Source organism: Lathyrus oleraceus, chromosome 1 (assembly GCF_024323335.1).
Source record: "Lathyrus oleraceus cultivar Zhongwan6 chromosome 1, CAAS_Psat_ZW6_1.0, whole genome shotgun sequence".
NCBI lineage: Eukaryota > Viridiplantae > Streptophyta > Magnoliopsida > Fabales > Fabaceae > Lathyrus > Lathyrus oleraceus.
The window spans coordinates 260,125,738-260,197,826 of record NC_066579.1 but is presented as its reverse complement, the minus strand read 5'-3'; the positions used below and the strand labels follow the sequence as shown (position 1 = coordinate 260,197,826).

At 38.3% G+C, this 72,089-nt stretch overlaps 1 protein-coding gene across 1 annotated transcript; it reads left to right on the top strand.

Moving 5' to 3' along the window:
- Positions 1-42,181: 42,181 nt before the first annotated feature.
- LOC127130001 (protein IQ-DOMAIN 23) lies at positions 42,182-45,686 on the top strand. The gene is made up of 4 exons (XM_051059091.1): positions 42,182-42,740; positions 43,922-44,119; positions 44,442-44,510; positions 44,707-45,686. Exons 1-4 carry the CDS (start codon positions 42,336-42,338, stop codon positions 45,316-45,318), a joined length of 1,284 nt encoding a protein of 427 aa, XP_050915048.1. The 5' UTR covers positions 42,182-42,335; the 3' UTR covers positions 45,319-45,686.
- The last annotated feature ends 26,403 nt before the right edge of the window (positions 45,687-72,089 follow it).

Genomic DNA, 72,089 nt, shown 5'->3' with positions numbered 1-72,089 from the left:
ATTTTTATGTTATTTTTCTGATTATGTATTGTTTATTTAATTAGTTGTATGGTATTTTGTGTGTTACAGATAGAGGGTATTTGTGTCGGGTGAATGATGAGGCTTGGAGCTATTGGATGAAAGACACACCCCTTCACTTGCTCTCCCAGAAACCCCCGAAAGTTGATACTGATGAAGTGACTAATCGAACGCAATTTTTTGTCACTAGACTACATAGGAATACTTTGTATCCGAAGCAAAGACGAAGCTACATCACACTAAGAGGTATCTTGGAAACCTGTATGATATACCAAACATGGTGAGAATCACAAAAAAGTCAAACACTTATCATCATGAGAGCTTTTTAGGTATGTCTTTGTCACTCTAAGTTTGCGTGAGTAGATATTGGAATTTCATAACACACATGTACACACTGAGGCACTTCTTTGTTTTAACCCCGAGCCTTTCCAGCCAACCAGTCAATATTACCCGTCGTTTACCCAATTCTAGCCATATTTCCTTTTTGTTTGTTATGAACCGCTGTAAATAACTGTAAGCCCAAACACTACGTTACCTTGCTCGAATAAGTGTTATTGATTGTTGATTTGTGGAAAATCCTAAGTTTGGGGTTGGGACACCAGTAAGAACTAGATAAGTGCGGATGAAAAGAAAAATATAGTTGTGAAACTTCAAGAAGAAAAAAAAGAACGAATAAAATTTGAGAAGTAAAATAAAGCATTTATCTAAAGGAGATTTAGTTTGGAAAGAAGCTTGCTCAAACGAGCGCTTGAAAAAAAAAAGAGCTAATGAATCCTAACAAGAACGGTGTCCAAAAATATCTTAGTTGAACGATTGAACACAATGATGAGAATGATAACACGGACTCTGAGCCTAAACCACTAGTTTCCCCCTTTTATTTATTTACCCCACCTTGCACCTAAGCCCTATTACAACCTTAAAAGCCCTCGAATAGTGTGTGTGGTATGTTTTTGAAATGAAGATATATGTTATTTAAACTTACGAGTTGACTCTGCATGCTCTAACTTTTGAGTGAAAACACTTTGACCTTATGATATTTGGTAAGAGTGTGAAAAGCTACAGATGAAAAGGTGCTTTGATGTGAAAGTATGGCGGAACGTCAGAAGTCGGGGAAGAGTAGAACAGTGAACGAAAAGTGAAAAGGGAGTCATGAAAGATCACGATAGTATTGCGGAAAGTGAATTGGAAGAATTTGGGGGTGACCGTCCTGCTGTCCTGAGCATCACTTGAGGACAAGCAATGAGATAAGTTTGGGGTTTGATCGGTCTCCAATTCTACTTGTTCTCTGACACTCATTCGGCATTAATTCACAAAGTCGATAACACCTTATTGTACTTGTTTGTCTTATTTTGTTAAGTAAATTAGATGTTTGTATTTCCATTCTAGTTTGGTTATTATCTTTGGTTTTCGTCAATGTACTCCATTTTATGTTTCCTTTTGGTAGTTTGGTTGGTTTTCAGGTGCAAGCAAGAATACCCAAAGACTCTCCAAGGGAATTGAGAATTCCGGCCTCACGGGAAGAATTTTTTTGAAGCTACAGTATCCCTGACACGGCCACCCGTGTTGCCTGACACGACCCGTGTCAGGGGAAGGAAGAAAGAGGAGTCCAAGAGGTTGAAACAGGGAGCTGACACGGGTGCCCGTGTCAGCAGTCCTGGAATGGGCGTATTTGGAAGCTGGAAACAGTGAGCCAACATGGCCAACTGTGTTGTCTGACACTGCCAGTGTTGGCTTGGACGCCTCATCTTCTAATTTTACCGGATTTTTGGAGTTGCTGATCTCCGAGGGCATTTTGGGAATTTTCTACATTGAATAATTGATCAATGACTATTTAGGGTACTTTTGGAGACAGAGAAAGGGACCTTTTTGGCACGACAAAGAATTGGTACGATTGAGATTGGAACGATCAAGAGTTGTAGAGAAAAAAGGTCCTTCAAGAGCGGATGCGATTGAAGATCAATAGAATCCTCTTATTCTTGTAATTCCTAATTTAAATGTTGTATCTTCTTTGAATAATATGAGTGGCTAAACCCCCCAATGTCAGGGGGGTGTCCCTGATTTGATCGTGTAATGACTCTGAATTTGTAATTCCCTCAATATTATGTTTGTTATTCAATTTCATTATGCAATGTTTTTAACGCTTTCGTTATCAGAAAAATAAAGATTGTTATATGGTTAACAAGTTGCGGGATTGCAATTGTTAAGGTTTTTGCACAATTAAATTGTAGTAGATATTGTAATACCCCAAAATTTACCCTTCATTTTTCCTGAAAAAAAAATTAATTAATTAATTAATTAAATAAATAAAATAAATAAATAAAATATAACAAATTATTTTGGACTTAGGTCTCCCTCATTTGAGCCCACTATCCACGAAAATCAGTCTATAAATACTGAAGTTTCAGTAGAGGAAAACACACTTGGAGTTACACTAGGAGATTCACTGGAAAAAGATAGTGAGAGAAAGAAGACAAAACAAAGGGGGATTTTGAGGAGAAACAAAACACTCTGAGGTTTCCTTGGAACAAAACCCTGAGGAAAAAGATAGTGAGAGAAGACCTGACAGAGAACTCAGAGCAGCCTCCAAACCCTGAAGGGAACTCAACTTGTAAACCTCACGGGTGCAACTCAATTTCAATCAAGCTCTCCAATCAGGTTTGCCCTATATCCATCATATTTATGCCTTTAATTTGAATGCTCTAAATGTATGAGGTATTATGGGTGAATTTGATACCTTTTTTGTGAGCCTTTTGTGAATTTTGATGGAATTATTCATGTGGTTACATTTTTAGGGGCAACTCTGGGTTACCCTATTTTGTTTCTCTAACCTATCTTTGCGTTGCCATGGCATTGTTTTCCCTGGATTTCACCTTGTTTGTCTAACCTTTCTGTTGAGTTTTCGCGAGGGCTCACATACTCTTGCAGGGATACCATCCGGAGGTTTATCCTGATTAATCGTATTGACTGATTTTCTTTGATGGTCTAGCTGGAGAGATCTCAGGGTTGCTAATCCTTTAATTGCTGTAACTTCGGATCTTTATCCGTGTGGTAATTTTTTCCTTTTCTCGTACTTTATCGCTTTCTTAGCTGGAAGACCTCGATAGGAGGCAATGTTTGGGCCCCTTGGTGGCATTTTACTTTGAGATACATGTTTTGTGTTTTGTATTCATATCCCCACATGTAGCGCGGTTCCTTCGTCAAGGACTGCCTGTTTGCCCTCGAGCATCCCAAACCCTAAAACCCAAAGCAACACGTTTACTCCTTCTACTACAGGCGAGTAAGTCTCCAAAGGTCGAGCATCCGGTAGATTCGTAGTGACGTCGTTCGTCCAAAACCCAATCCATAACCCCGTAGTTAGCCGAACTACGGCTTGCTCTGATTCTCATTCCAGATGAGATACGTAGGCATAAGACGCGATGTCTTAGCGAGCACACATCCCCCCAACCCATAGGTCAGCCGAGCTACGAAGACTCTGATTCTCATATTCCGATGAGATACGTATGCAGTGGATGCGACATCCGCGCGAGTCATTTTCATTAAACCCTTTTTTTAGTAAACAGCACAAGATAAACTCACACCCTTTAGACAAGAACTACAAAAGTGGATCCCGTAGAGTACTATGGATGCGTAGGGGTGCTAATACCTTCCCTTCGCATAACCGACTCCCGAACCCAAGATTTGGTTGCGAGACCCCGTCTTGTCCTTTCCTTTTTCAGGTTTACTTCGAGCGTTTCCTTTCCCTCCTTTGGGATGAATAACGCGCGGTGGCGACTCTTCTCTTATTCTCTTTCGCCGGTTGTTTTTTCGCACACTGTATTTTTTCAGGTTGCGACTCTGCTGGGGACTTTAAGAAGTTGACCTCTTGCTGGTCCATCTTCCCTAAGCGAGTCCCTCCTAGCTTTTGTAGTTTGTTTGTTTATTGGGTGTTCATGCTTTTGTACAGTTATTTATTTACCTGCTTTACCTTATTACATTGTGTACATATCATTGTTGTATCTGTTGGCTGGCTATGGCTGCTTGGTGATCTTTGTGAGATGAGTTCTATACCCGAACTCGAGTGCACTTAAGATAGGAGAATGGCATAGTCCTGTCAACTTGTGTGGAGTATTCCTTAGCGAGTTGACTTGCAAGCCCATTCACTTGGTGGAGGTCATGTTGAGATCAATAATGTCACATAAGTAAGTTGTGGTTAGACATTACTTGTTCCAATATAGACCTAAGAAGCCAAGGACCTTAGTTTACCAAACCCATCTTGGCCTATTCGTAGGAAGTAGTGCGAAAGTCGTTCTAGTGTAAGATTTGATACGATTGTTACACGATACTACACTCATAAGAGTCTCTCTTGAGAATATTGTTGGAATACGAGTAGTCGTTCCTCTGATAATATCCGAAAGATGGGATTATGACTATGGGAACCTTTTGTAGAACATGTTTGGCAGGTTTAAACCTTAGTACACTCCTTTTGGGTGGTTCTTAACCTAAACTCCATGCTCGTGACTTGCGACAAACCCTTGATTCATGGTTGATCCGATCAGGTATCCTTAATATCAATGAAACTCGGGTATTGATAAGGTGTAAACCATAATCCGCCAAAATGGGTGATTGATATTAAGGATAACATGATCCACCCCATGACCTTTGTTTGGTGTACTCTTAATTTCTCTCCAGACAGTACAACCTGACAGATGTTCAAGCAGATACAGCAATCCTGATTAACATGCCACTGCATTGCATTCACACCATCACATCATTTGCATTCATATCATTTAACACATGTTTATCCATTTCTGTGGGGTTTATATCTTCTACTTGATTCTAGTCGGAATTTTCTTGGTTCTCATCAACGGCTTAGTCTCATTTTTTACACTGTTTATCAAATGTGAGACTGGAATCAAGGGGGTAGAATACTTTTGGAATTGATAAACATGTCATTGCATTTGCATAGTCATCCGCATGTCTTGCATAACAGGTACCGCCATAATGTTCTCAGTTTGTTTGGTGTTCCATCAGCAGGATAGCTGACTCAGGCATTCACCGATACGGTACCCGCAGGAATCAACAGAGAGTAATGGAAAGCCTACAGGCAGAGCTCGCCGAGATGAAGATTCGCATGAATTAATTCATGGATTTGGTTCAAGGGGTGGCTCAAGGACAGCATGAGCTTAGATTGTTGGTACAGAGGGATCCCCCTATTACTCAACCGGAGACGTTGGCTGATCCTCCAGCTGGAGAGGCTAATGGTCCCAATGGACCGGGGCCTATCCCAATCCTACATGTCACCTCCGGTCTACAACCCATTCGGGATGGTTAGGATGATCAGTTCCCCTTGCTTCAGGAAGACTTTGGCATGGACCCCATGTTTAGAAGATTGGAAGAAAGGTTGAAGGCAGTGGAAGGACAGAATCCTCTGGGAGTAGATGTTGCTGACTTGGGGCTGGTCCCAGGTGTGAGAGTGCCACCGAAATTCAAGGTCCCGATATTTGACAAATACAATGGTAGCTCTTGCCCCAAAACTCACGTGCAAGCCTATTTCCGTAAAATGGTTGCATACTCTGATGACGAGAAGCTACTTATGTACTTCTTCCAGGATAGCCTAGCTGGGGCATCCTTGGAATGGTATATGAGGCTGGACAGAGCCCACATCCGTTGCTGGAGGGATTTGGCAGAGGCTTTCGTGAAGCAGTATCAGTATAATGCAGACATGGCTCCGGACAGAACTCAACTTCAGAATCTGTCTCTTAAAAGCAATGAGTGCTTCAGGGAATACGCTCAACGCTGGAGGGATACAGCTTCCCGTGTTCAGCCTCCTATGTTGGAAAAGGAAATGGCCAACATGTTCATGAATACTCTGCCCGAGCCTTATTTGGAGCGTCTGGTGGGGTGCAATGCTTCCAACTTTGCTGATGTGGTCTCCACTGGAGAAAGGGTGGAGAATTACCTAAAGACATACAAGATCCAGAGTGGAGGTGGATCCTCATCAGGGGTGAAGAAGCCGTTCATTCAGGGACAGAAGAGGAGAGAAGGGGATGCAAATGCCATATCTTCTTATCAGAACAGGGATAACTGGAGGAATAACTTTCAGAATTAGCATCAGCAACCGTATGTTGTGGCTGTGACCATTCCAGCTGCAGCACCACTACAACAACAACAATCACAACGTCAACCAGCTCAGTATCAACAGCAACAACAACCGGGTAACAGACCCGCTTATCAACAAAGGCAAAGGATGATGGACCGGCGTTTCGACACCCTTCCAATGTCGTACGCTCAGTTGCTTTCTAGTCTTCAAAAACTACAACTTGTGCAATTACGCACTCTGGCTCCTCCTGTTGGGAGACTTCCGGTGGGTTACGACACCAACGCTAGGTGTAGCTTCCACTCTGGGGCACCTGGCCACAATATTGAGAACTGCAAAGCTTTTAAGCACGTAGTTCAGGACCTCATAGATTCAAAGGCAATCGACCTTGCACCAGCTCTGAATGTCGTCAACAATCCCATGCCCCAGCATGGTGGTGCGAGCGTTAATTTGGTAGAGGGAGAAGCCAAGTCCATTAAGGATGTGTTGAAGCTGAAGACTCCATTGTTGGATATCAAAGGATGCTTGCTAAAGGCCGACGTTTTCCCCGGTTGTGGGAAGGGTTGTTTGGATTGTGTTACTCAGAGTGGAGGTTGTTTGAAGCTACAACAGGGTATCCAGGCCTTGCTCGACAAAGGTATCCTCCAGGTTGAAGATTTGTCTGTCCAAGAGTCTATGGAAGGGGTTGAGGAAGAAGGGTTTGAAGATGCTACCGATGAATTCGCAGATGTTGTTCCTGTTAATTTTGTGATTCCCAGTGAGGTCTCTGCAGTCAACGAAGAAGATGGTGATAGTGATTGTGACATTGACAACTGGGTGCGTCCGAGGATCCCGGGTGAAGTCATCAACAATTGGTCTTCTGAAGAGATTATCCAAGACACTCTTCTTGAAGAGTAATTTTCTTTGTTTATTCATGCATATCCAAGTCTTACGTTCCGCCCAGGGCATAATGACTCATTGTAGGGCCCATCTATGTGACACTTGCATTTTTATCATAAATAAAGGACGTCTTTTTGCATTCAAATATTTTGTTCCCTGTCTTTCTATTTTTGGAGTTTTTCAAAATAAATAAAAAATAAATAAAATGGCAATGTTTCGTTTAGTTTTCACTTCTTGTTCACACTCATAAGCACATACCATCACTCATGCAGATGCACATCACCGGATCCTATTGATAACGGTTCTGCTATGGCTCGTTTCGACTTTGAAAATCCAATCTTTCAAGCTGAAGAAGAGGGTGATGAAGACTGTGAACTCCCTGAAGAACTTACCAGGTTATTAAAACAAGAGGAAAGGGTCATTCAACCGCATCAAGAGTCTGTTGAAGTAATTAATCTCGGCACCGAGGACGCCAAGAGAGAAATCAAGATAGGGGCTGTTTTGGGAGATGATGTGAAGAAAGGGCTGATTGAATTGCTGCAAGAATACGTTGACATCTTCGCCTGGTCTTATCAGGACATGCCTGGGCTGGACACAGACATCGTGGTACACCGCTTGCCTCTCAAAGAAGGTTGTCCTCCGGTCAAGCAGAAACTCAGAAGAACAAGACCAGAGATGGCTGTCAAGATAAAGGAAGAAGTACAAAAGCAGTTGGATGCAGGGTTTCTAGCAGTCACCAATTATCCGCCATGGGTTGCAAACATCGTCCCAGTACCTAAGAAGGATGGAAAGGTACGGATGTGTGTCGACTACCGGGATCTGAACAGAGCTAGCCCTAAAGATGATTTCCCATTACCTCACATCGACGTTTTGGTGGATAATACAGCTCAGTTCTCGGTATTCTCCTTCATGGATGGCTTTTCTGGCTATAACCAAATCAAGATGGCACCAGAAGACATGGAAAAGACAACTTTCATAACCCCATGGGGCACCTTCTGCTACAAGGTGATGCCGTTTGGTCTGAAAAATGCCGGAGCAACATATCAGCGAGCAATGGTGACTCTGTTCCATGATATGATTCATCATGAAATCGAGGTTTATGTGGATGATATGATTGCCAAATCTCAGACAGAAGAAGAACATTTGTTGAATTTGCAGAAACTGTTTGAGCGTTTGAGGAAATTCAAACTGAGACTTAACCCGAACAAGTGCACTTTCGGGGTGAGATCGGGAAAATTGTTGGGTTTTATCGTTAGCAGAAAAGGGATTGAGGTGGATCCTGACAAAGTGAAAGCAATACAGGAAATGCCTGAGCCAAGAACAGAGAAGCAAGTCCGTAGTTTCTTAGGGAGGTTGAACTACATTGCAAGGTTCATCTCTCACCTAACAACCACGTGTGAGCCAATTTTCAAATTGCTGAGGAAAGATCAGACTATCAGGTGGAATGAAGATTGTCAAAGGGCTTTTGAGAAGATAAAAGAGTATTTGCAGACACCTCCAATCCTTATACCTCCAGTTCCTGGGAGACCTCTGATAATGTACCTATCAGTGACTGAGAACTCGATGGGGTGTGTATTGGGACAGCATGACGAGTCTGGTCGAAAAGACCATGCCATATACTACCTTAGCAAAAAGTTTACCGACTGTGAAGTCAAATATTCGCAGCTTGAGAAAACTTGATGTGCTTTGGCCTGGGCTGCTCGCCGACTGAGGCAGTATATGTTGAACCATACTACCTTGTTGATTTCTAAGATGGATCCATTAAAGTACATCTTTGAGAAGCCGGCTCTCACCGGACGTGTTGCCCGTTGGCAGATGATTTTAACAGAGTATGATATTCAGTACACGTCACAGAAGGCAATCAAAGGTGGTATTCTGTCAGACTACCTTGCCGAGCAGTCGATTGATGATTATGAGCCGATGAAGTTTGAATTCCCTGATGAAGACATCATGTTCCTCAAGATGAAAGACTGTGAAGAGCCAGTTGTTGAGGAGGGACCTGATCCAAACGAAAAGTGGACTTTGTGGTTTGATGGGGCTGTCAATGCTAGAGGAAGTGGAATTGGCGCTGTCATTACTACTCCGAAGGGTGCCCACATGCCTTTCACCGCTCGTTTGACTTTTGAGTGCACAAATAATGAAGCTGAGTACGAGGCCTGTATCTTGGGTATTGAGCAAGCCATTGATCTGAGAATCAAGACTCTGGACATCTTCGGAGATTCAGCTCTGGTGATCAATCAAGTGAATGGTGATTGGAATACTCTCCAGCCCACTTTGGTCCCCTACAGAGATTACACGAGAAGACTGTTGGCTTTCTTCACAACGGTAAAATTGTATCATATACCTCGCGATGAGAACCAGATGGCAGACGCACTTGCTACTCTATCCTCCATGATCAAGGTAATTCGTTGGAACCATGCTCCCAGGATCGATGTGATGCGCCTTGACAGGGCCGCGCATGTGTTTGCTGCTGAACTGGTAGTCGATGACAAGCCCTGGTATCACGATATCAAGTGCTTTCTGAAGAATCAAGAGTACCCTGCAGGGGCATCCAATAATGACAGAAAGACTTTGAGAAGATTGGCAGGCAGTTTCTTCTTGAACAAAGACGATGTGTTGTATAAGAGGAACTTCGACATGGTTTTGCTCAGATGTGTGGACAGACACGAGGCAGACATGTTAATGCAGGAAGTTCATGAAGGTTCCTTCGGTACTCATGCCGGTGGACATGCAATGGCTAAGAAATTGTTGAGAGCGGGTTATTATTGGATGACCATGGAATCAGATTGTTTCAAGTATGCTCGGAAGTGTCATAAATGCCAGATTTATGCTGATAAGGTGCATGTACCGCCGAATCCTCTGAATGTGATGTCTTCGCCGTGGCCGTTTGCCATGTGGGGCATTGACATGATTGGAAAGATTGAGCCGACTGCTTCCAATGGGCATCGCTTCATCCTTGTTGCCATCGACTATTTCACCAAGTGGGTCGAGGCAGCGTCGTTCGCGAATGTCACCAGACATGTGGTTGCCCGTTTCATCAAGAAAGAAATCATTTGTCGCTATGGGATTCCCGAAAGAATCATTACTGATAATGGTTCTAATCTCAACAACAAAATGATGAAGGAGTTGTGTCAGAACTTCAACATTCAGCATCACAATTCTTCCCCTTACCGCCCTAAGATGAACGGCGCTGTTGAGGCGGCAAATAAGAACATAAAGAAGATAGTGCAGAAGATGGTCGTCACGTACAGAGATTGGCATGAGATGCTACCTTTCGCCTTGCATGGGTACCGCACTTCAGTACGTACATCGACCGGGGCAACCCCTTACTCCCTTGTGTATGGTATGGAAGCAGTCCTACCTGTTGAAGTGGAGATTCCTTCCCTAAGAGTCTTGTTGGATGTCAAGCTAGACGAAGCTGAATGGATTCGGACAAGGTTCAATGAGTTGAGTCTTATCGAAGAGAAGCGAATGGCAGCCATTTGTCATGGGCAGTTGTATCAGAGTCGGATGAAGAGAGCCTTTGATCAGAAAGTGCATCCTCGTTGTTTCCAAGTCGGAGATTTAGTGTTGAAAAGGATCCTTCCTCCTCAGACAGATCACAGGGGCAAGTGGACTCCTAACTATGATGGACCGTATATTGTCACCAAGGTTTTTGATGGTGGGGCTTTAATGCTTGCAACTATGGATGGTGAAAACTTCACTTCCCCTGTGAACTCAGATGCAGTAAAAAATACTTCGCATAAAATAGACCCGCTGGACAGTAAAAAAGAGTAGTCCAGGCAAAAATGGGCGTCCCGGCGAACCAAGAAAATGAAAGGGTTCGGGCAAAAATTAGGGACAAAAATAAAAAAAGATTGTACACCCGGTAAGTTGAAAACCTGAAAAGGCAACTTAGGCAAAAATGGGTATCCCGGTGGATCGAAAACCCGAAAAGGGCGATCCAGGCAAAAGTTAGGGATTAAGCGAATGACTGCGTTCTGAGTCGTTCTGAATCTCATCTCGTGCCAATGACTGGAAATTTTTGAAGGATAGGAAACAGTCCAATCACTCTTTCAGAAAGCTGATCATCTGGAGGATCTTGAAGACGGGCAAGTCATAGCAGAATTGGAACCCAATAGAAATCCATTTCACATTGCCATTAGATTAATTTCTGTTTTTATCTATTGTGCGATTACCTCTTTCCAGGGGTTGCTTCTTAATGTAAATGCCTATTCAAAGGCCATTCAATCAATAAAATCATGTTATTCAGTATATCTCTATTTTCATTTTCATTTTACTGTTTTGTTTGCAAAAATGACGTCCGAATTTTTGATAAACATTGCATCATGACACATAAGGGCTTTACAGGTACATACTTAATAAACATTTAAAATTGCTGTAAATTTTAAGTGCTTTGGATCGTCTATTCAGAACAGATACCCTCGGGGCATTTCCTTAAAATTCCCTGTAGATGATCGTGAATATCTTCCCCAGTGAAGTCACCAACAGACAAATTCGGTGTCTTATCCCTGCAGAGCTGATCAGAGCGTTGGATTCTTCAATCCCCAGCAGTTTCTCACCACCGTACTTCCCCAAGCGGTTGTTTCAGGACATACACTCCCCAGTAGAGTTGATAGTACCAGACTACATATCCCCAACGGGGTTGACAGTGCCAGACTTTATCTTCCCAGCAGAAGTGGCTGCTCCTTAGAGTTCGATGCCAGATCGATAATCCCAATGCCAGATCCATGGTTTCTTTCCTTGAAGCAGAACCTCGGTACCGTATCAGTGTTTGCTCCCCCTGCTGAGTCATCTCTCGCAAATCGTGGTTGCCAGAACCATTATAGCTTTCCTCAGCAGCAGGCTTCCAATGCCATTCTTTCCCCGATTAGAGTCTCGGTATGGCCAGAACACCGCATGGCTAGTCATCTCCCCACAGAGTTCTTTGCGCTGTGCATCTCCAACAGCCTTGCCAGGGTCCAGAAGATGGTGATCATTTCCCCAGTAGATCCCCTTGCCTCAGCTTGGCATTCTACCCAGCATTTCGCATCCCTGCATTTAGAATCATATTGCATTGCATCCTTCCAAATCGCGTAGCATTTCCATTTTCATGGAGCATTACGCCATTGAAAATTCAAACATACGCATGTAAGCATAAAACATTCTCGGTATCCCAAGTGATAAGCTAGAAGTTGTTTCCAGTACTCAGACTGAAGATTGTTCATGACTTACCTTTGTTATCCCCAGCAAGTGTCATTGGCCCATGCGCCGCCTCTATTATCATTCCCTATTTCTGCCAATGCTGACACGCATGAAGTTTTCCGGTATCCAGACCGAAGTGGCATTCAGGCCAGTTTTCCGGTATCCAGACCGAAGTGGCATTCAGGCCAGTGTTCCGATGTTCAGATCGAAGAAGTTTCTGACGGTCAGGTCGATGCGACTTGTGGCATTCAGGCCAGTGTTCCGATATTCAGATCGAAGTGGCATTCAGGCTAGTGTTCCGATATTCAGATCGAAGTGGCATTCAGGCCAGTTTTCCCGATATTTAGATCGAAGTGGCATTCAGGCCAAGTCTTTCCGATGTTCAGATCGAAGAAGTTTCCGACGTTCAGGTCGATGCAACTTGTGGCATTCAGGCCAATTTTCCGATGTTTAGATCGAAATCCTTTCCAGTATTCAGACTGATGAGCGACATTCAGGCCATGGTTATTTCTGTGTTACCATTTATTTTGGTATCCAAGTTAACATTCTTTTTCGGTATTCAGACTGACTTTCACCGTACCATACGGATTCTTCTTTCAAGACCACCTCTTTGCCGATTCTGACAGACATTGTTACTTCACTTCACTTCAGTGCAAATTTTTGGGCTTTTATTGTATTCAATCCCTTGATACCTCGAAAGCACGAAAGCAGCTGCCATCTTCTTTCCGGGTCTCCAGTTGATTGAATAGGGGCAGCTGTAATACCCCAAAATTTACCCTTCATTTTTCCTGAAAAAAAAAAGAAAATTAATTAATTAATTAATTAATTAAATAAATAAATAAAATAAATAAATAAAATATAACAAATTATTTTGGACTTAGGTCTCCCTCATTTGAGCCCACTACCCACGAAAATCAGTCTATAAATACTGAAGTTTCAGTAGAGGAAAACACACTTGGAGTTACACTGGGAGATTCACTGGAAAAAGATAGTGAGAGAAAGAAGACATAACAAAGGGGGATTTTGAGGAGAAACAAAACACTCTGAGGTTTCCTTGGAACAAAACCCTGAGGAAAAAGATAGTGAGAGAAGACCTGACAGAGAACTCAGAGCAGCCTCCAAACCCTGAAGGGAACTCAACTTGTAAACCTCACGGGTGCAACTCAATTTCAATCAAGCTCTCCAATCAGGTTTGCCCTATATCCATCATCTTTACGCCTTTAATTTGAATGCTCTAAATGTATGAGGTATTATGGGTGAATTTGATACCTTTTTTGTGAGCCTTTTGTGAATTTTGATGGAATTATTCATGTGGTTACATTTTTAGGGGCAACTCTGGGTTACCCTATTTTGTTTCTCTAACCTGTCTTTGCGTTGCCATGGCATTGTTTTCCCTGGATTTCACCTTGTTTGTCTAACCTTTCTGTTGAGTTTTCGCGAGGGCTCACATACTCTTGCAGGGATACCATCCGGAGGTTTATCCTGATTAATCGTATTGACTGATTTTCTTTGATGGTCTAGCTGGAGAGATCTCAGGGTTGCTAATCCTTTAATTGCTGTAACTTCGGATCTTTATCCGTGTGGTAATTTTTTCCTTTTCTCGTACTTTATCGCTTTCTTAGCTAGAAGACCTCGATAGGAGGCAATGTTTGGGCCCCTTGGTGGCATTTTACTTTGAGATACATGTTTTGTGTTTTGTATTCATATCCCCACATGTAGCGCGGTTCCTTCGTCAAGGACTGCCTATTTGCCCTCGAGCATCCCAAACCCTAAAACCCAAAGCAACATGTTTACTCCTTCTACTACAGGCGAGTAAGTCTCCAAAGGTCGAGCATCCGGTAGATTGCGTAGTGACGTCGTTCGTCCAAAACCCAATCCATAACCCCGTAGTTAGCCGAACTACGGCTTGCTCTGATTCTCATTCCAGATGAGATACGTAGGCATAAGACGCGATGTCTTAGCGAGCACACATCCCCTCAACCCATAGGTCAGCCGAGCTACGAAGACTCTGATTCTCATATTCCGATGAGATACGTATGCAGTGGATGCGACATCCGCGCGAGTCATTTTCATTAAACCCTTTTTTTAGTAAACAGCACAAGATAAACTCACACCCTTTAGACAAGAACTACAAAAGTGGATCCCGTAGAGTACTATGGATGCGTAGGGGTGCTAATACCTTCCCTTCGCATAACCGACTCCCGAACCCAAGATTTGGTTGCGAGACCCCGTCTTGTCCTTTCCTTTATCAGGTTTACTTCGAGCGTTTCCTTTCCCTCCTTTGGGATGAATAACGCACGGTGGCGACTCTTCTGTCATTCTCTTTCGCCGGTTGTTTTTTTGCACACTGTATTTTTCAGGTTGCGACAGATATCACCTAGGACTAGGGATACCCTATGGTTACTGGTTATATATTGTTATTTCAAAAGGCTTGGTTTCATTATAATCCCCTAAGGGCTTAGAGATTAGAATGAATGACCAAAGGTTTCCCTCTAAGGTTTTAGGAGGAAACAATTTTAAGATTTGGTAATTGCATATTTGAACTGTTTGAGGAGATATACATTTAAGGCCATTATAAGAGATAATCACACACCGTCCTTGGCATAACTTTATCAATTGTGTAAACGTTGTATTTTGTATTTGGTCTAATTCAATTAGGGAACGACTTACTTCAAACCTTCAAACTACTTGTTTTTGTTTAATTGAATCACAATTTAAACTAATATTACTGCGCAGTCCTCGAGATCGATATTTGGGAAACATCCATATTATTACCACATTGGCAAAATAGTACACTTGCTATTTTTCTTATCAACAAGCATAGGCAAGCAAAACGCATATAGCCTCGAGTCGGGCAATCGGAGCATAAGTTTCCTCATAGTTGATGCCTTCCTCTTGGTTATACCCTTGAGAAACAACACGATCGTTGTTGCGAGTTATAACTCCATTTTCGTCTAACTTGTTCCTAAACACCCATTTAGTGTCGATTACTCGATGGTCTCGCGGAGGGGGAACAAGATCCCATACCTCATTTCTTTTGAACTGATTAAGTTCCTCTTGCATTTCTAAAAACCAATTTTCATCGAGTAATGCGTCTTTGGAGTTTTTAGGCTCAATTTGAGAGACGAAAGCGAAATGATAACAAAAGTTACTTATCTTTGACCGTGTGGTAACTCCCTTCGAGATATCTTCTAGAATATTATCGATGGGATGACCCTTAGAAGATTTCCATTCCAAAGGAAGATCATTGTTATTAATCGAATGATCCTCCTCTTTCTTTTCAGATATTTGATTCGGCTCCTCCTCAACTTTTTACGGATGGGGTTCAACATGCTTTTCTTCTTGATCTTTTATTATGTCTTCCGAAGGAACACCTGCACCATCAACAATAATACCTTCTCTGACAGTTTTCGGATAAGATTCATCAAAGGAAACATGCACGGATTCTTCAATAATAAGTAACCTTTTGTTGTATACTCTATATGCTTTACTAGATTGAGAGTATCCGAGAAAGATACCTTCATCGACTTTTGAGTCAAATTTACCAAGGTTTTCTTTACCATTATTTAATACAAAGTATTTACATCCGAAGACATGAAGATGTGAAACATTTGGCTTCCTTCCCTTTTGCAGTTCATAAGGAGTTTTGTTTAGAATATGACGAATGAGTATCCTATTCAAACCATAACAAGCCGTATTTATGGCCTCTGTCCAAAAATATTTAGGAAGGTCGTTTTCATTGATCATAGTCCTTCCAAGCTGTTTTAAAATTAGGTTTTTACGTTCCACTACTCCATTTTATTGCGGAGTTCTTGGAGCAGAAAAATTATGATCAATGTCGTTTGTTTCACAAAATTCTTCAAAGAGGTGGTTTTCAAATTCACCTCCGTGATCACTTCGAATAGTAACTATGCTAGTGTTCAATTTGTTTTGAGAAAGCTTGGCAAACTTTTCAAAAGAAGAAAAAGTGTCACTTTTACTTGCTAAGAAGATGGTCCAACAAAATCTAGAGTAGTCATCTACTATAACAAACCCATAGTAGTTTCCACCTAGACTTTTAATTCTAGATGGCCCAAAAAGGTCCATATGGAGAAGTTCAAGGGGTCTCATTGTGGAAATAATATTTTTAGATTTAAAAGAGATCCTTTTTCGCTTTCCCATTTGGCATGAATCACATAAGTGATCTTTTGAAATTTTGATTTTGGGAAGACTAACTACTAGATCTTTTGCTATTACTTTATTTAGCAAGTCAAAGTTGACATGCGCTAATCGCTTATGCCAAAGCCAGGAGTCTTCACTCATGGAGACGAGACATTTAACGCTAGTTAGAGATACTTCATTCAAGTCAAGCATGTATACATTATTTACCCTCTAGCCCTTAAGCACATCATTCTTTTTATTATTATGTTCAATCATGCAACAATATTTTGAAAATGATACTTTATATCCTTTGTCACATAATTGGCTAATACTAATAAGATTGTGCTTAAGGCCTTTAACTAAAAGGACGTCTGAGATAGTAGTAGATGAGGGACTACCTACACTACCTTTTCTGAGTATAGCTCCCTTATTTGTTTCACCGTAGGTTACAAACTCTTTCTTCTTAGCCACAAAGTCAAAGAATAAGGAAATATCACCCATCATGTGTCTTGAGCATCCACTATCGAGAACCCATGTTCTCTCCGTATCCTCAAGACATTCCACCTACAAATTTAAACAATGGAAGGAGGTACTCAATTTTCATTGGGTCCTAGTGTGTGAGTGAAACTTTGGTTGCATTTGGGCAACCATTGATAATTGCCTTTAGGAACCAAAAATCTCCTAAATCGGCATTTAGCAATAGTATGTCCCCTTTTGCAACAATATAGACAATTTAAGTTCGGATGAGCGTTGCTTTTGCTAACTTGATCCTTTACCACATAAGTGTACTTGTGATAAGGATTATTCATGTTACTTCTAAAATGTGATTGATCAATAGCAAAGGTAAGTTTATGCTGTAGAGCCTTGTCTAACTTAGCTTAAAGAGTTCTAGCCTCTCTTTGCCAAATGTGACAAGTTTCACATCCAGGCCATCTAAATCAAAATCCCTTATCATCTTCAGTTTTGCCTTTAGTAGCCTTTATATAGATTTCTTAAGAGTTTCTAATTCCTTTTCGGAATCAGAAATCTTCTTTTCTAAATAACAGAAAATTTTCTTATTTGAGGCTAAGCGTTTAAAAGCTTCCTTGGTCTCATTGTGTAGAGTACTAAAGGCATTTTGTAAATCAAAATAAGACATTTTATCAACATGACAATATTTAGAATGACTTACATTCTTTTTCTTCTTTTGATGATCCGTAAGACAAAGATTGACAATTTCTTCTTCATCACTTGAGTTATCATCGCTTGAGGACTCACTATCGCTCTCCCATGCAATGTATGCTCTTCTAACTTTGCTAGATTTGTTGTGGAGTTTGTCTTTTCCTTTGTCTTTCTTCAACAAGGGACAATCCGACTTATAGTGACCGGCCTTTCAGCAATTAAAGCATGATCTTTTTGACTTAGTTGTCTTACCTTCCTCTCGATTCGGGAATTTTGATTGTCTTCTATAGTTGACAAGATTTTTATCCGAATGTTGAACTTCATTCTTTCTAAGGTATCAGTTATACCTCCTTACGAACAACCCTATGTCTTTATTTGAATCTTTATCATCATCACTTGATTCACTCTCACACATATCATTGGTGGATGACTTAGATCTTGAAGCCTTTAAAGAGATAGACTTCCTTTTAGTGTCTTTAGCTTTCTCCTTCTTTTACTTCTTTTGACTCTTCTCATGTTTCTCAAGGTTCATGAGCTCTTGCTCATGCTCTTGAAGCTTACCAAAAAATGTTGTCATGTCCAATGTTCTTAGATCATTGGCTTCCTTAATCGTGGTGACCTTTGGTAGCCAATCCCTGTTAAGACATCTTAAGATTTTATTAGTAGCAACATCATTAGGGGTAGTTCTATCAAGAGCATTTAACCGATTGATTAGATGAGAAAATCGCTTTTGCATATCGGAAATGGTTTTACCATCCTCCATATGAAAAAGGTAAAATTCTTAAGTTACAATGTTGATTCTATCTAGTTTGACATCATTGGTTCCCTCACGGGTAATTTGTAATGAGTCCCACATAGCTTTAGCACTAGTACAATGGGAAACCCTATAATACTCATCAACACCTAAGGCGGCGATGAGCATATTTCTAGCTTTCCTATCATAGCTATACTTTTTCTCATCTTCATTCCATTGTGCTTCAGGTTTAGGTATAACAACACCATCCGCATTGGTCATGGTTATTTCCATAGGACCATCTTGGATGACTTTCCATACCTTTCTATCAATAGAGTTGATATGGATACGCATACAATCTTTCCAATAACTGTAGTTTTCACCAGTAAAAATAGGCACCCTATTGTACGCCCCTTTAGGATCGTTACTCATTTTCTAAAATGTTATATGTGAAACACTAGATGAACCGACGCTCGTGATACCACTTGTTAGACAATAATACCGATCTAGAATGAGGGTTGAATAAACCAGTTTTTGAAATTTAGCGCTTTTTAAAATTATTTTCAACGGTTGCGAAAGCACCCTAGATTATAATCGTCTAAACGACCCGTTAATGGAAATATTGGATATGCGTGAAACTGAATGAAATAACTACAATTGAGATAATCAACCACTATCTAAATCAATCATTTAACTACCACAATCCTTGATATCGTTACCTCTAATAATGCGTTAATACAATAAGAGAGCAAGTAAAATATTAATAGATTTGTGTGAGATTAATTATATCGAACACTTGGTGAGCACTCCACACCAAGTCTCAATTTCACTCAAATTGAATGTGCAAAATTTTACTCAGTTGCAATCAAAGTGATTGCACCAATTTACCGATCAGCTACTATGCACAACAATCAAGCGAGATCGATTTTATTATTAATTTCACACAAAATATAATTAATGCATAATTTAAAGAGTTAAGAGAAAGAGAGAATAACATCGGATTTGTTTAGGCAGTTCCCCTACCGTCCTTGCTTAGGGTACGTCTGCCCTTAATTCTAAATCTAGAATTGAGATATATTTATTATTAAGTTGCAAAGTTGATACAAGAGAACAAATTATCACCACCAATCAACCTCTAGTGTTGTTGCAGATCCTATTCACTTCTCTCCCCTTGATTCAAGTTGAACCAAGCCCTTCAAGCGCTTCGAACAAACCTCTGGTTACAACTATCTTATTGCAAGAACTCCACGTTCTCCAAAACTTAAGCTTGAATGATTTCAATCGCAAGTCGCTTGAACCCTAAGCTTTCTTCACAATCCTCCGTTTACCGTTACTTGTTTGACCGAACCCACCGTTCTTCAAACTTTTCACTCGGCTAAATCTGTGAAGCAAAGGTTAGTGCAAAAACCCCTAATTCTTGGTGGACAAAACCCCAATGGTTTTATTCAAGAAAAACCCACACAAAGCCTCAATCCAAACTAAGATTACACAATCCTATTGGGACGTTAGCACCACAGCAATGCACAATGATCAACAAAAATTGTTATGTGTATTTGTTGAGAAATGCAATGGAGAATGAAGATGAAAAGCACTTTGGTGTATATCTTTCACTTTTCTTGTTGTTTTTTAAAGAAGAGACTCTAGAATATTTATATGATGCATGAACCAAATAACAGACATAACAGAATTATTTTGCACAATTACACAGCAGAAAATTGAGTCCCAGCAGCGACCACTCGACCTGTTCAGACCCGAGGCAAAATTATTCAAGTGAAGCAGGCGATGAGTCGACTCAAATAGGGGATGAGTCAACTCAAATAGAGTTTTTCCAGGGTTGAGTCGACCTATGACTTGACCTGTTCAGACCAGTGGCTACATGGTTCAATTGGCAATAGGCAATGAGTCGACGCAACATGTGGATGAGTCCACTCATTCAGTTTTCCTAGGATTGAGTTGCCTGTGACTCGACCTGTTCAGACCCGAGAGTTACGCTCTGAGTCATGAGTCGACTCACAGTTCTTAAACTCTAAAAAATGAGTTTTGAGATGTATTTTGATCAATTTAAACCAATCTCTTATGAACCTATGGTATTAACGATGATCAAGTGCATGATTCACATCTATGATATGCTCATATATGCCTGGACACGTTGAACTTATATTTTGAACATGTTAGAGAATGAATTCATTCTATGATATGATTACACCATCCAAAGTACACGTTATGGACGACTAGAAAGGTTTGACATCATTAAAATAAGAACTAAACATATTTGCCCTCACATCTGTTGGAAGTGTGGGGTTGAAAGTTTTGCCCAGTGGCGATAAACCTGCAATATTTACCACATCAAATAGATTTGGAGTCAACATGCCACATGGAAGCTGGAAAGTATTGGTCGAACCTTCCCAGAAATACATCGAAGCCAACATCATGCAGGGATTGATTCTGTGAGCATACCTTGAAATCTGAATAGCGTCGAAGATCCCCGTGCTTCTCCACTGATCTTGGCGTTTTCGTTGGATTTGTTGAGCCAAGATAAGTACTTTTTATTGTTTGGGGTAGGCATCATGCTAAAGACTCTTGCCTTTGAGTCCATGAATCTGACGTCGATCGTTCCATCTTTGTCGAAAGCGGGAGGGGCAGCAAAAGCGTAACCAGGAAAATAGCCTTGAACTATTTTTGGTTAAGATTTTGTGTCTGGGTAAGGTCCGTGAAATGCAACCAGTTTGTTGTCAATGACAAATGGGATGAGTGTAATACCCCAAAATTTACCCTTCATTTTTCCTGGAAAAAAAAAACGAAAAAAAGAATAAATAAATAAACGAAAAAAAAAATTAATTAATTAATTAATTAATTAATTAATTAATTAAATAAAATAAATAAATAAAATATAACAAATTATTTTGGACTTGGGTCTCCCTCATTTGAGCCCACTACCCACGAAAATCAGTCTATAAATACTGAAGTTTCAGAAGAGGAAAACACACTTGGAGTTACACTGGGAGATTCACTGGAAAAAGATAGTGAGAGAAAGAAGACAGAACAAAGGGGGATTTTGAGGAGAAACAAAACACTCTGAGGTTTCCTTGGAACAAAACCCTGAGGAAAAAGATAGTGAGAGAAGACCTGACAGAGAACTCAGAGCAGCCTCCAAGCCCTGAAGGGAACTCAACTTGTAAACCTCACGGGTGCAACTCAATTTCAATCAAGCTCTCCAATCAGGTTTGCCCTATATCCATCATCTTTATGCCTTTAATTTGAATGCTCTAAATGTATGAGGTATTATGGGTGAATTTGATACCTTTTTTGTGAGCCTTTTGTGAATTTTGATGGAATTATTCATGTGGTTACATTTTGATTTAGGGGCAACTCTGGGTTACCCTATTTTGTTTCTCTAACCTGTCTTTGCGTTGCCATGGCATTGTTTTCCCTGGATTTCACCTTGTTTGTCTAACCTTTCTGTTGAGTTTTCGCGAGAGCTCACATACTCTTACAGGGATACCATCCGGAGGTTTATCCTGATTAATCGTATTGACTGATTTTCTTTGATGGTCTAGCTGGAGAGATCTCAGGGTTGCTAATCCTTTAATTGCTGTAACTTCGAATCTTTATCCGTGTGGTAATTTTTTCCTTTTCTCATACTTTATCGCTTTCTTAGCTGGAAGACCTCGATAGGAGGCAATGTTTGGGCCCCTTGGTGGCATTTTACTTTGAGATACATGTTTTGTGTTTTGTATTCATATCCCCACATGTAGCGCGGTTCCTTCGTCAAGGACTGCCTGTTTGCCCTCGAGCATCCCAAACCCTAAAACCCAAAGCAACACGTTTACTCCTTCTACTACAGGCGAGTAAGTCTCCAAAGGTCGAGCATCCGGTAGATTGCGTAGTGACGTCGTTCGTCCAAAACCCAATCCATAACCCCGTAGGTCAGCCGAACTACGGCTTGCTCTGATTCTCATTCCAGATGAGATACGTAGGCATAAGACGTGATGTCTTAGCGAGCACACATCCCCCCAACCCATAGGTCAGCCGAGCTACGAAGATTCTGATTCTCATATTCAGATGAGATACGTATGCAGTGGATGCAACATCCGCGCGAGTCATTTTCATTTAACCCTTTTTTTGTTTTTTTTGGCAAACAGCACAAGATAAACCCACACCCTTTAGATAAGAACTACAAAAATGGATCCCGTAGAGTACTACGGATGCGTAGGGGTGCTAATACCTTCCCTTCGCATAACCGACTCCCGAACCCAAGATTTGGTTGCGAGACCCCGTCTTGTCCTTTCCTTTTTCAGGTTTACTTCGAGCGTTTCCTTTCCCTCCCTTGGGATAAATAACGCACGGTGGCGACTCTTCTGTCATTTTCTTTCACAGGTTGTTTTTTCGCACATTGTATTTTTCAGGTTGCGACAATGAGCATCTGGCATTGCCAGATTTTTACCACCGCCTCATCAGCAGAAGTGGGTTGAGGAATACGTTCTGTGCTTTCCATTGCAATAAGTTGAAATGCAACGGGGTTGCTTCCAGTGTTGAAGGAGATAACATTTTTGATACGAGTAGAGGAAGCCATTGCTATGAAGGATAATTTTTTTTTGGTAAAACTAAGATTGTTGTGAGAAGTTGCATAAGGGATGCGTAGATGAAGAAGCAGGAAGAGAATTCTAAGGGTGAAAAGTGGTCATTTATAGGTGAACCAAGGGATAATTAATCGTTAGTCGATTGACAATTGTCAGACTAGGAGGTAGTGGAAAAGTTAGGTTGCTTTAGTTGAGATCTCACGACCTGGGAAGTAACTCATAATGATGACAGTTTGTTTGGGAAAGCGCAATGCAGGAAAGTCATCATTGCATACAAAAAACAAGATTAATGATTAGATGGCCAACCGAAATTTGGAAAGTCAAAAGTCAAGTTTCTTGGTCGAAACGCCTAAGTCGAAACCAACCTTTTCGGGGGGGGCAATTTGTTAGTTGGAAAATTTTGACCTAAGAAGGATGAAGCCAGGTCGACCGATGGGAGGTCGGAAGCAGGATCGACGAAGGGAAAACCAAGAGAGTTGGGTCGACGAATAAGGCGAGTCTGTCGAAAGTCAACTTACCATGGGGGGAATTGATCGTGCAAAGCGGAGAGTGGGAAGTTTCCAGCAACGTGGGTGACAGGCTCTGACACATGGCATATCATGAATGAGCCATAACCTCATAGCAGTTATTTCTTACTACTATTTAAGTAGGTTTAATTTTCATTTCAATAGGTGACATTTTTAGCATTGCAATAGGAATACACTTGAAGTATCAAGCGTTAGAGAGAAAAAAGTTAACTTTCTGCAAAAATGTACTTTTGCTTCTACCTTTATTTTCAAGTCATTTAACTTGTCAAGTTATTTTCATTTACTTCGTTCATTTACATTCGTATCTTATCTTTTATCTTTTATTTTTTTCCTCATTTTTACTGCATTTCTAGTTTGCGAAGCATTTCACTTATTATTCAAGTATCTGAAACACCTTACCAACAAAACCACCATATACTTAACACACTTTGGTCTAGGACTTTGTAGCTAGTCCTGCAAGTAAACCTCTATAGGAAGGCTAGAGATTGTTGCGTAAACAGATGGTAGAGACACACTCTTCCGATTGTTTTTGAAGAGTATCTATGAATTTCTTCTGGTTGATTGCAGTTAAGAACGATTCTTACCACTTGGTGAGTATAAGTTTTTTATTGCAAGACGTTCTTCTTTAGTCCATTCTTCAGAACTGAACTCATCTTCAGACTCATATCTTTCAAGATATTCCATCACAACATTGGCAACATCTTTCTCACATTCACTCTCAGAGTCTGACTAAGTGATGTTTAATCCTTTTTTCTGTCTTCTTAGAAATTTCGTGCATTATGGTTTAATGTATCCATAGCCTCCACATTCAAAGCACTGAGTACCCTTCCCACTGTTGGGTTATTCTTCATTTATTTATTTGACTTGGGGAGTGGTGTTGAAACTCTTGTCTGGGACACTGGTATTCCACTTCATGTCAAGATGCTTCAAGGTATTTTTGAATTTTTTCCAAGAAGAGCAATATCATCTGCCAAGCTCTCTTCTTTGACACCTTGACTTCCCACTTCCTTAGTGTTGGGTACAAAGGTTATACCTCTGTTCTTTGTTTCTTACCTTTCATTGATGGACAACTCGAAGATTTGTAGTGAACCAATGAGTTCGTCAACTTTTATATTACTTAGGTCCTGAGCTTCTTTAATAAAAGCCACTTTCATATTAAACATCTTAGGTAATAATTTGAGTATCTTTCTGGCAAGCTTCTCTTCAAACATATGTTCACCTAGGACAAAGTCTGATGTGAAACTCACTTAGAGTTTCATCTTGATTCATCCTCAGGTTCTTAAATTTTATTGTTAGAAGCTGCAACCTTGACATACGAACCTTAGATGTGTCTTCATGTGCAGTTTTCATAATCTTACATGCTTCTTTAACTTATGAACATGTGTTGATTAGCTTGAACATGTTATTGTCCACACCATTCAAAATCGCGTTCAATGCCTTGGAGTTTCCATGGGCTTCAACATCTTCAGCATCAGTCCATCCAACCTCTAGTTTTAGGTTGGTTGTACCATCTTCAGAGTTAATCATTAGATGTTTCCATCTGTTGATCATAACTTTCCATTGTTTCCCAAGGATTTGAGAAAAATCCAACATCATCACCTTCCAATAAGCATAATTCGTGCAATCTAAAACAGATGGTTTATTGACAAATCCTTCATCTTTAATTGTATCCATTTGAGAACAATTTTTCTTCCCTGGAGCTCACCCAACATGCTAGGGTGCCTGTTCTAGTGCCAATTGAAATTTCATTCATCAGGGGACATATATCGAACTCGATGCTCAGACAACAAGTTTGGCAAGACAAACCAGAATCAATACAATGACAATTACTAGATGATATAGCAAAAAAGCAATAAAGAACACAATCAATTGTTTACCCAGTTCGGTGAAACTACACCTACGCCTGAGGGGCTGAGTCCACAATCCAAGAAAGGAAAATCACTTATTAGTAGTTTAGTACAATTGGTCTTACAAGCAACAACAAACCTTATATTGTCAAACGCCTTTTCCTAACACTACCAGATGACTTTCTATTTAGAGCCTCCTCCTAAACAGGAGAACCTACTCACTTTCATCTCTGCAACAAAACCAATAATAGGGGCAAACAAGCACTAAGCCCTAGTGACCAACTTCAATTTTAACAAGATGAAATAATGTTGAATATTACAACTCAACTAGACAATATTTATATGCCAAGTTATTGAAATATAGAGGTGTACGTAACAATGTTGAATATACAACTCAACTAGACAAACCTTTTATGCCAAGTTACTGAAACATAGAGGTGTAAAAAATTACATGGACTCTTGCAAACCCTAGCACTATAAGATCTTCAATGAGAATACTTGATTTCAATGTAGAGATTCTTATATAGCAAAATAACTCATGACTTTTCTTCATGGACTTGCGATTATTTTTGTCCAAAATTAACGCAGAATCTGTTGGATATTTGATTTGTTCCTTGAATATCTCCAACAAGATATGATTTGTTTTAATTTAAATTGAAATTTGAATCTTCACTTAAATCTGAATTAATCTTCATCCAGTTGTCAAACAAATCACCTAATCATATTGTTAAACTAATAATAATAAAATCTTTAACAAATCTTCTGGAGAACATACTCTAAAACACGGTAGTCTGGCACCTGTTGCACAAGGCCCAATCATGCATGTGTCCCTTTTGTAGTTACATACAACTTTAGCAAGCTAGACCAATCTTGAATACTTGGACACTTCTTCAAGTTGTTGTTTTTTTGAATGCAACCAATCCAAAAGATCAATTCAATAGAAACAACATTTTCCGATGCAGTGACGAAGGGTTTGATCTGCAAGGTTAACACTTCAACACCTAAGTCAATCAAAGGATCAAAGTGACGTGAGAGTGATAATGTATTTGAATATCTAAGAATATCGTTTTTTTCCTCTTAAACAGTGAGAGCAATTTGTAATAGAAAAAGGTGGAGTGAGGCGTGGATCACGATCGAATGTCTGATTAATCTAGGTGACTAGTAATTCTCTTGAAAGCATAATTACTTGCTTCTAGAAAATATGGGTCTATATGCTCTTCGCGCGTGCTACCCTTGCGTTATCATTGAGCATTTCATCTTGTGCCTTCTGGACAATCGAAAACAAAATTTATAGTTGATAGTTTATAAACTCTTTGAATTAATTTATTAAAATAAAATGACATAAAAATATTTTTAAATAATATTTTTTTCCGATTATAATTCTTTTAAAGAAAACTCTGTATTAAACTATAAATTATTTTACAGTTAAATATATCCTAAAATATTTATTATTTTCTCTTCTATTAATTTTTTAAATTTATTTTTCTCATATTTTAATGAGGAATTCTAATAATTCTTTTAACAATAATGATTACATTTTAATGAGTGTGAAAATGAAAAAGAAATATAGAATTATTATTGTGTATTTAAACTGTTTTATCGAAATAATGTAATAATATCAATACAAATAAAGGCAAATTTACCGAGATAACCCACTTTTTCGAAGAAATTCCCAAAATAACCCAGTTTTCAAAAAAATTCCCAATCTACCCCACTTTTAGATGGAGGCGCCAATTGGATTGGCGCCCCCTCTTAAAAATTGCAAGGAGGCGCCAATCCAATTGGCGCCTATGTGTAATTTTTAAGAGGGGGCGCCAATCCAATTGGCGCATCCTTTAAAAAAGCCTCAAATGAAAAAACTTCCAACATGAAAGTTGTAGATATTTTCAAGATAGTGAATTTGGATATAAATTTTGCAACATTTGGAGTTTTTATGAGAAAGTTATGGGCAGTTGAAGTTGGACTTCTGAGTTTTTGAACTGTTATATGACCTATAATGTATTGCATTATTGCATGTGTTTATTTTAGGAATATGAATTTTTGTCCAACATAACATTTGAAGTAGACAACTCAAATTTTCCAATGCAATTGGTCCCATCTCAAAATAATTAAAAATGAGTGAGTTAGGTCTCTGCGAACTTCACCCAAAATTAGGGTTTCTGTCAAAATGCCCTATAATATTTTGAAATGAATGATGAGCTTCCAAGTTTCAAATGGATTTTTGATGAACATGAAAGTTGTTCATATGGCGACTGTTGTTAAAACTTGAATGGAGGCGCCAATTGGATTGGCTAGGGCAGGTGCCCTAGGCTAGGGTAGGTGCCCTAGCCAATCCAATTGGCGCCTATGTGTATGTTTTAAAAGGAGGCGCCAACTCAATTGGCGAGTCCCTCATAAAATGCCTTTTTTGTCTTATAAATAGATGCGTTGTGTGACCTATTGTTCCACAACTCATATAATTATTTGGCTATCATGTTTGGTGTTCGTCGCCGATACGGTAAGATGATTTATGCGAGAGACAAACCTCAATTGCTGATGCTGTTTTGGAACATCACCACGTTAGATCAACTGAAGAGGGAGCTGGTTCGATGGTTAGACGGGAAAATACTAGAAGGGGAAAAAATCAGAAGTATTGAGAGACTTGACAGTATCTTTGGTTGGGTGCGAATGAAGACTGATAAGGATGCTAGGGAAATGATGTTTGGTCGAGACGACATTAATTTGATTGTTGTAATCAGTTAGAATTATTTATGTTTTCAGATGTTTTGTACTGATGTTGGTTATGAAACTCGTTGTAACAAGAACTTAATGATATATATTGATTGATTGTTACAGAAATACAATGTTACAAAAAGCATAAGATCAAGATAAAATGTTACAAAAAGCTTAAGGTCTAGATAAAATGTTACAAAAATATTAAGATCTAGATGATGCTCCTTGATTGGGACAGTTGTTTTTGTTGTGTCCTGGTTGACGACAGATACTACATAATTTTATCATTTTATCTGTGGAATCCATCTCTGTTCTGATACGTGTGCTGTTTGGCCTTCCTTTCTTCTTTCTACGCATCTCTTCATTGTGCCAAACAATATCTCCTTCATATGGAGGCCAGTAATCCTCCATTGGTTGTACTGAAAAGCTTTGACTATATACATTCATGATGGTGTTGGCCTTGTACACATCAGATAAATGGGTGTAAGCGTCTTGACGAGTATAAGCGCATGCTGCAATGACATGGGAGCAAGGTATGCGGAAGGCCTGAAATTTTCCATAATCGCACCAACTTCTGTGTAGTTTAACCGCGTAGGCTAAATTTGGTCTCCCCTCGCTGTTGCCCATTGTTTCCTGGACGCTGAAATTTTGTCTTTGACGGTCAAACACTGTTACAGCGTGTGTCGTAGCTTTGATGCTCTCCTCTTTCATGACCTTCATGCAACACTCACTGAATACTTGTCCAGACATTAACATTGCACTCCATCTTTCACCTCTGGTTGCGAACATAGAAGCCAACCTATAATAGGTTGATCTTACCAAAGCGGTTATCGGCAGGTTTCGAATTCCTTTGAAAACCCCGTTCATGCATTCCACAATGTTTGTTGTCATGTGGCCCCATCGACAACCACCGTCAAATGCTCTTGTCCACTGCTCTACTGGGATGTTATTTATCCATCTCCCCGCGTCTTCATTAGACAGACGAATCTCATCACGATAATATTGAAAAGACGGTTGAGTTAAAGCATACCCAACATTCACCACCTTCTTGCGAAGATTCTTATCTTTTATAGCACGCATGAAGTTTTGTGCAATGTGTCTGATACAGTAGACATGTGTAGAAGGAGGATCATGCCATCCGTTGTCATGGTTGTTGTAGGCACTTTCGATGGCAGCATGTCTATCAGAAATCAAACATAGATTGGCTTGTGGAGCGACATGCGTTCTGAGATGTCGAAGAAAGAAACCCCATCCACCAGTCGTTTCACCTTCAACAAGAGCAAAGGCAATGGGAAATACATTGTTGTTACCGTCTTGTGCAACTGCCATGAGCAAAGTACCCTTGTATTTTCCGTATAACCAAGTGCCATCAATTTGCAGGAGAGGTTTGCAGAAAGCGAAACCTTTGATGCACGGGTCAAATGCCCAAAAAAGACGGTGAAATATTCTATTACCTGTAGCACAGGTTCCGTCTGGCATCATTGCTGGCACTGTCTCCAGAAAAAAAATTGCCACAGTTCCTGGGACATAAGTTTTTAGTGCCCATAAAAACCGTGGTAATTCCTTGAATGAGTCCTCCCAGTTGCCGAAAACCTGCTCAACAGCCTTTGTCCTTGCAATCCATGCTTTCTTGTAAGATGGAGTATAATTATATGTTGTTCGGATATGGGATATAATTATACTCACCTTCACTGATGGGTCTTTATTTACCAATGGCAGAATGTCTTGACATATCAAAGTTGTGCTCAGTTTACGGTGATCTTGTTCAACATTAGTTGCAACGCAGCTGTGTGGTGGGTCTATTGAGGCGATCTCCCAAGAGTCATTTTTCTTCTTGTAAGATGCAGCCAAACGAAACTTACAAAGCATGTTACGACATTCGATAACATACCTTCTAGAGTCAGTGCGTTTCACTGTAAAGTCAGCAAAGTTGTTCATATGGTATTTTTTTATTGCCAAGACACATTCCTCTTTGGTACGAAACATGTCTCCCACCTTTAATTCGCCTACTGGTCTCAGATACGGATTATAGAAGACACTGTCGGACGTTTCATCATCGTGAAGATCCATATTTGTCATATGTTGAGGAGGATTGTAGGCATGAGTAGGTGTTGATTCCTTAGGATTGGCATTAATTTTAGAAAACAAATAATGTAATCATCTCTGTTGTTTTAATATGTTGGGTTGAAGAAATTCAACATCTGGACCAACATGTCATGTACGATGTCACGACATCAGGTCTGTGACATCGCACATGTGTAGAAAACTGAATTAATTAATTCTGTATATATTCTGGGATCAGCAAGGATATCTGGTGAATATCCTAACTCCCATGTGGAGGTCTTGAAGACTCAATCAGAAGATATATAGGCTCAAAATATGGAGATATATAGGGAGAGATTCTAGGATTGAAGACCTTGTTTGTAGCAGAATTTTTCTGCTGAAGTTGTAACAGCAAAGAACAAGTCTGCTGCGATTTCTGAAGGCCCAAATCCAGTTGGGTGATTAGGTTATAAATAGCTGATTGTAACCTAGTTTTTGTAAGCCTCTTAGAATGAATTTTTAGGGGTGTGTGTAAGGTAAACCTCCCAATCTGTGGGAAGGTTACCATGTGTATCTCAGTGGTAAATCCTGAGAGTTTTTGTAACTCAAAGCCTGTAGGCAAGAGTGATTTTGTTCTTGAATGAAGCTGTGAAGCAAGTTCAAGGTGTGTGAACATTACATTGTATTTGTAGTGATAGGAATGGAAACTGGAGGTTTCTATCTAGGAGTTCCTAGGTATAGATTGCATTGGGTAGGGATTAAGTGAAGAGTTGTAAACGGGTGAGTTTAACTCTGAATTAATACTGCTAATAATGGATCTTCTTCCTGGCTTGGTAGCCCCCAGATGTAGGTCATGTTGGACTGAACTGGGTTAACAATTTCCTGTGTTTGTTTTCCTTCTGCATGTGTTTATTACTGTCTTAACTCAGCAGGTATTCTAGTCAGCTTATCAAGATGATAACTGACCTGGCATATAGCCTTCTGTTTGAATGTCAATCAGAAAGTTGTAACATTCATCAGGGACAGTGCATACTGAATGATAAGTAGGTTAACTTTAGTTCAGTATTTATTTAAGTCTGTTCTTGTCAAGGATAACAGACCTGGCTGAAGGATTATAGTGAAGCTGTCAAACTGGATGTTTTGACAGTTGATACTGAAGGTTGATACTAAAGTAGAGACTAGTTAGTCTTTGACAGTACTGCAAACTTAGCACAGTACAGTTCCAAGAACATAGCAGAATCAGCATATGTTCTGGATGTCGAACTGAATGTTGTGACATTCATTCCCAACAGCAGGAGCTAAAGTGTAGGATGATTGGTTTTTCTGGGTCAGTATTTTTCTCAGGCTATTCTTCAAGGATTCAACAGCTTAGAGAAAAACCAGGAAACCAACTACTAACCTACAATTAATGAACCTAACAAGTAGCCTAGTTGTTAGCAATCTAATAAGTGGAAATTAGATTAACGTGTTCAACCTTTAATTCAGGAAATACAAGTAAAATACAAACACACTGGAACAATGTAACAGCTGATCAACAATAAGACATCAGGCTGATAACTGTGGAAGAAAACAACAGAAGTGAGTGTTAGGATTGATTTCTGTTGAATCCTTCTTCCTGATGCACAGCACCAGGTGTTCATACATTCTAGGGTGACATAGAATGAGATGTCGTGACATCTGTGAACGTGTGCATATCAGTACAGTGATTAATAACTATCTTGCTGTATTAGTTACAATATTAGATCAGATGTCATGACTTGGAGTAGAACATCGCAATTCTGACTACACCAGAATTTCAATTGGTATCAGAGCAGGCATCCTGTTCTGCTTCTGGATGAGATCCATGGGTGATACTTTCTGGTATCTTGCAAGGAGTTATGTTAGTACTGATGTTGGAACCTGTGAAAGGTTCTGTAATTTCCCTGAATGGTCCCTTGAAGTAGGTGGATGGACTGTTCATGACAGGAATGGTGTATACCTGTCTCTGGAGGGTGGCAATTGGCCTATGTGTGGGACAGCTGTGCCAGTATTGAATCATATTCAAACTTGGTATGGTCTTGGAGGCTGATCTGGTGAAGTGTGTGTTCATAGGTTGAGTTGTATTATGATTTCCGCTGCATAATACCTGGCAAAACTCAAACTTTGATGTTGGTTCCCCTCATGTGGATGAAAGGCTGCTGTATTCAAGATCTCATCATAATCTACTGAAGATGTCAAAGATACTTGAGTCTCCTCAAGTCCACTCATCATGACGCTCTCACTTCAGGATGGTAAGAATCACTTAATCACTGATCCTTTTACTCACTTGAGTAGGGTGTATGAAGACCTTGAAGACCTTCAAGGAAGGTTTGTTCCAAGGAGGTGGAACTAATGTTCTATGAGATGTTAGAACATATTGTTCAACAAGTATGCAGCTACTGGTTGAAGAGCAGATGTTTTTAGGTATCAAACAAAGGGATACTTCTGTTTGGAACCTACTCCTGACCTGGAAGAGGAGACATCTGTGTGTGCTAAGTTGACAAGGGTAGGGTCAACTGTGTGTGTGCTCAAGAAGGTCACCTTTAGAAGTCTGATCTCTAGAAGTTGAGCTGGTTGAGATGTGACATTGTGCAATCTCCTGTTGTTTGGCATATTCCTGTTGATTGATCAGGGTTGGATAGCTGTTCCCTGAAGTACTATGTTGTGTTGGAAGACAAGTCCCCTGGATGTTAGTAGTCAATAATGGGATAACCTGATTGCTATACCATTTAAGAGGATTGGAACCATGAATCTTGTTATTCAAACACCACGTTTCAGAAGTGGCAGTTCTTTCGAGGAGTGAGAATATGAAGATTCAGAGGTTAGTTGAGGTAGTATGCTCTAGCAATGCATACTTACCATTGACTGGTGCTGTTTTGTATCACTAGTACTTATGGTCAGCTGGAGTCTGATTGGTGTGATTGGAGTATGTATAGGTATAACTCATAGAGTTAGTTGCCACTGGTAGGGATGGTGTATGTCAGGTTGAGACATTTTTATACAATGCATGGTTATTGGTGTGGAGTTTCCATGATTGTTAAGTTGAGGGGGAGTTTTGGTTAATCTCCTCAAGTCTGGTCAGCCTAGGGTCTGGTTGGCTGTTGACCTGTGTCACATGGGTTCTGGTGGTTGTGTGACACATTTGCAAGGAAGAATTCATCTCTCTCATTCCTAAGGGTGAATTTAATCTGGGAAGACTTTCAAAATTGTCTAGGTGCTTGCAAGCAGAAGATGTTGACACAAGAAGAGTACTTTCAAAGTATTCTTATGGTGGAAGTATCTGAAAGGATAATCGGGAAAGGATTTAAGATCAATGTCTACTTGTGCCAAGTACAAGTGTTTAATTGATTATCCTTGGAGTTCAAGATAACTGATGTTCTTAAAGATGTTGGAACATCACGTCTTCAAGACCCTGTGCAGAATCACAGGAAGGATAGTACATTGGCGTATGATCTATCTCTTTGGTGGCAGCAAAAGTATATGATCTCTGAAATGGTTTCCTGGCAAGAAACATGTTCAGCCTTGGTATGTACAAGAAGAAGAAGACATCATAGTCTTGATGGTGGTTACTTGGATCAGTTTATTTTTGATTTAGGTAAGGAAGTGCATTAGCTCATGCACACTGTGGAGTCAAGAACAAGTGGCAGCAGTCTTGACAGCATGGAAACAACCTTGCCTTAGGATGTGGAATCCTTGGTAGAGCTGAAGGGTTAGGTTCTAACTGGTCCTTCTGAAGACTCATACATCAGAGTGTCTGATGTCTTTGGAGAAGAAGCAGGGATTCATCAAGGTGTGAGCTTGGATGACTTAACTGCAAACCTGCAGGATGGAGGTTGTTTACTCAAACTTGGTTCCACAATCAAGTCTATGAGAACATTGAACTCTCGTTCTGTGAAGGGAGGAAGTTCTTTCAAGTGGCAGAAGAAGGAGTTGAATTCAACAGCTAGATGTCAAAACACAATGTTGAGACATTTGGTTCAACATTAGATTCTTAGTTGGTGAAGTGGCACATCAACTTGAGATAGAAAGGTCTACAGGGTTGTAGATTGGATACTTCAAAAAGCTTGAAGTTCTAGTCTCACTTGGGAGGTCAAAATATCTTTGGGAGAAGTCTGATAAACTTGGGGAGGTCAAAGAGCAGCATTTGACCTTTTCATATGAGGATTCATGAAGGAGGTAATCAACCAGTGGCAATTGGTTTACCTCAGAAGTGAGTTCGAAGAATCAAGATAATCAACATATGGCAGCTGATTATTCTTGAGGAAAGTCTGAGACAAATTACTCTTGAGTAGAAAAGTAGTAAGTTGAAGACTAAAGGAGCTGCTTTCTATTCATCCCTTGGAGCTGGTGGTAGGAGTTCTGAGCTATCTATGGAAGATTATCTCTTGTAATGGGATGAAAATGTAAATGTCCCAATGAATGTCTGGGTTCTTCTTGATCAACCCTATGACTCAGTGATATCTGAAGTCTATCAGATGGTGTGCCTTGTCCTGTTGTGAAGGATGTCCCAGCTGATGTTAGAACATCCAGTGAAGTGGTCTTATGTTCTGGTTAGAAGAGAGATTGACACAGAATATGAATGTGTTCAGCTAAGAGGGTTGAACAGAGGGTGTGCTCTTGAAGACATGAAGATGCGTCTTGTGTTTTCCATTCATCAAGTGGTCTGGATTCTCTATGAATCAGGAAGTATGTGAAGGTCCAACTTTGGGATGTTGGATATGCCCATGTGTGATCTCCAATCTTCAAGAGGAGAGTGGGGTGTTCATGACAGGGGGAGTTCTGGCCTTGAAGCTGCAAGTAATCATCAAGCTTGTGGTCTATGTGTACTCAGATAACCAGGTATGGCACCTTGTCAGTTATCAGGATGCTGTGTCAAGGCTGAGTGAGCTGAAGAATGTCTGACCGAATGTCATGACATTGCCCTGGACAATGCTGCTAATTCCTTCTAAAACTTAAATTCAGTAGGAATTATGAAGGTGATGTGTCAAATTCTGGTAAATCAGAATAAGCCAGATGGCTACAGCTGTGTGGTACAGGGGGAGTAACCATCTGCTGAAGTGTGGGAATTTGACTGTATCAGTGCCAGATGTCAAGTCTCTACTGGAGGGATGACAGGAACCTTGGAAAATGTTGAATACTAGCAGAATGCAGGAAAAAGCCGCGTGAAATGTTAAGACATCGCGTGCAACGTGTCTGACTGCATATATGGAATAGTCTCCATGCACTGGAACAGCTGTTTTGGAAAAGAAACAGTCAAGAGCTATAAAAGGTATTCAAAGATAATCTGAGATTTTGTTGGTGATTCTCTGACTGTTTCTCAGCAAAAATAAATGCATCTTGACCAAGCATTTATTTCTACCGGAAATTCCTAGGCACGGGCTGGACTATTTAAAGGATGCAATAGCCCTCTTCCTCTCACAAGAAAAATACTCCATTCTAAGAATCATGGGGTATGTTAAGGTTTGGGCAAGCTGCGCCTGGATCTGGTTTTGTGAAGGGTGCCTTTACAAATGTTTAGCTAAAAAGGGGGAGAGAAATATAGTCCTGGGGTTGAGAATGTACCAGAAGCAAGCCAACTGTGGATGTGGCAGCAAACAGAAGTTGGCATCAGGCACAAAATCCACCAACTGGGTTTACCACTTGTGTCTTGTGATCTGAGTTAAGAAGACAGTTGTGCCTTGTGATCTGAGTTACATTGTCTATGCACTCAGCATTACATATTCTTCAGGAAGCTCTCCGGTTGAGGGGAAGGGTTCTGGTACAACTGAGTCTTGTCCCTCTTCTTCCCCATGTACACCAACTTTGGTGTTTGTGGTGGTGGAGCCAATGACGGAGATGATGAGCATTCCCAAATTGGGATGTTATGTCCAGTGTACTGTTTATTTGTTTTAGCTAAAATTTACCAAAGGGGGAGATTGTTGATTCCTTAGGATTGGCATTAATTTTAGAAAACAAATAATGTAATCATCTCTGTTGTTTTAATATGTTGGGTTGAAGAAATTCAACATCTGGACCAACATGTCATGTACGATGTCACGACATCAGGTCTGTGACATCGCACATGTGTAGAAAACTGAATTAATTAATTCAGTATATATTCTGGGATCAGCAAGGATATCTGGTGAATATCCTAACTCCCATGTGGAGGTCTTGAAGACTCAATCAGAAGATATATAGGCTCAAAATATGGAGATATATATGGAGAGATTCTAGGATTAAAGACCTTGTTTGTAGCAAAATTTTTCTGCTGAAGTTGTAACAGCAAATAACAAGTCTGCTGCGATTTCTGAAGGCCCAAATCCAGTTGGGTGATTAGGTTATAAATAGCTGATTGTAACCTAGTTTTTGTAAGCCTCTTAGAATGAATTTTTAGGGGTGTGTGTAAGGTAAACCTCCCAATCTGTGGGAAGGTTACCATGTGTATCTCAGTGGTAAATCCTGAGAGTTTTTGTAACTCAAAGCCTGTAGGCAAGAGTGATTTTGTTCTTGAATGAAGCTGTGAAGCAAGTTCAAGGTGTGTGAACATTACATTGTATTTGTAGTGATAGGAATGGAAACTGGAGGTTTCTATCTAGGAGTTCGTAGGTATAGATTGCATTGGGTAGGGATTAAGTGAAGAGTTGTAAACGGGTGAGTTTAACTCTGAATTAATACTGCTAATAGTGGATCTTCTTCCTGGCTTGGTAGCCCCCAGATGTAGGTCATGTTGGACTGAACTGGGTTAACAATTTCCTGTGTTTGTTTTCCTTCTGCATGTGTTTATTACTGTCTTAACTCAGCAGGTATTCTAGTCAGCTTATCAAGATGATAACTGACCTGGCATATAGCCTTCTGTTTGAATGTCAATCAGAAAGTTGTAACATTCATCAGGGACAGTGCATACTGAATGATAAGTAGGTTAACTTTAGTTCAGTATTTATTTAAGTCTAATCTTGTCAAGGATAACAGACCTGGCTGAAGGATTATAGTGAAGCTGTCAAACTGGATGTTTTGACAGTTGATACTGAAGGTTGATACTAAAGTAGAGACTAGTTAGTCTTTGACAGTACTGCAAACTTAGCACAGTACAGTTCCAAGAACATAGCAGAATCAGCATATGTTCTGGATGTCGAACTGAATGTTGTGACATTCATTCCCAACAGCAGGAGCTAAAGTGTAGGATGATTGGTTTTTCTGGGTCAGTATTTTTCTCAGGCTATTCTTCAGGGATTCAACAGCTTAGAGAAAAACCAGGAAACCAACTACTAACCTACAATTAATGAACCTAACAAGTAGCCTAGTTGTTAGCAATCTAATAAGTGGAAATTAGATTAACGTGTTCAACCTTTAATTCAGGAAATACAAGTAAAATACAAACACACTGGAACAATGTAACAGCTGATCAACAGTAAGACATCAGGCTGATAACTGTGGAAGAAAACAACAGAAGTGAGTGTTAGGATTGATTTCTGTTGAATCCTTCTTCCTGATGCACAGCACCAGGTGTTCATACATTCTAGGGTGACATAGAATGAGATGTCGTGACATCTGTGAACGTGTGCATATCAGTATAGTGATTAATAACTATCTTGCTGTATTAGTTACAATGTTAGATCAGATGTCATGACTTGGAGTAGAACATCTGAATTCTGACTACACCAGAATTTCAATAGGAGGTATTGGTGGTGGTTGAGCCTCATCTTCATCGTCGTTGTTCAGGATGTGATCAACCTGTACCTCAGTCTCCTCCTCTTCTTCATCAACAACGTCGACCTCTACTTCGGCTTCTGGGTTGAGTTCATCTAACCATTGTGCATCATCTGCAGCATCTTCACCAGCTGGATCCTGATCGGTTAGTTGAGACTGTTGAGACGGTATACATGGTTGTATAGTAATGTACAACTCGATACAATCCATGCCTGAATGTTCATGACTAAGAAACATGCTTTCAACATCTTCATCGTCTCGTATCTTTAGGGGGAAAAATCTTCAACAAAATCTTCCATTTTCATCTACACCAACTCCCCAACAATATGTCTTTACTCACAATGGGCGAAGCACACAGAGGAACAGTTGCAAACATCGCGACATACGTAAGTTTTTTCTTATACTTATTTTTTATGTTTCATCTCCACCAACCCCATTTTATTTTGAAATACCGACTTAGTCAAGTGTTACATTATTTCTATTATAGGATGTCTCAAGGTTTCGCACTCGAGTCCACGAATTTGTCCCAATGGACCCGATGATTCAACCTTATGTTGAACTCGCCGGTTTTGGTCACATTAGCAAAATTATGTCTTGGTCTATAGATAACAAGTTCATTCTAGCCTTATGCGAAAGATGGAGGCCAGAGACACACACATTTTGGTTTCCAACCGGTGAGTGTACCGTGACGTTAGAAGACGTCTACATGCTTTTAGGACTACGAATTGAAGGCAAAGCTGTTAATGGTAAGACCAACTATGCAAATTCAATTTGCATGGAGCTTTTAAACACTGATTTGTTAGATGATAATGCTAGGGGACAAGGTATACTACTCTCACGCCTAAAGTCATATTATAATAGTTTTTATTTAGATGAGCATTCTACCGAAGATGCTCGAATCATCAAAACTAGGTGTTACATTATGTTGTTACTAGGATCCTTTTTATTTCCCGAAGGTAGTGGTTCTAGCATGCATATTATGTACTTACCTTTACTTAGACATATAGATAGAATAGGTAGTTATAGTTGGGGATCCGCATGTCTAGTCTATCTCTATAGTTCGTTGTGCAAAAACTCCCACAAAGATACTTCTACATTTTCTGGATGTGCTGTTTTGCTACAAGCATGGGGATGGTCAAGACTAGCGTCTCTAGCACCGGTCAATAACAACCCCTTCACTTTTCCATATGCAAAAAAGTAAGTTGTTTAAATCGCTATATCTTTACTTCCTTCCTTACAGTTTATTACCCATAACTAATTTATTTTAACTTTTTGGTGTAGATGGTCGGCACGCGGTATGAATTACAGCAAATGTCCGAGACACTGTATTACTCAATATCGCAACCTGTTGGATCACCTTCGACCGGCAGACGTAAGCAAAATAATTTCATTATTTCTTCATATTATGTTGACTTTTTCTACATTCATTTAAATCCTATCGTCTTTAACATTTCAGTTCATTTGGCGTCCATACCTTAATATGGATCATGAGCATCAGATCAACCCTGAAGACGCAGCCGTATGGACAACATGCACACCGATAATACGGTTCACAACAGTGGAGATGCACAACACCGATCGTGTGAAGCTGCAGTTTGGTATGGTCCAGAATATCCCAGATCCCCCAGCTAGCCTAGGAGAATGGCATATGCGTAAAGTGAACGACCAATGGAACTACAACCCTTGGCAAACCTTCGCAAGATCAGAGTGTCGCAAGTGGAAGCACCGTCATGACCATGTCTTAACTGACGCAGTCATGCCAAATGAGGTAAAACCAAGTCGTACTTATATGGCTTGGTATATATCAGTTGGATTTCAATTCATCGCCGAAGATATGTACCTCTACGACCCACGCCAGACAAGTTACACACAAGAAGGATCAACATCTAACCCTCAACAACATTCTCAGCCCGGTTACTCACAACCACCTATCCGACAAACTTTCCGTTCCACAAACACACAAACATACAACCAAAACATGCCATTCACCCAACCCCAAAACCAAGAACATCCCCCATACCACCACCAACAAATGGACCATCAACCTTCGACCGAACATCGCTTCGCACCCACACCATCACCCTACCAAAGTCGCCTTAGCCAAAACACTAACCGCCCCATCACCTACCGTAGCCAAGAACCCCAAACATCACAATACCAAAACATCCCACAACCATATCTCTTCCAAACACCCCAACAACCTTTCCAACCTTTCCTAGACCCATCATTGTCACCCATGTCTCCCTTCAACCGTCCCGGTCGCCCATCCATGAGTCAACCACACCCCAACTTCTCTGGCATGGGTCATGAGCTCAGCTACGCCGGTACACCATCATTGAATACTGAAGACTATGCTGAGTTGGCTGAATACCTCAACGGATCTTCTCCTGTAGGAGGTAATGACGCTCCAGGACCATCAGATGAACAAACACCGGTGCAAAATCGTCAACGTGGGTTAGGGCCAAGGGTTAGGGTAGCTAGGGGATGTGGGACCGGAGGTCGGTTACGTGATCCCGGTCATCACCATTAGGATTCTTTGTGTAAAATCCAAATTTTATTAATATCAATTCGTATTATGTCAAATTTATCTTTGTGTAAACTCCAAACATTAGGTTTCTTTCATAATTCTAAAATAAACACATATCATAATACAAAACATTATAGGTCAAAAACCCTAATTCAAGGACTTGTTATTGTTATGTTGAAGGGTTTAAATTTGGTCCCTTTTGGCAAAATTCACATACACATGTTTCGACAGAAACCCTAATTTTAGGTCAAGTTCGCAAGGACCTACCTCACTCATTTTTAATTATTTTGAGGTGGGACCAAGTGCATTGGAAAATTTAAGATGTCTACTTCACTTGTTATGTTGGACAAAAATTCATAACTCTAACACAAACACATGCAATAAGACAAAACATTATAGGTCAGATAACAGATAAAATGTCAAAGAGTCCAACTTCAACTGCCCATAACTTTCTCATAAAAATTGCAACTGATGCAAAACTTTAGTCCAAATTCATTATCTTGAAAAGATCTACAACTTTTATGTTGAAGGTTTTGTCATTTGAGGCTTTTATCATTCAAACTAAAGGGCTTGAATTTGGTCCCTTTTGGCAAAATTCACATACACATGTTTCGACAGAAACCCTAATTTTGGATCAAGTTCGCAAGGACCTACCTCACTCATTTTTAATTATTTTGAGGTGGGACCAAGTGCATTGGAAAATTTAAGATGTCTACTTCACTTGTTATGTTGGACAAAAATTCATAACTCTAACACAAACACATGCAATAAGACAAAACATTATAGGTCAGATAACAGATAAAATGTCAAAGAGTCCAACTTCAACTGCCCATAACTTTCTCATAAAAATTGCAAATGATGCAAAACTTTAGTCCAAATTCATTATCTTGAAAAGATCTACAACTTTTATGTTGAAGGTTTTGTCATTTGAGGCTTTTATCATTCAAACTAAAGGGCTTGAAGTTGGTCCCTTTTGGCAAAATTCACATACACTTGTTTTGACATAAACCCTAATTTTGGGTCAAGTTCGCAAAGACCTAACTCACTCATTTTTAATTATTTTGAGGTGGGACCAAGTGCATTGGAAAATTTAAGATGTCTACTTCACTTGTTATGTTGGACAAAAATTCATAACTCTAACACAAACACATGCAATAAGACAAAACATTATAGGTCAGATAACAGATAAAATGTCAAAGAGTCCAACTTCAACTGCCCATGTCTTTCTCATAAAAATTGCAAATGATGCAAAACTTTAGTCCAAATTCATTATCTTAAAAATATCTACAACTTTTATGTTGAAGGTTTTGTCATTTGAGGCTTTTATCATTCAAACTAAAGGGCTTGAAGTTGGTCCCTTTTGGCAAAATTCAAATACACTTGTTTTGACATAAACCCTAATTTTGGGTCAAGTTCGCAAAGACCTAACTCACTCATTTTTAGTTATTTTGAGGTGGGACCAAGTGCATTGGAAAATTTAAGATGTCTACTTCAAATGTTATGTTGGACAAAAATTCATATTCCTAAAAGAAACACATGCAATAATACAAAACATTATCGGTCAGATAACAGTTCAAAAACTCAGAAGTCCAACTTCAACTGCCCATAACATTCTAATAAAAAATCCAAATGATGCAAAATTTATATCCAAATTCATTGTCTTGAAAAGATCTACAACTTTCATGTTGGAAGGTTTTTCATTTGAGGCGTTTTTAAGGGAGGCGCCAATTGGATTGGCGCCCCCTCTTAAAAATTACACATAGGCGCCAATTGGATTGTCTAGGGCAGGTGTCCTAGCCAATCCAATTGGCGCCTCCTTGCAATTTTTAAGAGGGGTCGCCAATCCAATTGGCGCCTCCTCCTAAAAGTGGAGTAGATTGGGAAATTTTTTGAAAACTGGATTATTTTGGTAATTTCTTCGAAAAAGTGGGTTATCTCGGTAAATTTGCCTACAAATAAAACTATAATCCCTTGAGAAAATGAAAATTTTAGCTATTCATTCTATTTATTTGAGTTAGTAATAGTAATAGCGCGTGGTGAAGAGAGACATTGAACAGTGAGTCGTAACAATAAATAAGTACGGAACATATTCCAAGGAATTAGTCACAAACTCCAAATTCCTCAATTTAAGTGTTCCAAACTTCTTCAATCTTCCATTCCCTTCTCTTTCTACCCTTCTCTCTCCCAATGATTTGAACATCACAATGGGCTTCCTCCGGCGACTTTTTGGCGGCAAAAAACACCACAATCCACCACCGGGATACACCGCAAAAAAAGACAAGAGAATCTGGAGCTTAGCGAAAAACAGCACAAGAGACAAAGCTAGCTCACTCTCGTTGAATAACCACAAAAGTACCGACCCTTCCGCCTCTTTTACCGATAACTATGATGCCAATAAACATGCAATTGCTGTAGCCGCCGCTACCGCCGCCGTAGCCGAAGCTGCACTCGCCGCCGCTCATGCCGCCGCCGAGGTTGTCAGACTGACAAGCAACACCGATTCCGGACATTCCGTGGTTAGACCTCAAACTCCGATGACCGGCCGGAGACGCTCCCCGGCGGAGAATGATGCCGCCGTGAAGTTACAGTCGGCGTTCCGTGGTTACTTGGTAAGTATAACAATTTGTATTGTTTTATTTTAAAATTTATAATTATATAATTATAAATTAAGCATTGGTGTAAAATCGTCCAATAAGAAATCATTAAAATTTATCATTTAAAATATTAATATGATTTGTCATACATATAGTTCATACAATAACTGTATAAAATACCTGTCCTATTTTTTAAATAAATAAATATAAATTATAGCAATTTTAATAATGTTGTAAAATAGTCAAAAAGTACCAAAAAAATATTAAAGAACTTGAAAACGGGTAATTTAATTTGTGTTTGTGTATAATATAAGAGTTCACGTGTTTGGTGAGTTATGATAGTTTCCTTTCCGGGACCAGAGAGTTATGCCTATTTGTGCAAAAAAAAACAACACAAAAAATGAAATAACACAGCGACAGAACATCATCAACCATGTTTTAGATAATGGTCCAAAGTATCATAGGTTATTAGGGTTACCTATTAATAATCAATGTAATTTGTAGCTAGCTACTAGTTTTGTTTTTGGTAGGGCATGAATACTTGTGGTGCATTGATATGTCCTAAACTTGTATTCTTGGGATTCAAATTTCCTCGCAGAAGCTCGCATTCATGCATTCAAGCATGTTTAACCTTTCATTCGATCTATGATCGTCCGATCAAGGTTGGATGGTTCTGATTTAAAACAGATAATGTTAGGAAAATTTAAACTATTTTGTGAGTAGATTGATCGAGAACAAACGGTTAGAAGATAAATAAAACTATTTTGTGAGTAGATTGGTCGAGATCAAACGGTTAGAAGATATAATTATTATTTAATCAATATAAATATTTTATGAGACTCTAATTGAGTTAATTATATGACAAATTTGAGGCCAGCTTGCACGCTTCAAAGAGCCCTATAGGAAGCTTCAATGCATAAAAAGTAGCATAGATAATGGATGGCTTTTTCACTATGAATTCATGTTTACTAATGATTACATTCATAAGTTTTTTCAACCACATTTTCTCGCTTTACGAATTTTCCCTTTTTCAATCTTCCATACTTATTTGTTCCCTATGAATTCATGGAGTATATTTTCCTTTTATTTTAGGCTTTAATTAATTTCAAGTCACTTTCGTTTTAGTGAATACCATTATTAATATGTTGTATGTTATTTTTTTCAATTGTCACTAACATTTTACATGAATTTGAAAGGCAAGGAGGGCATTAAGAGCACTTAAAGCGTTGGTGAAATTGCAAGCATTGGTGAGAGGTCACATTGTAAGAAAGCAAACGGCTGATATGCTAAGACGCATGCAAACATTGGTGCGACTTCAGTCACGTGCACGTGCAAGTCGCATGCACGTGTCTGATAGTATGCACTCTTTCAAGTCTTCACTTTCTTATAACCCTGTGAGTTTTTAAAAGTATTTTCTATGAATTTGAGTGACTAAATTGAGCTACTCTTACAATTTTAAGCACCAAAATGCTAATTGACTTTTCAAAAAGCAATATTCTTTTATTTGTTGTCTTATTCTTATCTTAGTAAGTTGATGCTAACTTGCTAAAAAAGGCTATGTAATGGTGTCTCACTTTCTTTTAACCTGTCATCTTTATAAATGCCTTTCTATTTTTTTTTTCTTTTCTCCATCATCTCACCAATAGGTGTAATTTGGAATCTCATGTTACATAACTTTACAACTTGTCATCTGATTTTTACTTTGCATAATTCCAGGTCCCCGATGATTATGAGCATCGACTTCGTGTCTATAGGATGAAATTTGATGGATCTTCCATCCTCAAGGTATTCATGATTCATGCTCATAAATTGTATTACACTATCCATATATGATCTTTCATCTAAGATGTGATGGTAACTTAGATTTTGTTACTTTAAATGCAAGTTATACAATTTTTTTATTTATTCTATGGTCTTGTAAATGATGAAATCTATAATCTGAATTTAACCTTGAACTGAAATTTTCATTTTGAACCTGCAGAGATGTAGTTCCAATGCAAACTTTAGGGACATGAACTTAGAACGAGCCCGGTTTGGTTCAAACTGGTTAGACGGTTGGATGGAAGAAAACACATGGAGCCAAGCCGGAGACACTTCATCGAAAACCATACATCCTCCTGATGACGAAAAGAGTGATAAAATTCTTGAAGTAGATACTTGGAAGCCACATTTGAACTCACACCATAGTACTAGCACATCTTTTCAACATCATCATTCATCTTGTGATTCCAATAATGAGAATTTTCCGGTACATGAGTCACCTTCGAAACGTTCGCTCAAGCCTCACAATTCAAGTTTCTCTTCTATGAAACATCAAAAAGATAAAGAAGTAGCTTCTTCACGAACGACCGATAATAGTCCGCACGCGCTTTCGGTTTCTTCTAGACTTGAAAATGGTTTGAGGAGAGGTCCTTTCACACCAACTAAAAGTGAGTCTTCATGGAGTTTTTTCAATGGTTACTCTGGTTGTCCTAGTTATATGGCAAATACTCAATCTTCTAGAGCTAAGGTTAGATCACAAAGTGCTCCAAGACAAAGGCTAGACTTTGAGAGAAACAGTGTTTCAACTACAAGATCTATTCAAGGTCTTTGAGGTGACATTACAAGTTTTATGAATGAAAAAGTAAAAAAGTATAAATATTTTTAGTTCTTATAACCATCTTGAATTTGGATTTTAGTCATTTTACTAATTTTTTAGTCTAAACAAATTATGTTTATAATTTGTCTTGACTAAAAATAGTGTATAGAGACTAAAAATAATTATAAGAACTATAAATATATTTAATCATAAACAAATAACTTGATGTGACATTTGTTTTTCTTGTGTTTTGTTTTTCAATGTATTAAAGAAGTTCTAAGGTGTAATTATTTAACGTGTATTCATTGACTCATGATTTTGTTTGACTTTAGATTTTGTTATGTTTAAATATTACAATTTGTTGTGAGTGTTTTCTTTAATAATGTTGATATTTTGAAACTCCGATTCATGAGAAGTTTTTTATTTTATGAATGTACCATAGATTGTGAATTAAAGACAATGTGATATGTAAGTATAAAAAATGGAAGAAAATGTAGATATAAATTGTTTCAAGTAACAATGTATAAGGGATAATGAGGATAATGTTAGAAGTTTATGAATTTGATTGTAATTATATAAATCATAGTAATACTAATAATATAAAATACTCGAAAAGTCTATATTGAAAAAATAAATACTTGAAAAGCTGAAGGATTTGTTGCAATACTATTCTTGTGGACTCTGGAATTAATGTCTTTGCTTCTCCTTTTGTGATTAAACATTTTATTTTAGATCAAGATTGACTTGGAGAAAATTATCAAGAATTATAGGTCGTTTTTATGATTGTGTTTCATGGGGTTTTCTTAAATTTATGCTTAGAAAAATGGGTTTTGGTGAGTTATGGATGAAGTGGATGGAAGGTACGGTTTTTTCTAGTTCGGTATCAATTTTAGTTAATGGTAGCCCAACTTTGGAATTTAAAACTTCTAGAGGATTGCGTCAAGGAGACCCTCTTTCTCCTTTTCTGTTTCTTTTGGTGGGAGAAGGTCTTGCGGGAATGATGAGGAAAGCGGTTTCGTTGGGATTGTTCAAAGGCTTTGCGGTTTCGGAGGATATTCATTTTGAGATGCTCCAATTTGCAGATGATACGGTTTTAGTGTGTGATGGATCTAAGGAAAACTTATAGTGTATTAAAACTTTATTGAGGGGTTTTGAATTGGTGTCGGGATTGTGTATTAATTTAAAGAAGAGTAAGTTGTATGGTGTGCATGTGGAGGATTTTATTTTGGAATCGGCGTCTTCTTTTTTGGCTTGCAATTTGGAAAAGATTCCTTTTACGTTTCTCGGTATTCCAATTGGAGGTAATCATAGACGTAGACTTTTTTGGTCTATGATGATTGCAAAGTTGAAGAAGAGGTTGAGTGATTGGCGAGGGAAACATCTATCTCTTGGAGGTAAGGTTACTTTACTCAATTCGGTGATTAACAATATGCCTATCTTTTTACTTTCTTTCTTTAAGGCTACTAAGTGTGTTTTGGAGGATATTATCAAAATCCAAAGGAATTTCTTATGGGGTGATGGTGGTGGAAGTAGAAAAATGTGTTGGGTTAGTTGGGATAAAATTTGTCTTAGAACGGAGGAAGGAGGTTTAGGTGTTAAGAATGTGGAGTGGTTTAATTTGTCTTTGATGAGTAAATGGGGTTGGCGTTTTCTTAATGATAAGCATGCAATTTGGTTTAAATTACTTCAATTTAGATATGGTAGTGGATTGCAATCTCTTTGTGATGTGGTGTCGAAGCCGACTCTATCTAACTATTCCCTTTGGTGGAGAGATATCCGGTTGGTTTGTGGAACTCCTTTTGGCGGTCATGATTGGTTTTGTGATTCAATTTCTTGTAAATTGGGAAGAGGCAATTCTATTCTTTTTTGGAAGCATTGTTGGTTGAGAAATACTTCTTTTAAGCTTCTTTTTCCTCGTTTATTTGAGGTTTGTTCCTTTCCTAATGCTCTTATGTTTAATTGTGGTTTTTGGGAGAATGTGGGTTGGAGTTGGAAGGTGGGTGTTGATTCTACCTTATTAGTAGGTGAATTATTGGAGGATTGGAAGGAGTTAATAGAGATCTTAAAGGATGTAAAACCGTGTATGAATGAGGTTGATAAATTAATTTGGTGGAGAGATGTGGGGGGTTTTTCGGTTAGGAATGCATTTAAACGATTGTATACTTTGAATGCGGTTAATCATATTGGTAGTGATTTTAGACTTTGTGAACTTAAAAGATTATGGAAAGCTACTATTCCGTGTAAAGTCAAGTTGTTTGGGTGGAGATGGATCTTGGGAGCCTTACCGACGAGAAAAGAACTTTGGCATAGAGGTGTGATTTTTGGTGTGGAGGGTTCTTTTTGTCCCTTATGTGAGTTAGAAGAGGAATTTGTTGGCCACCTTTTTCTTAAGTGTTGTAAAGTTAAAACCATTTGGAAGGAAGTGTTCTCGTGGTTTGGAGTGAATTTTGATGATTTGTTGGAAAATTTGGATATTGATACTATTGTTTCCGGAGAAGATGTGCTTTTATTTCTATCAAATTCTTTGGATGGAAGAGTGAAGTCGTCTTTGTTCGCTTTTATTTGGTCTTTGGTTTGTTGGAGCATTTGGAATGCTAGGAATAATTTGGTTTTTAAACATTCCATTTGGAATGTGGTAGAGATTTTATTGATTATTAAATCAATTGGGTGGGATTGGTTTTCTATATTGTCTAAAGGGAGTATAGACATTAATAGAGAATTATGGTTTGTTAATCCTTCTTATTTCATTGGATTGTAACTTGTGTCCCTTTGTATTGGGTTGCACCCCTTGTGCGTATTAATACAAGTGCTTATCACAAAAAAAATTGACAGCACTACAGTTTGAGAATCAAAAATGGATGTTCTAATTCCACGAAGAAATCATAAATAAGGTGGTTTCAATCAATGGATGTTCTAATTCCACGAAGAAATCATAAACAAGGTGGTTTCAATCTTTTTTACGGTGGCGTGGGGTAGACATGCATGATTAGCATTTCAACGTCCAAGTCAGTTCAAGATTCAAAGTGAGTACAATTAAAATGGTGATTAGAAATTCTACCTCCCTGTTCTCGTCTAAAATGATTTATATCTTGGGTCAATGAGAGTAAATTTAAGATGGATTGAGTCTTTGCCATTGGATCTTTCTTTAGTCGATCAAGAATATATATATATATAATATTATATATATATATATATATATATATATATATATTCTTGATCGACTAAAGAAAGATCCAATGGCAAAGACTCAATCCATCTTAAATTTACTCTCATTGACCCAAGATATAAATCATTTTAGACGAGAACAGGAAGGTAGAATTTCTAATCACCATTTTAATTGTACTCACTTTGAATCTTGAACTGATTTGGACGTTGAAATGCTAATCATGCATGTCTACCCCACGCCACCGTAAAAAAGATTGAAACCACCTTGTTTATGATTTCTTCGTGGAATTAGAACATCCATTGATTGAAACCACCTTATTTATGATTTCTTCGTGGATTTAGAACATCCATTTTTGATTCTCAAACTGTAGTGCTGTCAATTAAAAACGACCTATAATTCTTGATAATTTTCTCCAAGTCAATCTTGATCTAAAATAAAATGTTTAATCACAAAAGGAGAAGCAAAGACATTAATTCCAGAGTCCACAAGAATAGTATTGCAACAAATCCTTCAGCTTTCCAAGTATTTATTTTTTCAATATAAACTTTTCGAGTATTTTATATTATTAGTATTACTATAATTTATATAATTACAATCAAATTCATAAACTTCTAACATTATCCTCATTATCCCTTATACATTGTTACTTGAAACAATTTATATCTACATTTTCTTCCATTTTTTATACTTACATATCACATTGTCTTTAATTCACATTTTTTATACTTACATATCACATATATTTAATATATATATATATATATATATTATATATATATATATATATATATATATATATATATATATATATATATATATATATATATATATATATATATATATATATATATATATATATATAAAGTGATTTGTACCTTGGATCAATGAGAGTAAATTTAAGATGGAATGAGTCTTTGCCAAGTGATTTATACCTTGGATCAATGAGAGTAAATTTAAGATGGATTGAGTCTTTGCCATTGGATCTTTCTTTAGTCGATCAAGAATATAATATATATATATATATATATATATATATATATATATATATTATATATATATATATATATATATATATATATAATATATATATATATATATATATATATATATATATATATATATATATATATATATATAATAGAGAGGGAATAACTAACTTGCTATTAGTAATAAGCAAACTGCGGAGAGTCGTTGGATGTCTTACATTTGAGATCTTTGATGATCATTAGAATGATAATCTTCGCGTATTACAAAGATTCTGGAAGAAATGGAGACATTTATCTGATTGTTGGCCGACTCAAAACAGTTGTCCCCCATGCCGTTGTTGTTAAGTAGGAAGGCGAGGGCTTGATATTCCAACGCTGGATGCCGACTAACCCATAATTATCTTAAAGTCACATAATTGGGAACAATTTCGGTCCTTTGAAAGAACCATGAATTAAATGCACCTTATTTCAAAATATATTTTCATCAATATCACCATTGCGGTTTTCGGGAACTAAAATTTCGTCGGGTGTTGAGTGAATGAATGGTGTTTGGTGAGGCTTTTTGCCTTCTAATACGTAGTTTTCTTTAAAGAGAATAAGTAAATTCTTCCCATTAGGTCTTTCTTTTTCCAGTTCAACAATTTAACTATTTCACTATGCTATCTTTCATTTCTTGCAACTGCAAAGTTAGTACATTATGAACAAGAAATCGCAGAAAAGTATTAGCAAGCCTCAAAAGGATATTCCATTCTATTTTAATATTGTTTAATATTTCACCACTTATGTTTTCTCCATACTAGATGGTCCTTATAATGCTTTTACAGAAGTTGGTTTACCATCTGATTAGCAAAATGTGAGTCCTTTCGAGGACGAAAGAATACTCGACAAGTATGGTGCTTGTGTCATTCCTTTTTATGAGTGTGCTTTTTCCACCACGGGCCTTCGTCCCATCTTACTTTTTTTATGGGTCTTTCACAACTTCACCCTTCATGTTGGGCGTATATGAGATTCTACCAGTATTAACGTGAGTATGTAAATGGATGACCCCATGTGTTCCTCTTTCTTCACCTCTTCAAATTTCTTTATGACTCAACATCCTAGACTAGGGGTGGAAGATTACTCCACCTAAAGCCGATCATTCGGTCATTTGAACCTCTTCCAGATCTCCCGCCTTTTGAAGATCGGTTCTTTTTGGTAGACCCCATTAGCTTCGAAACCCATGCTGTAATTTGTGGCGCCGGTAATGGAATGAATGGTAGATTTGCCGACCTATTCTCCAAGTATTGGACTGAGGGCCACTTTCTACTAGGGAATAACTTTTTCATATATACTGAACAAGATCTCTCTGAAGAGGCTCAATATCTAAAAGGCCAATTAGTGAAGTTTATTAATAATTTGGGATATATAAGGGGAGCTAACCTGGTGACGGAGGTTGATAAGAAGTGTTTAAAATATATTATTGACGTCCAACTGCTGATAAAAGCCCTATCTCAAGAAGAGAGAAAAAACATTTTTTGTAACCCTAGACTCTTTTGGTTTTTTGGTATTTTTAACCAGCATGTCTATGATGTATAAATTTTCCTCGTTACCATGCATAATGTATCAGCAATGAAAAGCAGTTTCAGCTTCTAAAACAAGGGGGTATGGTCGGTCAGCAATATTATTGCTACATAAAACTTGTTGGCCCCATCGAATGCCCCAATCAGACTCCTCGCCATTTACTAATGAGATATGGATCTCTCTCTATTGAAGACTATTAACCCCATCCCATTGGATGAGGACTGAGCTTACTTGGCTAGACTTTCTAGGCCCATTTTGGAGGAAGAAATGGACAACTTGGTCAGATATACCCGGCGCGCCTCAACTGATCTTGCCCTTGTGCATCCGTTCATTGGGAGGCTTTCTGGTCTGACTACTGATAGAAAAGAAACGAATGAAGGACAACGTTCGTGACCTGAAACTTTAGCGGGATAGATACCTGCATGAAACAAATGGAGCTTCTACCTCTCTTTCTGGGGTGAAGGATGTTTTGATCCCCTTGAAGCTCGCTGGTTCTCTTTCCGACCAGGTGGCTCAACTAGTAAGGGTTATGGCGATGAAAGACCAAGCTTTGTCTATTCTTTAGAGCAATATGAGGGCTTCTCATAAGAAATTTGAGCTCTTGTGCTCTCAGAATGTTTTGTTAACCCAACATCTAGCCGAAAGTACAAGTTTCACCCTTGAGGCGGTTTCGAAATCATTTGAAAATGTTTTGGATCAAGTAGAGTATTTCCACCACCCTCTGAAACTTTTTAGGGAGCAAATCTGGCCGAATCAAGTTGTCATTGATGGGAATGTCGTTTTTCTGCGAAAACAGACTTGTTGGGTTTCTTGACCACCTATTTTTTATGGTACTTATTTGATAGTGCATTGTAATGGAAAAGTATATAAAATACTTATTTATTGAATGAATGCTTTTTTTTACATGTTTAAGGTGTTTTTGTATGATCCTGGGTACATGGCTCTGGATTTTTGCAAGTTTACGAGGTCTTCCGTCTAAGCTTATTGGATGTCATTGCGACAATGAAAAAGGGGATACAAATCTTATAACTTTTTGGTACCTATTTTGAGGTACTTGAAGTGATCATGAGTGCACAATTACAGATCTTTGTGAACTTACGAGGTCTTTCCCCGAAGTTTATTGGACGTCACTAGGGCCATTCTTGGTCAAGGTTCGGTTCCCTTTCCCCTACCAGATGAAATTTCGATCAGAGGTAGACGTGTGGCCAACCCACCATGATATCTAGAGTGGCTAGCTTCTAGACGGGGGTGGTTCGTTATTGCCTCTCGAGAATTTATTAGTTTAGATGGAGGTACAAAGCGTCTCCGACAACATCCCTGACTTTATATGGGGGATTGATTGCTTTAGTTGGACATACAAAGCGTCTATGATAACATCCCTGACTTTATGTGAGGGATTGATTGCTTTACCCAAACGTACAAAGCGTCTTCGATAGTAGCCCTGACTTTATGTGGGAGATTTATTGATTTAGTATGACGTACAAAGCATCTCCGACATCACCCCTGACTTTATACAGAGAACTGATTACTTTAGGCGGACATACAAAACATCTCCGATATGGGAGGAAGGAATATTAAAACGCACAAACAAATTCTCTTCTAAGACCATGTCAGGCTCGACCATGGTTAACATTTCTTGGACAAATTTTACCTTCCTCTTTCCTTACTTCTCCATGAAAGGATGGTCACTTAGGAGTCCTCTCTCGAAGATCCAACACTAAAGACCTTCCTTAACTCCTTATATTTTAATAGAGATATGTGTGAATCAGTATTATATGACTACAAACTCTCTCTCTCTCTCTCTCTCTCTCTCTCTCTCTCTCTCTCCTTGCATGATCCCGCTTAGGGCAACTTCAATTACAATTTATTTCTTCCGGGAAATGAGTTGCGTAAAAAATATTTTACAGATTTTTTTATAAGAATCAATACACTTGTCGAGAAGGCCATGAAACTACAATCTATATGACCCTACCAAGGTTAGTGCAAACAACTTACACTTAGACGTGTCGTCAACGCTGAAGTAACTAAGTCGGTCATCCACAAGCTACATATGCTTGTTCGGATCCCCTTTCCCGTCATAATCGTTCAACTTAAGTGGCTTCTCCATAGACTTTAGGATCTTTCCTCCAATATTCTTATTGAGAGTAGGTGTTTCGGTTGCACCTTTCTCAGACTAGATTCTACTTGAGCCCGAGGATGGAGCATGACCGCCTCGGTCCCCACCGGGCTTGGGAGAAGGGGTATGATTCTTTATGATTTGACGATGGTACTTTAATTAAAGATCCTCGTCTCTTTTCGTCTCGGTTGGATTCAGATGGAAACACAAGTCTTCCTTGAAGCCACTTCTTGATCTCTATTCTCACAGAAGGGAGTGTGGTAGGGGCTTTCTTCCAGGCTTGAAGCCTTACTTCGAAGGAGTGTGTATTTTTTTGTTAAACAATTTTAAAAATGTTGTTTAATATTTTGTTAGCACATTGCATATTGAGATTCGCTGGGAGAGTTTAGAGGCCAAGCAATTGTTCAAATCATATGTTCGTAAGTGGAATATGAGTCTCTATCGGATTTGCTTGAACATATCTGGATAATTACGAATCTCAAACTAGATTTGGATTTGACAAAACGATTGTTTAAGGATCTATGATGTTTGGAGGTTGAGGAAGATGTGGTTGATTTTTTGCTGCTAGAGCAGCAACGAAAACTTCTCTCGCCGTGGTGGATCTGGTAGCCTTAGATCTATCCATCATTGATGAAATTAAGAACTCAAAATCTGGAGACCTGAGGAGAGAAGATTGAGATAATGTTGAATTGAATCAAAATATGATAAATTCTCGCGTTTGAGCGCAAATTCTTGCTCAAATGATCCGAAGAAGTTACGAACTCCAAAAGTTGTAGAATGAATGTAAGTTCGTTGAAATCGTAAGGATCAAAAGTCAATTCCCACAAATATGTTGTTGATAATCCTAATTTTTGTGTCCTTTCAAACGGTACTGCTTATCCGTGTGTTGTTTAGGACAGTTAGAACTCTAATAGGTGAAACTGACGAGTTTCAAATAAGTTAAATATGGAAAGAAACGTAGAAAATCGCAGCTAGACATGAAAGGAGATCGATCGTCTTATTTCAGGCATAACTTGAGCATCGTAAGTCTGTTTGAGGCGCCGTTAATTGAATTATAAAGCTAACATAATAATATTTATTTTTATGTGGGGAAATTGGGTCTAGGAGCGCTAAAACAGTAACAGTTCATTGGTTTTTATACCAGGGGCGTAGTCAATTTCAGTCCTGCTTTAGTCATCATGTTTCACATGTAAGTTGAGTTTTGTACGTCTGTTTGGGGTGTCATAAATTGTGTTAGAAATAAGGTTTAATGATCTTTCAAATTGGAGATTTTCATAATTTTATCATAACTCTGTAATGTTTTGTACTATTTTGAAGTTAGACGAAACATTTTGCCTGATGCTAGTACCAGCTATTGTCGTTTGATTAAACTAAACCGATTGGGATATTAAGCCCTAAAATAAAAACTAGATTCTCAAAATAGACATTCTAAATATTCATTTTCTTGATTCTGACTCCGTTTGATATTTTAAATAATTATTCGAATCTGAGGTATGATTAGCAAGAAACATGATTTCGATCCATTTTTGATGTTGTTGATTGGTATTGATGTGAAAATAATATTTTGATTATTATGTTGATTTATACCGAGTTTTAGGTTCAAAGAAGAAACAGTGTTGTAGGACTCCAATCCAGTGTTGTAGGACTTCGGTCCAGTGTTAAAGGACTTCAATCCAATGTTGTGATTGATAATTGATAATGAGAGTAGGAGGTTCGAATGGAGATTATATGATTTTGTTTGTAGAATCATGCATCATGTATATCAGAGATTAGCTTAAGACTTCAGTCCAGTGTTGTAGGACTTTGGTCCAGTGTTGAGGATCCCTCAATAACATAACTCTGATATCCAGTGTTGCAGGACTTCGGTCCAACGTTGTAGGATGATACCACATGCATTGAAGTAGAGATGAGTACATTGCATTCATAGATTGCATTTGTAAAGGATTGTTATTGTGAATGGATTATGTACTTAGTTAGTTATGTTAATTGTTCTATCCTTGCTGTTTATACACCATTAACATATTATTAATTGGGTTTTTCGACAATGGCTAAAAACTTAACACAAGTTACAGATTGGGAAAAGTTAAGGGCAACTAGATGTTTGCTGATGTGTTATAAAAGTCTCAAGAGTAGAGGAAATTGAGACTTAGTATTTTTTGTAAGGAAATAGGAACGTTTCTGGAAGAAATTTCTACGATGGTATTTTCGACAGTATCAAGGAAGCGTATCGAATGAGTAGTTATTTGGGCGCGAGATATTTTTTTTCAAAATTAAAAACGACTTCTGAGTCTCATCCTGAAGGATACATGGAGAGAATTCGGGAGTGAGACGCATGCAAGAGTCTACATGGCGAAGGTTGAAGAGGTGAACGTTAGGAAGAAATTATTTCCCTTGTACAAATAGGGTTTCTAGTGTTAGGATTTAGGGTGGTTCATTTGATTTAGTTACAAAACTTCACAAACACACAAAGTACCAGCGTTAGAGAAAAGAGTTTCACTAAGAGAATGTATGAATTCTGAAACACCAGTTTTCATTTAAATGCAAAGTTCTTATTCCAGTTTATGATTTTTTCTCAGTTACTCTCATCTTTTTGTTAACTGCATTGTTACTTTACCTTTGTTCCACAAAATCCTTGCTTTTATTACTACCGAAATTACGCTTTTACATATTTGTACAACTATTTTTACCTAGTCAAAATCATTCTCATTTCAACAAAAACTATAAATCTAAGTCTTTAGCATTATGTCTAGGATTCTCTAGTTGATCCTGTAAGTAATCTTTAATAGGTTATGTGCTAATCTCTTGTTTTTATAGATACTCATAAGTTTCTTTTATAAACATATTTAGTGTTCATGAATTGTTCTAGATAGTTTGTATGCGTTTAAGAAGTGGAAACTCTTTACCGAAAATGATGCGTCCTCCTATAGATAACACCAGTAAACAGAATAATCACCAGAATGCAGTAGAACAACCAGTCGGATCAATTATTTAAGATGCAATTATATCAATGCCTGTTAGGACAACTGCCCCGGTGGTATCATCAACACCGCTTGCATCAATGCCATCACAGAGGATAACACCCCTACCACATCCAGGGAATACCCTATTTAACTTTGCGATTGCGAGGCCTTTGTTTGGGTTCTCAATGCCAATGAACAATATGAATTACCCTTATGACTTGCCAACATCGATGATGGTTGGCCTTTATACTAATATGCCAACTTTTAGTGATAATGCAATGGCTAATGTGTCATTGTATAATCGCAAAACGCCTCGACTTCGACCATCAATAATATGGTTCAACCAGGAATGATAGGTTACATCCCTCAGATAGCGGCATCGTTGAGTACCATTTCCATGATGGCTATGAGGAAACAACTGGACGAGAGTAACTTAGAGTTGGTTAACACTCTCACCCAACAAATGATGACCATTTTCAATCTGTTGATTATAGACACAAACCAAACCTATGAACTATTAGAAACCAAATGGGGCGACTAGTTGATTTTTTTGGCACGCCTCAAATTTCTCCTCAACCAACCCCTCAAATTTCAAACGTTGGCTAGGTCGAAATGCCCGAAAACGAGATGGTCCAGGTAAATTTAGGCCAAAATCAAGGATTTCGACCAGAAACAGTCCCAAATAGGGAAGAAGAAGAACACATAGTTCAGTGCAACCCCATGCTTTTGATGGTTCAGAGAAACCAAGATGATGATCAGGTTCTTCAAAATGTCCAACAAACACAAATTTGAAGAACATAATAACATAGACAATATGGTCGAACATATTTTAGGCCAAAACAACCTCAATGTGGGACTCTACATGCCTAACTTTATATCCCCTTTGTCAGAGTACGTTCGACAAACAGAGTTACCCAAGGGTTGGAAAGTCCCCAAATTTACTAAGTTTGCTGGCGACACTAGTGAGTCGACAATTGAACATGTCGCCAGGTACCAAATTGAAGTGGGTGACATTGTGAAAAATAAGAATTTGAAAATGAAGTAATTCCAAATTCTCTTACAAAGAATGCCTTCACTTGGTTTATCACACTTCCTCCACACTCTGTTCAAACATGGAGTTAGTTGGTGAGATTGTTCCATGAACAATTTTACATGGGCCAGTAAAAAATAAGTTTGAAGGAGTTGACTAGGAGAAAATCCCATGAGTCAATTAATGATTATATAAAGAGGTTTAGACTTCTTAAGGCAAGATACTTTACACAAGTCCCTGAACACGAACTAGTCGAGATGGCCGCAGACGGTCTGGATTATTCCATTAGAAAGAAATTAGATACTCAGTACCTCAGGGACATGGTACAATTAATAGACATGGTTCTCCAGGTCGAACTCTTGAAGGATGAAAAAGCCAGAACAAATAAATATCATAAAAAGAAAAATTTGTGTACATAGAGGCATATGAGTACCTCTCAGACCTAGGCGACGAGTATGTCAGAGAGAATGAGGTCAACGTGGCTGAGCTTAAGCCAGAACCTCCTTACGTATGTAAGTTGCTAAAGCCGTCGAATGGAAAAACCATGTTGAACCCAACAAGAATGATAAATTTGTCTCAAAAACATATACTTTTGATATAACAAAGTGTGACGAGGTTTTTGATTTGCTAGTCACTGATGGATAAATAATAGTGCTTCCGAGCTTGAAAACTCCTCCTTTAGAATAGAGGAAAAAGAGAGGTTTTTATAAGTACCATAATGTAAGACCCTAATTTTGACCCTAAGATCCCTCATGGCATCATATCATTGCATATTGCATTTGCCTTAAGGATCACAACATCTTGGCCCCTTAACCCTTGGGTTGGGACTTGTGTGAGTTGGTTTGAGACCACCAAGCATGCTTGAATTGTATATTATTTCTTTTCTTAGTTTGTTTACTAACCAAAAGCACAAAAATATGTCACTAACTTTGTTTGTTTTGTAGCTTGAGCAATCATGTGATCCAAGGCTCCTAGGAGGCCCCTATGCTCATTGATATGGCCAGATGAAGTTGAAAGCAAGCATGAAAATGGTTACCAAAGCTCTCAATCATCATATATGCCTCCCAAGTATCTCAGTTTGTCAATTTGATCAAGATAAACCAAAGGGCTTGAGGATTGTTTCCCAAGGAAACCCTAATTCAATTGTGCATCAACTGTGCCTTGCTCATGAAACAACCTCAACCCATGATCGAATACAATCAAGGTAAGTTATTTAATTTATCATTTAATGCATATTTGAGATTATGTGAGTGTCCTCAATCATCAATTCATCAAGGTTTGAAGTTTGGACTTGAGAAGTTGATCAGTCAATTCATCTGACTATTTTGAAATCCACTGAGACCTAACTTTTTATCTGTTTGTCAAATGAAGATGACCCCAAGATAAATAATGTTCTTAAGAACCATATGAACAACTTTCATGTTCATAAAAAATTGATTTGAAGCTTGTAAGGTCATCATTAATTTCAAAACATTATAGATCATTTTGACTGAAACCCTAATTTTGGGTCAACTTTCCAAGGGCCTAACCCACTCATTTTTCATGATTTTAATGTGGGATCAAATTAATTAGAAAGTTTAAGATGCCAACTTAATTTTTTATGTTGAACAAATTTTCATAATCCTAAAATAAATACATATGATAATACAAAACATTATAGGTCACTTTGGACCAAAGCCATTGAAATGTGAAAAAGTCCAACTTCAAGTGCCCATAACATTCTCATAAAAAATCCAAATGATGCAAAATTTAAGTCCAAATTGATTGTCTTGAAACGATCTACAATGTTTATGTTGAAGGTTTTGTCATTTGGAGCTTGCATCATTGAAACAGAAGGGCTTAAAGTTGGTCCATTTTGGTAAAATTCACATACACATGTTTTGCACATTGAACTTCATGATCAGTTTTCATAAATTTACCAATCCCAAATGGATTTTTGTTCAACATAACAATTGTTACTCATGTCAAGACCTTTCCAACCATTAACCACATGACCATGTTTCAATTTGGCAAAGTGCATTTTCGAAGAGGAGAAGATTTATGTGCATTTATGCATAACATGTTGAAACTGCATGCATAAGCCATTTCCATCAAATCAGCATGTCCAAATTCATTTTGCTGATGTTAAACTTGCATTTCCAATTGCACTTGGGCCTCCCATGTGCCTGTACAGGCCCATGCATAGAGGACCTTACTCCACATGCACACGAATTTTCCATGATTTGCAACACCTTGTGCTATAAATACATGTGCTTAGCTTCATTCAATTCCAACCTTAAAGCGCCTAACACTCTGCAGAATTGAAATCCCACCTTTCACTCAAAGGAATTTTGCATTTCTTCTTCAATTTTTCAATTCAATTTTCAACTTCCTTGGTTGATTATTGAGCTTCAATTCCTAAGCCTAGCTACTTTGCCATCTCAAGATCACACTGCAACAGAGAATTGGAAGAGATCATGCCTTGTAGAGCTGCACTTCAAAGGTTGTTGTTCAAACTTTTTCCATTCGAATCTCCCTGGATCTTGCTCATTTCTTGTGTTTGTTGATTCCTCTGAAGTCCTCATGTGAGAGGCAATTGATATGTGTATTTAATTTCATGAATTGATCAAGTTCAGATTGAACACCATAAACTTCCATTTCAGATTTCTCTTCATGTAGTGATATGAGGATCGTACGTTTTGGTGAGGTTTTCAAAACCTGTAACTCTTGCCGGAGCTGGCTTGCTCGCCGGAGAAGACGGTGGTGTACACCACCATCCCCCATGCGTGGCTGCATCTAGACCACTTGATCTCTTTTCCAGTTTGAATCTGAGCCTTTGGATGTTATGACTTTTATAAATGCATTGTATTTCTCTTTTGACCAAGCCCTTCAGTGAGTGCGCGCCTTACAGCCTCTTGATGCGCCACATCATTTAATGAAATCAGATCAAACGCTCCCTGTTTTTTCTAATTTCTGATTTTTCTATTTTATTTTCTTTTATTACATTTTATTTCAAAAATTCATACCTTCTTCATTTTAAATCCAAAAAATATGGGACCAATTGCATTATTTCCCTTTTTAATTCTAGTTTCTAAAATAATTTTTTATATTTTTTATTTGTCCATTTAATATTTTTTATGAATTTTCTCTTTTCTGGTTATTTTTAATTCATTTTAAATAGTTTCCAATATTCAAAAATGCCAAAAATATTTTCTTAACATCTTTGAATGATGATAAATCTATGAAAAATATTCTCATCAATTTCTTAATTGATTTGAGATTTATTTGAGATTTTAGTTCAATTATATTATTTTTTATTCATTTTTAATTGTTTAAAATTAGTTTCTGGTTTCTAAAAATGCTGAAATTTTTTGTCAAACCTTGCTTGACCTTGTTGAACTTGTGATGATCCATTTGGACTTTTCCAAGTTGATTTGAAATGGATTTGAAGTTTGACCTTTAATTGTTTATTTTAATTCAAGTATTATTTTAATTTTCAAAAATACCAAAAATATTTTATTTGTTTCTTGACTTCTAAGTTTCATCTTACTTCTGTTTACCATTGATTGACTTTGATTCCATTCATGTTTGATCAATGTGTGTTGGTTGTTTCATTTGAATTCCATTTATGTACATTTCCATTTCTTCTTCTTCTTCTTCTTCTCCTTTTTTCTTTTTGATCAATGAGTTAATGATTGGTGGTTAGCCTTGACATATGAGGGGCTTAACCTTCTTTGATTCAAATCTAATTCATCTTGATCAAAGATCAAGTGAATGACTTTGCATTAGAGATAGGTTGCTTCTTGGTCAAGCAAAAAACCTAAATCCATACAAGATCACTCTTCTTTTCTTTTGGCATGGCAAGTTGTAGGAGCTTGACTTACTAGTCATGGTCTCTAACTTGTGTTTGTTGCCTATAGTTTTATTGACTGGCCTCAGATAGGTGTGACTACTACATTAGTCCACTTATGATTGCTTAACATAGCGCTAAATTGCCTTATGGCACACTAACACTAACTACTAATTACTAACTTTTAATTCAAGCATTTAATTCTTGCAATTTATTTTAATGCAATTTAATGTCTTGTTCATTAATTCATTTGCTTTTCCCCTTTGCTCACTTGAGCTCATGTTTATGTTAATGCAATTTGCTTTTTGCTCACTTGAGCATATAATTGTGTATATACTATTGTGCTTGTTTTGTTTTGATTGTGTGAACCAAATGCAAATGGAAAAAGACTTAGATTTTAGGACCTTACCTATGCTAAATGGAGTCAAAGAGTAACTAGGCCTCATGCCTTTATAATGCTAAACAAAGAAGAAAAATTGTCAAAGAGCAACTAGGCCTTATGCCTTTAGAATGCTTAATCTTGAAGAAGACATTTGAAAGGATCCTAATTCTAAACTCACTCTTGTCCATTCTTTCTATTGCATTATGGAACTTTTTGATTTGTATGTTCTTGTGTGCTAGGGATCCTAAACTTGAGCCAAGTAGAAGAACCATTGTCATGAGCATCCAAAGTGAGAGATACAAAAGCCAATTGGAAGATTCTTATGAGCTTGATTGATTTGTTTTGCTTGATTGCTTGAGTTATTTGCTTATTGATTTCCAAATCCAAAGGAAGGAGCAACTTGGATCATCATTATGATCTCAAGAAGGGAACTCCAATGTGATTTTATTTGTCTTCCTTCATCTTTGCATGTTTAGGACCTAGCCCTTCTCTTCTTATCTCCACTCTAACCCAAGCCAAAATTTTGTGCAAACATTAACATTGTTTTAAAAAATTAGAAACCTAGGCATTATGCCTTTGATTTTTCAAACTCTTTTCATAACACTTATTTTGAATTGAATCCTTAAGTCAACTTTGACCTTACTTTGTTATAACTTTTCATTGGTAAATACAACTCACTCAATTGTTTTTTTGTGTGGTTTCAATGGCCACTTCTTACCAAAGCTTTTCATAAACATTAGCTATTAGGTTTGAGTTATCCTTGAGGTTGATATAATACTCACCTATATCCTTAGTGATGGACTATAAGTCTTCCATGATTATTATAGGGTTAACCCCTCACTAGCATGTTGAAGCTCTCCTCACACGGTGGATTTGTGGTTTTAGGTTGAGTTTTCTCCCTTTGATAACAAAAGATCTTAAGGCTTTTGACCAATAAATTCACCAACTTCTTTTGAGATTTTTACCCTGAACTACGAGGTTTTGATCCTAATCTTTTTTAAGATGGTACGTAGGCAATGGGTTTAGCCATTCAAACACAAAATTGTAGATAACTTGTATATTATTCTCTCATCTCCCCAATCATGTTTGCACAAATATTTTCACAAATACCAACCTACCTTACAACATTTGTAAAAAGGGCTCCCTTAGAGTACTAAGGATGTTTTGGGTGCTTAAAACCTTCCCATTGCATAAGCAACCCCCTTACCCAGATCTCTGACACTTTTATTAGTTTTTGATTTGATAAAACTTCTCAGTTTTTGTTCGCTTTCTAACCTTTCCTTTGGATAAATAGAAGTGCGGTGGCGACTCGAATTGTATGATTTACTTTTGATTTAGTCAATAAGTCTAAAGGTAACGAATACCCCGCTACAGAAAAGTGGCGATTCTGCTGGGGAACTTTTGCCTAATGGGTTTTGCCTACTTTTTACCTTTGTTGTATTGTATGATTATATTATTTTGTGACATATTTTTGTGCAAATTTCGGATTACTGTATTGTTTGTAATGTATGAATTGCTTGATATATCAATTGCTTGTGTGCTTGGTGGTCTTTTGTGAGATGAGTTCTATACCCGAACTCGAGTGCACTTATGATAGAAGAATGACATAGTCTTGTTGACTTGTGTGGAGTTATTCCTTAGCAAGTTGACTTGCAAGCCCATTCACTTGGTGGAGGTTATGTTGGGGTCAATAATGTCACACGAGTAGTCGTGGTTAGGCATTACTCTTTCCAATATATGCCTTAGAAGCCAAGGACCTTAGTTTACCAAGCCCATCTTGGCATATTTTTAGGACGTAGTGCGAAGGTCATTCAAGTGTAAGATTCGATACGATTGTTACACGATACTACACTCATAAGAGTCTCTCTTGAGAATATTTTGGAATACAAGTAGTCGTTTATCCGATAATATCCAAAAGATGGGATGATGACTATGGGCACCTCTTGTAGAACATGATTGTCAGGTTTAACCATAGTACACTCCCTTTGGGTGGTTCTTAACCGAGAATCCATGCTCGTGACTTGCAACAAACCCTTGATTCATGGTTGATCCATTCTTGTGTATCCTTAATATCAATGGAACTTGGGTATTGATAAGGTGTAAACCATAATCCACCAAAATGGATGATTGATATTAAGGATGACTTGATCCATCCCATGACCTTTGTGTGGTGTGATTTGCTTGATCCTTGAGTGTGATTGTTGCATCCATGCATTCATGCATTAATACACATCCATATCATCGACAATGAGAAAATTTTCAAGAAACTTAAGAGGTCTATTTGCAAATTTTCAGACATGGATAAGCAAAGAAGGAATACGAAGAAATACAGTTTCAGACAACCCGACTTGAAAGAGTTAAGGAGTTTGACATCCTATGTATTAGATCCTTTGGAGTTCAAGACTCGTCATGGGAAGCTTCTGTCTATTCTTGCTACTCAAGTGGATGAAGGTCTGATGAGTGTATTGGTGCAGTTCTATGATCCCTTGTACCGTTGCTTCACTTTTCCGGATTTCTAGCTTTTGCCTATGCTTGAGGAGTATGCCTATCTTGTGGGTATACCTATTCTAGATCAGTTGTCGTTCAATGGCTTGGAGAGAGTCCCTACTTCTCAAGAGATTGTTGATCTGTTGCATATAGATGAATATATTGTTGGTGCTCATATGACTACCAAAGGTGGAATTCAAGGTCTCCCATCTGATTTCCTCATTGCTCAAGCTACTATGTATGGGAAGGCCATGAGTGAGGACGTCTTTGAGGCCATATTTGAACTTCTCATCTATGGGCTAGTGTTATTCACCAACATCGATAAGTTTGTGGATGTGAACGCTATTAGGATTTTCTCTACTCTTAATCCCGTTCCTACTCTGTTGGGTGACACTTATTTCTCGTTGCATATGAGGAATGCAAAGGGTGGTGGTACCATTGTGTGCTGTTTGCCTCTGTTGTACAAGTGGTTTATTTCGCACTTGCCACAGATGGTCGCCTTCAAGGAAAACAAAGGATGTCTACGGTGGTCCACGAGACTTATGTCTCTCACTAATGATGATATCTTTTGGTACAATCGTGTATATGATGGTGTGCAGATTATTGACTCTTGTGGTGAATTCTCCAATGTGCCTCTTCTTGGTACATGTGGTGGGATTAATTACAACCCTATTTTAGCACGTCGTTAGCTTGGGTTCCCCTTAAAGGATAAACCTAATAACATTCTGTTAGAAGGTGTGTTCTTTCAAGAGGGTAAAGATCCCCAAAACTTGAAGGGCAGGATGGTCCGCGCTTGGCGTAAGAACAATAGGAAGGGAAGGAAAGAGCTTGGTCAAAGAATTGTATTGCTTTGGAACCCCATACCTCATGGGTGAGGAGGAGAGCTTCTGAGTACCTTATGCCTTATGACTACCCGAGACCTACACCTATGGTTATGGTTGGGCCTTCAACCCTCCCTGACCAAGGAGTAGAGGAGTTGAGAGATGAAGACCGTTCACGTGCTTGGGTCCATGAGCGAGAGGAGCTACTTCATCAGCTTAGAGATAAGGATGCGCTGATAGAGTTTCTTGAGAATCAGGTTATCGACGAGCCTGATGATGTGGTGACTTCTCTTCTTCCTCAGTCTTTAAGGTTTTGGAAGAGGAAGTATGATCGACTCGCCAAAGAGAAGGCAGATATGGAGGAAGCCTATGAGCGAGAGGTGAAGAGGCTTCGTGCAACTTATCTTCCGGTCTCGAGAGCTTTAGACGATTGTTTCTAGGGTTCCATAGGATGTTCATTTTCCTTCTCTTTTGTATTGTATTTGGTTACCAAGACTGTACTTTTTTGGTGTAAATTTTTTCCAGATATTATTGATATGATTATTCAATTATATGTCTAAGTGATCAATATATTTTCCAACATTTGCAAATAGAACTCTAAAGTTCCTCTGATTAAAAAATGAAATCATATGCACAAGCATTGCATGCATCATGCGCATAAGCAGGATTTGTTCAAGGGCTTCTTGTTTAGTGGTCTAACTCTATGTTCTTCATTTATTTTGAAGACAAGCTGACGCACCGGTACTACACCAGAACCAACTCATCAAAGCTAATGGATCACCTAGAGCAAGAGAACAGAGAGCTGAAAGAGGAAGTGGCAAGGTTGACTGCCCTGATGGAGTCATTCTTGGCCGCCTAAAGCCAGTCGTCTCCAACGCCTTCAACTCCTCCCCAGAGGACGGTCATCTCAGAGGTTGCTTCCTCTACCGTGCCTGCTGCTAGTGCTCACTTTACGCCTACTGCTATGCCAGCCGAGTTTCCCTGGGGGATGCCCGCGAACATTGCTCCATAGGGTCTCGCCCCAACTTTTGCTTCTCTGCCGGCATCTAGACCGGTCCTTGCTGTGCCACCTCCAGTCGTGCATACTTTGTGTAGAGTAGACGACACCATTTACCACTCTGAGCCATCTGAGGGCCCAGACGTGTATGAGAAAATGGATGTTATGAATGATCAATTCCTTGAGCTTCGCAAGGAACTCAAAACCCTCAGAGGGAAGGACCTCTTTGGCAAAACTGCTGCTAAGCTTTGCCTTGTTCCTAATGTCAAGATTCCTGTTAAATTCAAAGTACCTGACTTTGAAAAGTACAAAGGAAACACTTGCCCGCTCAGCCATCTTGTGATGTATGCACGCAAGATGTCGACTCAAACCTGCAAGACCCCAATTTTGTCCCTAAGATCCCTCATGGCATCATAGCATTGCATTGCATAGCCTCAAGGATCTTTGAGCATCTTGGCTCCCTTTCCCTTTGGGTAGGGATCTCTTGTGAGTGTTTTGAGATCACCAGGCATGCTTGAATTGTATATCATTGCTTTTCTCATTTTTTTTACTAACCAAAAGCACAAAAATATGTCATTAACATTTTTGTTTGTAGCTCAAGCAATCACCAGGTCAAGAGCTTCAAGAAGATCCTTTGTGTAAGAGATGAGGTATTTTTCTTGATATGAGGACCACATGATCATTACAAGGAACTTACATGAGCTAGGGTTCCATTTTGGAGCAATTTCATCAAGTGATAAAGGCTCAAGTTCATCAGAACATTTCAAGGTCATCTGAGGACCAAAAAGTCAACTATGTAGTCAACTGAGGGCTTTGAGGTTGGGAAATGAGTTGAAACACCTCAATCATGTTCAAAAGAGGCCTATTCTTCATTCTAATCATCCATCTTGAAGATTCAAAGGTCATGGCAAAAGTTACTAAAAATGGAAAATGACCTATAATTCAAAGTTTCCAAATTTGGCAAGTTTTTGGTCCACATTCAACTTGACTTGTCAACATCAAAGAAGTTTCAAATGGATTTTTTGTGAACATGAAAGTTGTAGATCTTTGTCTCCCCTTTCCAAAAAGTCCTAATTCATGTCTATATGATGAATGGTTGAGAAGTTATGGTCATTTGATCACAAGGTGTGCATGGAAATTCAAAATGACCTAACTTTTGATACAAAACTCCAATTTGGTCCATTCTTTTTGCAAAATGTTTCTCTTGATCAAGACATTTCAAATGAACCATTGCCATGCATGGGAAAAGTGTGTATGCTCATCATTTCTCATGTGATCATTTTGGAGGGGATTTCCATAATTCAAAATTGGCTTATGATACAAGCAAAACAACAATTCCATGATAATCCTTGGTTGATTTTAAGTGAATTCCAAGCCTTGCATGGTACTGTACACGTGGGACATGGCCATAATGAGCTCATTTGCAATTTTGCAAGATATTCCAATTCTCACTAATCATGTTTAGCCAAGGCCTAATTTGGATTTTAGTGTGATTAACATGCCATATAAATACCAAACCCTAACCATAATCAAAAAAGGAAGCATTTCAGATCTGAATTTTCAAGTTCCCTCCAAAATTATCTCTCTTCGAATTTCACTTTTCTTCACACAAACACCAAAAACTCTTGCATAATCTTGTTCATCATGCTTCATTGAGCAAGAATCAACCATTGGTTTGAGCAATTCAGTCCAGATTCGAGCAGTTCAAGTGCAAACTCATAGAAATGGAAGTTTGAAATTGAGCTAGATCCAGGTGGTTTCAAGTGATCCTTTGTACACAAAGCTTCAAGGCAAGAGCATAGGATTGGATCTGGAGCTTTTGAGAGTTTGCGCATGCGTAAACAGCAACCTGCATTTCAGGTGAGTTGAAATTCGATCCTCTCTTTTTGCTGTTTTATGTACATAGATTTGTAGATCTCACTTAGTAGAGCTTGTACATGTGTTTAGATTTCGTTTTGGTTGAGAATTGAGCCTGTATGATGAACTGGAAGTTTTGATCTCAAATATGTTTTGCTTCGATCCGTGCAATATAGGAAGAATTAGATGAAATTGATTTGATATTTGGAATGTATGTTGAAAGATGATGCAATTGATGTATAATTTGTTCATTTCTGGAAAATTTGTGGTTGAACTCCGCCGGAATCTCACCGGGGAAGACGACCGGAGCTACAGCTCCGGCGTCTGGTTTTTCCTAGGGTTTATGCTGTGTTGGCTGCCATGTGAGCGCTGAGTGGAAGATCCATTGGTTATGATGCTTTTGACCTGGCCACGCGTTTTGTTGAATGATGACCATGCATGCTGATGTGTTTTAATGAAACACATCATTTCATTTAGCTGAGCTGTCTGCCATGTATGCTGATTGCGTGTGCGTTTGATTGGTTGTTATTCGTTTGACCATTCTGTAAGACCCCAATTTTGTCCCTAAGATCCCTCAAGGCATCATATCATATCATTCATTGCCTCAAGGATCATTGTGCACCTTTGCTTGCCTCCTAGTGGGTGGGTTATCTTGTGAGTGTGGTTTTTGATCACCAAGCATATTGCATTTGTATATCATTGCTTTTCATTTGTTTACTAACCCAAAAATACAAAAATATTGTCATCTAACCTTGTTTCTTGTAGATGAAGCAAACTAGGTCAAACAGTCAAATCATTCATTGAGCAATGGATGGTGGCCATTCTTGAAGAATTTGGGCACCATGATCATTCATAATAGATTCATATGAGTTATGGTATCATTTGGAATCAAGATCTCAAGAGAAAGAGGCTTGAAATTCATCAAAGCATGGCTCAGTCAACCAAAACCCTAGCAAAGTCAACTGTGGTCAACTGTACATTTAATCAGGAATTGGAAGGTGTGAGATGGTTGGAAAGGTCTCATTCATGTCCATACAAGCCTCACATAACATTTCAAACATCCACATTGAAGGATTTGAGGTCAGACAAAAAGTTTCCCAAAATAGTAATGACTTGTAATTTTTACCTGCCAAAAATGGAAAGTCATTCTCCTCAAAATTACATGTCCAAGAAAGCTTCAAATCAAACTTTGTCCAACATGAAAGTTGAATATATTGCTCTTGCCTTTCCAAAAAGTCCAAGAACACTCATTTCTCATGTGTGGTTGGCAAGTTATGATCAAATCATTTTCAAGAATTTTGGGATTTCAAAGTGGCATAACTTTCAAACCATTTGGCCAATTTGGGTGATTCTTTTTTGAGCAAATCCCATTTGACATGAATTATCATAATGCATCATCATATTTCATCAAAAATCATCACATAAAAAGGTCATTTTTCAAGTGATCAATTTAAATTTTGGTGGGAAAAAAGGCCATTTTCAAAAGTACATGGAATTTTCATGCCAAACCAATTTGAATAGCTTCTAAACATGATTTGTGACTTGCTTCAACAGATATTTCACTGTTCCATTGGCTGCATCATCAAAAGGGCAATTTTGCCAATTACATAACAAGCTCATTTTTACTAATCCATTTGGTTTGTGCTAATCATGTTTAGTAGCTGGATTAACAGAGGGTATAAGAGCTTAATCATAACTGCATTTACAAATCCACAATCAGAATCTCAAAATCAAATTGAAAAATTCTCCCAATTCTCTCAAATTCTCTTCACACTTTTTTCACTTTTTTGATCGAAATTCTTCATTCTTTCTGTTTTCTTTGGTGCTAACCTTCATCTGTAGGATTCATTGAAGAACTGTTGAAGGCAATTGGTGGAAGAAGCTCGAAGAATTGGCACTGTTGAAGCATGGGATCTTCCATGGCAGTTTGAAGGTTCTTCATCGCCGAGCACTATTAAGCTAAAAGATTCACTCCATTCACCTTCCTAATCATCATTGGACTTCTGTTTTCGACTTCCAAGCCTCGAAATCACCAGAATCAAGAACTGCACATTCATAAGGTGAGATTTCAAAACCTTCGATTCTTGAAATTAACATGTGGCTTAGGTAGATCGTGGAACATAGGTTACACTGCAACTTAGATCAGGAATTTTCATTAGGTATTGATGAAGTTATGTGGATCTGAATTTTGCTATGTGAAACTTTCTTGGCTCGATCCGTGAAGCATGATTAGAATTAGGTTAATTGCTTGTTAGATTAGTGATCTACATGATGTGATGATTCGATTGGTATATGGCATGATAGTTTTTGTGAAAATTTGTTCATGAGCATGATGGATGAGCAAGAACACGATGAACACTTTGATTTTCGTTCCAGATTTCGCGTTTGATCCAATATACCTTGCCTTGCGTTCAAATTCCTGTTTCCCGCGCCATCTAGCCATTCGCGTGAGGACACCTCACTTAATGAAACGCAGAGTTTCATTAAGTGAGCGGCATAATTACCAAAATGCCACGCTCAACATTAATTCATTTTATTTTGTTTAAATGTTTATTTCATTTTCATCATCAATTTCAAAAATTCATAAATAATTCTTGGATGATCCAAATTGTGTGGGGATTTTTGCATCCATCTCCATTTTTCATCTAGTTTTTTATGAGCATGATAACACAAGTTGTGCACGGCTGGGTTTTATTTTGGTCTAGTGTCTTTGTTCATGTATGTTTCTTGCATATGTTTTGCCATTTTATTCATGAAATCTTGATGCTTGCTCCAAAATGCTTGAAATTTTATATGCATGATCTAGACTCATTACTGGTGATTTTGGTATATGGTTTGCTAATTTTGCATTTCTGGATTGAGAGATATGATGTGATCTTCATGAGTGTGACAATGTATGTCACACTAGGTTTTGTCCAACTTCTTGAATTTGGTTTCCATACTTGTGCTATGCCAATTGCTCTGAATTTTGGCATGTGATTACTTATGTATATCTAGTTTGAGCATGATTTTTTGTAGATTTTTTAGACTCATTTCCTATTTGATTGGGATTTTCTTTGCTGTTTAGTCATTTTTGAACGTTTGTTGAGTTCCATGCTTTGTGAAATTCTCATGCCTTATCATATGAAGCTGAAACTTTGTGGATTGATTCTTAACATGTTTAACCTCATTTTGGCTTTGGTGTGGTTCATTTATCTTATGCCGTTTCTGTTTTACACTTGCCTAAAGTTGATAATTGATTTGTGGCTTTGTTTGAGTTTGTTCTTGCATGCCATGATTTCATGAATTTAATTTCCATACTTCCTCTGGTCCAAATAGCATGAAATTTGGTATGTTACTCATTGAATGTGTTCTGTTTAAGCTTGAATTTTCTGGGAATTTATTGAGCTATTTTGGTATTGGTTTGATTGTGATCATTCTGTTTGCTCCCATGTGATTCCAAAACGCATAGTTTGACATGTTTAGCTTATGAAATGGATTTGGTGCATAGTTTTGATGTGAGACCAATTGGATTTTATTCTTAATTGATAAATCTTGATTTTGATCAATTTTCACTTGCTGTTTTGAATTTTTCACCTCCTTTTGACTTTTCAGGTTAAGAAGCAAATGCTTTGAAGAGATTAATTCAAGTTGATTGAGTTTGGTTTATTTGATTATCATGAACTAACTTGGTTTGTTTTGTAGGATGCTTAGCTCACTTGCCTTGAGCTTGTGCTTTGCACATGTGATTGATTGTGTTGACTGTTGGTTCATATGCTGTTTGTTTTGACTTTGTGATTGGTATACTGATTATATTTGATTGATTTCAGGTACCATAGTCGCTTTAGTTCCTTTGAGAACTTGCTTTGCTTTGCTTAAGCATTGAGGTAGACTCTCTTGTCTCCATGTAGTCTGGAAGACCTGGCTTGTTATTTAGCCAGGCAACTGTCTGAAGTCCTCCTTAAGAGGCAATGTTTGTGATTGTTTAACTTTGTCCCCAAGCAGGTAAAGACCTCATGTGAGGCAATTGGTAGACAAAAGAGATATGTAGCCTATCTCCTACTATTCTGTGAGTCACTCACCTTGCTCACACCACATGTGTTGATGCATAGTGAGTAAAAACCCAAGATCTATCGAGTCTAACTTGTGGAGAGAGTTCCATCTTTCTGAACTCCCACACCTTCTGATATTCAATGCTCTCCCTGACCAGGGATAAGAGTGATGAGGCACACCCCTCATATCCTTTCATCTGCTTCACCTTGGCTCTCAATGTCAAGGTTAAGAGCACCATTGACCCTATTCCAGTTGACTTTTAAGCCTAACCCTTTGATTGAGCCTAATTGTTTGGTAATAGAGTGTGCTAAATGTTTGTTTGATTGATTGCCTCATATGTACATGTTTGCTTGCTTGCCTTTGTGCACTTATCATCATTGATTGTTCATTATTGCATGATCATCGTTGCATATCTTGTGGTTTGTTTGAGTTTACCCATTGAGGACAATTGTAAGACCATGTTCTTTGGCCTTTGTTCCTAGGATTTGGAAGGGATAGAGTGTAAGACCATTTCACTTGGTCACTCATGTCCATTGCTTAATGCTTGTTTGTTCGTTGTATGT

Bases quoted from the DNA above. Each gene is read 5' to 3' on its own strand.
- LOC127130001 (XM_051059091.1), top strand. From the start codon at position 42,336: ATGGGCTTCCTCCGGCGACTTTTTGGCGGCAAAAAACACCACAATCCA. The intron at 44,120-44,441 runs GTGAGTTTTTAA...GCATAATTCCAG, and splicing joins CTTCACTTTCTTATAACCCT to GTCCCCGATGATTATGAGCA. The intron at 44,511-44,706 runs GTATTCATGATT...TTGAACCTGCAG, and splicing joins ATGGATCTTCCATCCTCAAG to AGATGTAGTTCCAATGCAAA.